The following is a 72,089-nucleotide window of genomic DNA, read 5'->3' on the forward strand; positions in this document are numbered from 1 at the left end:
ATACCTTAATATCAATATTACACATACACTTCCATGGCAACTACACATGCTGCCCACAAATTAATACCATGACATCTCATCAATAAATTACATAAACTCACATAAAATTTCATGATATTATAGGCTGCTAAACATGGCAGTTTACCAAGGCATCAAAGTCCCATTTTCAAACCCTTAATTCAAGCACTAACATGCACATACTTGGATATTAACCTATTACAACTTCTATTTGAGTTAATCAACCTTAATTCCCATCCATTAGAGGTAAGAAAAACTCAAACACTACAAACCTTCATAGCTGCCGAAAATGGCTCAATTCCAATACTCAACAATTCATCAAATTTTCTTCACCAAATAACATCCCTTAACTCAAGCATCACTTTTACTAAAGAAAGGAAGAGAATTGGACACTTACTTATTTTTGTAGCTTGCTCAAACCTCACTAAACTTCCTTCTTTTTGCTCCAAGTATGCTGCGCAAGGTGTGTAGACAAGGTTTAGTGAAGGAACCTTGTGAAAAAGATAACTTGATCAAGGTTGCATGGAGGTCCTTCCATGGTCGGCTATTGAGTCCTTTCAATGGTGGTTCACTTCAGCTGGTTTTGTTTCAAGGTTAAAGATGATGATTTCTATCCACAATTGGCTTAGATAGGTGTCCCAAGGCTTGAGTTAGTGGAGCACTAACTTATCTTTATTGTTTAATTATTCTAAGTTTCCAAATTTGCACATTTAGCTCAATTCTTTCACTATTTACACATTGTATCTCAATTTAATTTTTCATGACATTTATAAAGTGTAATATCATTTATTTTTAATGGACATTGAGGTCAAAAGGCAACTCTAGGTGTCAAATGACTAAAATGTCCCTCTTCGGGTTGTATTCTCGATTTTTTGGTAACACCGATTTTTGTCTGTTTCTCGATTTTTCGTTTTTCTTTGTACTAATTTATTAGTTTTTCTTTGATAATTCTAGTGTCAATTATATTTCAATAAACCTTTACTTACGTCCCGAAATTTAATTTTGAGGGTTCCCCGCGGTCCTGGGGTAGGCAACGGCCTTCCCGTTGCAGTCACCCATCGCTGCGGTGCCGGTTCGTTTAACTTGGTTTCATTTTTCTCTCTTTCATTTTTCTTTGATTTTTCTTGTATTTTCTTTTTATTTATTTCATCATTATATGTTTGTTCACTATCACCGAAGTGTAGTTCCAGACATCCTGACTTGCCTGGACTGATATTAGGCCACTGGAGCAACAAAATGTACAGAACACGTACAGGAAGGATGTTACAATGCTTGACATGTCAGTAAGTCAAGGCAGAACATCAAGTTCCATCGGGTTTGCTACAGCCTATATGCATACCTGAATGGAAATGGGATCGGGTCACCATGGATTTTATAAGTGGTCTACCTCTCACCCAAAAGAAGCATGATGCAGTATGGGTGATAGTAGATTGACGAAGTCAGCACACTTTCTACCAGTAAGGACTAACTACTCATTGGAGAAGTTAGCAGAATTGTATATGAGTGAGATAGTTAGACTACATGGAATTCCACTTTCCATTATATCTAATCGAGATCCAAGGTTTACATCGAGATTTTGGAAGAAATTGCATGAATCCTTGGGTACACAACTCCACTTCAGCACGGCTTTTCATCCTCAGACAAATGGGCTGTGACGCCTCTTACCTGTCTACAGTGCAGCCAAGCAAGATATGCCACACAGTGTGCCGAAGCACCAAATCATATTTTCATTACAATTTACCCTTTTTAATTCATTTATTTATAATTTTGATTAATCTGAATTTTTTGCAAATTTTATAGAAAATTCAGAGTCTTGCATTTGTAAATTGGAAAAACAGTTCTTCTGAATCTGTTAAAAACACTTCCAATCTAATCATAATATCAATCTCAGTCAACCACCAACATATTTTCAACAATTTCTCAAATGACTTAATTATCTCAAATTTCAATTCATTTCATATCATACTCAATTCAATAAGAAATACTCAAATTTATTACTGAACATGGTTTATAAATAATTACATCAAAAGCATAATTACATGAGTTTATAATATACATTACAAAAGTTTACAAAATACAAAAGACCAAAAGTAGCCTAATGTCCTACCAATGTATTGCAAATGTGAGGTGACTTTGGACTCTGTGTGCAGATCTAAAATTTCACCCGGTATGAGGTCTGCTGGACTCACCAACTATGTCTCCAGTACCTATGCGTGGCAAAAGCGACACGCTAAGCAATTCTACTTAGTGGTGACAATATAAAATAAAATAACTAAAATAAAGTGAATATGCAGATGTATGTTTACATCTTTGGTAGACTTAACATCTGGCATTTAATACAATATTATTCAATTAAAATTTGGTAAGATTCATTATCATTGCCCGAGTAACTCATACTAGTCGACTGGACTGGATAAACGGGTAAACTGGCTCTGGGTACTAAGTACCTCAGACCATCACACCATTGGTCACATTGTGTCTCTCGGTGTGCAACAGAACAGCTAATAAGTTGTAATAATTATCAGGGATAAAATCCAAGTATAATAACTCAATCAACATAGCCAAAGGCTATTTTATCACAGAATGGCACGTGAGGCCATAAAAAACAGAATGGCATGAAGCCATATGCAGTACTACTAACACAATACTATTGGCATGCCAACCTATCCAAACCAATCTTGCTAGGTGTACTAGGGCATGTTACACTCATAATTTATACAATTCTTGAAATTTAAGTTTAGGTGTTACTATTCATTTCATTAGTCAATAAAAATGTTGACTTTTGCATAGACAATAGGTACATTGGTTTTAATACTCCCAACATACCACATTTTGCATTCTAAAATTGTTGGTATTGGTTGATAATACCATTTTTAAGCTTAATGTTAGTTGTTCAAAATTTTTAGATTTCAAGCCTTGTATTGACTATTCCATTAGTCATTTTTCCAGTGGGAATTTGGCAAAGTTGTCAACATGAAAGTTGTTCCTTATTGTGTCTAGTTACATTTCGTTTTTTGAATCACTCCATTTGGAGTTTTGTAGCTCAATTTATGGCCTAATTACCATGACTGGCCGGATTGCCAATTTCCCAGATTTTCTGGACTGACCAAATCTACAGTGTTTTGTGCAGTGACTGAAGGTCACCTTTTGAACATGTTATGTTCAAAATTTGGGTTAGATTTCTTCATGAAAGTTGTAGGTCTATGTCTCAGCTATTTTGTGGTAAAATTTAAGGTCAATTGGACCTTTCTACACTGAGTTATGACCAAATGAATAAACACTATTCATTTGGTCATTTTGCCCAGGCAGAATGCAGGTCACCTGGATTAGGGCAATCTTTAGGTCAACTTAGTTTGATTTTCTAGGCATGGTTTCTTCACCAAAGTTGTGCCATTATGTGTCTAGTTTCATGTCCAATTAGCCTTGCACCAATTGAACCTCGACAACTCCAGTTATTGCTGCCCAAACCTACTGGACTTATGGTTAGTCCTGCAGGTCAGCCAAGGCAGCAACACTAACTTCAATTCCCACTATGCAAACCACTTCATTTCTCACTCACTGTGACACCCCTTACCCGACTACAGTGTAGCCGAGCAAGTTATGCCACTCAGTGTGCCGAGCTCTCTATTTTATCTTAATTCATTTTTATTCTTCCTTTTGAATATAACTTGTGAAATATAATTTATTTAAGCCTTTTATCGAAATTATAATTTATTTGAGGTTTCGAGAATTTTAAAGAAAATTCGGCAGAATACCGGCTAAAAATGGAGAAAACTGTTCTTCGAAACCTGTGAAAAACACTTCCTATATTCATATTCAATCATCTTAATTCCATTTATCAAAATCTCAACATTTTTCAACCATTCATTTCTCAATCATTCATCACATGTGATAATCAAATATAAATTACAGATAAACATTCACTTTTCCATTTATAAACACAATTCTCATTATTTACATGAACATCAAATTACATTTCATAATTTCATTTACACATGAGAAAATAAAATCAATTACAAAATACCAAAATGACACCTAGTGTCCTACCAATGCACTGCAGACGGTGAGGTGACACAGACACTATGCAGAACTGTGAACGGCCTTACCCAATCTGTGGTCTACTGGGCCCTCTGTCCAAATCTTCAGTACCTATCCGTTGCAAAAGCGACGTGCTAAGCATAAAGCTTAGTGGTGCCAATAATACAAGAAAATATAATATGCAAATAAAAATCATAATTTCTTAGCCATTGTGTTCATAAGAACTGAATAATTACCAACTTAATGTTTAGTCGAGGGCTAATTACGTTTTATGATATTAACTTCTTCATGCATTTTGTTAATTATTTTCTTCATGATCTTGAGTTTCTTTGTATTCTATCATAATCATTCCTGATATTTAATTTTCGTATTTTCTTTAACAATCAGTTCAATTACAGTTATACTTTTCCATGCCCAAGTAACCTATCTTGAGCATCGAATTTGGATAACGGGTCGTTGGCACTGGACACCGCGGTGCCTCGGGCCGTCATACCATGGGACGCAGAACGTCAACCACGTATGCAGTCAGTATGGCTAAAAAGCCATGATATCACATAATCGGCATAAAAGCCATGAATACGGGCATAAAAGCCATGAATATAGGCATAAAGCCTTTCGCAGTACTGCTAAAACAATACCCTATTGGCATGCCAACCTATCCAAACTAATCACATTAGGCCTACTAGGGCATTTTGCACTTTTAAGTTTCACAATTTTTGAATTTCAAGTTTTCATGTCACTATTCATTTCATTAGTCAACTAAAATATTGACTTTTGCATAAACAATAGGTACATTGGTTTTAGTACTCCCAACATACCACATTTTGTATTCAAAACTTGTTGGTTTTGGTCACTTTCTCAAAGCTTAGGTCATTTTGGCAAAATTGCCAATTTTTGGTTTTGGTGTCACTATTCACCTCATTGGTCAACAAAAATGTTGACTTTTGGATAGAAAATAGGTGTATTGGTTTTAACACCTCAAACATACCACATTTTGTATTTAAAACTTGTTGGTATTGGTTGCCAATACCATTTCTAAGCTTAATGCTAATTGAACAAAATTTTCAGATTTGGTGCTTCATCTTTACTGTTCCATTTGTTATTTTTACAATGGGAATTTGAGGAAATGGTAAACATGAAAGTTGTTCCTTATTATGTCTAGTTGAATTTCCTTTTTTGAATCACTCCATTTGGAGTTTTGTAGCTCAAGTTATGGCCAAAATAAGTTTACTGTTCACGTGCATTGTTCATGCTGCACTTTTGGGTTTTGGCAGATTTTGGTCCAATTTTGGTCAGTGATTTGATTAAGTTAAGTTCATAATTTGGCCTAACTTTCTTCATATGAAATGTTCTACTATGCCTTAGGCTTTCATCGATTCAAGAATCGCCTAAATCCGAGTTTTCTAGAGAGAGTTATAGCCATCCAAACATTACTGCTCAAATGAAAATTCTGGAAATCTCGATCTGATAAACTTCACTTTGCTCAATGATTTGATTAGGTTAATGGCATAATTTAGATTGGTGTCCTCATGAAAGTTGTTTTTCTATATCTTATCTTGTTGCTGTAAAAATTTCAGGTCAATTGACCATATCTACAGTGAGTTATGGCCAAATGAGCGATTCTTGTTCATTTGGTCATTTCTGAGTCGTTTGCAGGGTATCCGGATTGGGGCCAAGTTTTGGTCCTCTTACTTTGGTCTTTTGGGCATGGTTTCTTCAGCAAAAATGTGCCATTATAAGCCTAGTTTCATGTCCAATTGGCCAAACACCAATTGGACCAACACAGCCAAAGATATGGCAGTCTAAGTGGACTGAAATCTCACCACCATCTTTCTTTGTCCTAAGCGACCTACCATTCCACTTTGCCATGCCATATTTTAGTCCAATTTATGGTCAACTCACCTAAAATGGTCACTAATTGACCATTAAGATGTTCTCTAACAATTTTCTAAGCCAAGTCAATTTTTCACTTCTCAAAACCCTAGTTTTCCCTTATGATTCACACATACACCTAATTAAGCACTTCCATTCATTATTTATGTGTATATACACCTTAAACATAATCTCTAATTCATTCTAAGTCCATTAAAACCATCAAAAACACTCCACCTTTGTTCCTTCCTTAGGGCAGCCGAAATTCATAGGGTCCATATACATAGATTCCATTCATTTATGTTACAAAACCTTACTCACTTTAAGTCTTTAACATGAATTAAAAAAGATTTAAGTGTAAATAGGCACTAACCTTTAGGTGGCAGATTTTTCAAGCTACCCAAACTCCTTCTTTCTTCTTCTTTTGGCTGCCTAGAGGTTGCTTAGGATGTGGGGACAAGTTTTAGTGAAGATAACTTAGGGTTTTGAGGTGAGAAAGGGTGTGGATTCAAGCTTTGTAAGCATGAAAATGGAGAAGGGAAAAGAGAAGCATGAAACGTTTTATTGGGGAAGAAGAGTAGCTGCAGAAAATTCTCTAAAATGGTCTTCTTTTTCTGCCCATTTATGTATTATAAATGTCTTCCTTTAAATTGATTGGCTAAGGGGTTCTAATTACATCAAGCTTATGTCATTAATGCCTTTTTATTTGATTTTTCTTTCTTCTTTCTTTAACTCATTTATAATTAAATTTTTACTAATATTTATTCATATTTTAGATCATAATAATTATTTACTTAACTGGACAAGTAGGCCAAAAATCACCTTCGAAGGCGAAATGACCAAAATGCCCTCCGTTTGGCTTAATGGGCCAAAATTGTCTGTACCGATTGAAAAATTTTTCTAAATATTTTCTTGGCATTCTAATGCCATGGGAACCTCAATAACCCTTCTCTGGAGTCCCAAAAATTATTTTATAATTTTTCCCTCGGGTCTAGGGCTCCTCGTTGCGAGAACCGCAACTTCCCTCCGATTACCCATCGCTTGGGCATCGGCTCTTTTGACTTAACTGTATTTTATTTCTAAAATTTTTACTAAATTTTTCTCATTAATATTTGAGTTAATTATGGTTCCTCACTTTAGTTTAAATATTTTTCCGGACGTTCTAGCTGTCCGGACCGACACCGGTCACCGGAACAGTAGAATGTACGGAGTTGCTACCGGGAGGATGTTATAACTCTTCCCCTCTAATTTAAATTTCGTCCTCGAAATTTACCTGACTTAAGTAATCGGGGAGTTGCTACCTCATTGTTTCTTCACTTCCTTGTATCGCCTCATCAGTGTCTGGGTTTGGCTCTTCCTGAGCTTCCATAGCATATATTTGTGGTGCCACCCTGACTTCGGGCTTTTCAACTGTCTCAGAAACAATCTTCTGTGAAATGTCAGCCGTTTCTGCTCTACCCGATCCTTTACCCCTTTGAACTATAGGGGAAGGTCTATGAACTTGTACAGGAGCTATTGAGCCACTCCTCTGAGGGCAATCTCTTATGAAATGATCCGTAGCCCCACACTTGAAACACTCTCCAGTTAACAGTCGACACTCCCCTCTGTGTTTTCTACCACAATGCATACATTCAGGCATTAGGGTTGATCCCCTTGTTATTGTGCCCGGGGAACTAGCTATAGATATTCCAATCTAGCCTCTGTGGCCCTGTGTCTGATCTTGTGAACCAGAACCCTTAAACTTCTTACTATCAGTCGGTATACTTGACTATCCTGGTCCAAATTCCCTCTTACGCTGCCTATCTTTCCTATTTTGTTCATTTATTCTCACTTTCTCCACTTTTAATGCAGCTTCCACTAACTTGGTGAAGTCTGTGATCCCCAAGGCAGTGATCATGATCTTTATATTGTCATTTAGTCCCTCTTCGAATCTCTTGCACCTTTCAGCTTCATTAGGGACTATCTCCCTTCCATAGCGGCTCAATCTTACGAATTCTTTCTCATACTCGGCCACTGACAGCTGTCTCTGCCTCAGGTTAATGAACTCTCTTCTTCTCTCTTCCAGATATACACTACCCACATATTTCTTCTTGAATTCGGAGAGGAAGAAATCCCAAGTTACTATTTCCTGCTGTACTTCACTGGACACCGTGTCCCACCACTCGTATGCATCATCTTGCAACAAAGATATGGCAGCTTCCAGGTTTTGTTCTGGGGTGCAGTGGAGTTGTTTTAGAACTCTGCCCGTTCTGTTCAACCAATTCTCGGCTGCAACAGAGTCATCTTCTCTCTTGCCATAGAAATCCACTGCCCCAAACTTTCTTAACCTTTCCAGGTGTGATTTCTGCTGTGGAGCTGGTGGTGGTGGTGGTGCTGGCATTACCCCGGCCATTTGTCTAAAGAAATCGGCCATTTGCTGAAACATGGCCTGTGGAGGCTGAGCAGGCTCTGCCTGAGCTGGTGGAGCAGGTTCTCCCATGCCCCCAGTCTCAGCTGCTGCAGGTGGAGCATGACTCTCCACTTCCTCCTCTACAGCTCTCTGAGATGAAGGGTCCATATCCTATTCAAAATAACAAAAACAAACAGATCTGCATTAGTGTCACCTCGACTCTTACAAATGCAATGCATGATATGGACTCAATCTAGGCCCAGAAATGCCTAAACCGTGCTCTGATACCACTAAATGTGACACCCCTTACCCGACTACAGTGTAGCCGAGCAAGTTATGCCACTCAGTGTGCCGAGCTCTCTATTTTATCTTAATTCATTTTTATTCTTCCTTTTGAATATAACTTGTGAAATATAATTTATTTAAGCCTTTTATCGAAATTATAATTTATTTGAGGTTCCGAGAATTTTAAAGAAAATCCGGCAGAATACCGGCTAAAAATGGAGAAAACCGTTCTTCGAAACCTGTGAAAAACACTTCCTATATTCATATTCAATCATCTCAATTCCATTTATCAAAATCTCAACATTTTTCAACCATTCATTTCTCAATCATTCATCACATGTGATAATCAAATATAAATTACAGATAAACATTCACTTTTCCATTTATAAACACAATTCTCATTATTTACATGAACATCAAATTACATTTCATAATTTCATTTACACATGAGAAAATAAAATCAATTACAAAATACCAAAATGACACCTAGTGTCCTACCAATGCACTGCAGACGGTGAGGTGACACAGACACTATGCAGAACTGTGAACAGCCTTACCCAATCTGTGGTCTACTGGGCCCTCTGTCCAAATCTTCAGTACCTACGCGTTGCAAAAGCGACGCGCTAAGCATAAAGCTTAGTGGTGCCAATAATACAAGAAAATATAATATGCAAATAAAAATCATAATTTCTTAGCCATTGTGTTCATAAGAACTGAATAATTACCAACTTAATGTTTAGTCGAGGGCTAATTACGTTTTATGATATTAACTTCTTCATGCATTTTGTTAATTATTTTCTTCATGATCTTGAGTTTCTTTGTATTCTATCATAATCATTCCTGATATTTAATTTTCGTATTTTCTTTAACAATCAGTTCAATTACAGTTATACTTTTCCATGCCCAAGTAACCTATACTGAACGACTGGACTGGATAACGGGTCGTTGGCACTGGACACCGCGGTGCTTCGGGCCGTCATACCATGGGACGCAGAACGTCAACCACGTATGTAGTCAGTGTGGCTAAAAAGCCATGATATCACATAATCGGCATAAAAGCCATGAATACGGGCATAAAAGCCATGAATACAGGCATAAAGCCTTTCGCAGTACTGCTAAAACAATACCCTATTGGCATGCCAACCTATCCAAACTAATCACATTAGGCCTACTAGGGCATTTTGCACTTTTAAGTTTCACAATTTTTGAATTTCAAGTTTTCATGTCACTATTCATTTCATTAGTCAACTAAAATGTTGACTTTTGCATAAACAATAGGTACATTGGTTTTAGTACTCCCAACATACCATATTTTGTATTCAAAACTTGTTGGTTTTGGTCACTTTCTCAAAGCTTAGGTCATTTTGGCAAAATTGCCAATTTTTGGTTTTGGTGTCACTATTCACCTCATTGGTCAACAAAAATGTTGACTTTTGGATAGAAAATAGGTGTATTGGTTTTAACACCTCAAACATACCACATTTTGTATTTAAAACTTGTTGGTATTGGTTGCCAATACCATTTCTAAGCTTAATGCTAATTGAACAAAATTTTCAGATTTGGTGCTTCATCTTTACTGTTCCATTTGTTATTTTTACAGTGGGAATTTGAGGAAATGGTAAACATGAAAGTTGTTCCTTATTCTGTCTAGTTGAATTTCCTTTTTTGAATCACTCCATTTGGAGTTTTGTAGCTCAAGTTATGGCCAAAATAAGTTTACTGTTCACGCAATCGCTCATGCTGCACTTTTGGTTTTGGCAGATTTTGGTCCAACTTTAGTCAGTAATTTGATCAAGTTAAGTTCATAATTTGGCCTAACTTTCTTCATATGAAATGTTCTACTATGCCTTAGGTTTTCATCGGTTCAAGAATCGCTTAAATCCGAGTTTTCTAGAGAGAGTTATAGCCATCCAAACATTACTGCTCAAATGAAAATTCTGGAAATCTTAGTACAGTAAACTTCACTTTGCTCAATGATTTGATTAGGTTAATGGCATAATTTAGATTGGTGTCCTCATGAAAGTTGTTTGTCTATATCTTATCTTGTTGCTGTAAAATCTTCAGGTCAATTGACCATATCTACAGTGAGTTATGGCCTTACTGTTCATTTGGTCATTTCGCAGGGCTATTTGTGGTATCCGGATTGGGGCCAAGTTTTGGTCCTCTTGCTTTGGTCTTTTGGGCATGGTATCTTCAGCAAAAATGTGCCATTATAAGCCTAGTTTCATGTACAATTGGCCAAACACCAATTGGACCAACACAGCCAAAGATATGGCAGTCTAAGTGGACTGAAATCTCAGCCACCATGCTGTTGTCCCTAGGCAGCCTACCATTCCACTTTGCCATGCCATATTTTAGTCCAATTTATGGTCAACTCACCTAAAATGGTCACTAATTGACCATTAAGATGTTATCTAACAATTTCCTAAGCCAAGTCAATTTTTCACTTCTCAAAACCCTAGTTTTCCCTTATGATTCACACATACACCTAATTAAGCACTTTCATTCATTATTTATGTGTATATACACCTTAAACATAATCTCTAATTCATTCTAAGTCCATTAAAACCATCAAAAACACTCCACCTTTGTTCCTTCCTTAGGGAAGCCGAAATTCATAGGGTCCATATACATAGATTCCATTCATTTAATTTACAAAACCTTACTCACTTTAAGTCTTTAACATGAATTAAAAGAGATTTAAGTGTAGATAGGCACTAACCTTTAGGTGGCAGATTTTTCAAGCTACCCAAACTCCTTCTTTCTTCTTCTTTTGGCTGCCTAGAGGTTGCTTAGGATGTGGAGACAAGTTTTAGTGAAGATAACTTAGGGTTTTGAGGTGAGAAAGGGTGTGGATTCAAGCTTTGTAAGCATGAAAATGGAGAAGGGAAAAGAGAAGCATGAAACGTTTTATTGGGGAAGAAGAGTAGCTGCAGAAAATTCTCTAAAATGGTCTTCTTTTTCTGCCCATTTATGTATTATAAATGTCTTCCTTTAATTTGATTGGCTAAGGGGTTCTAATTACATCAAGCTTATGTCATTAATGCCTTTTTATTTGATTTTTCTTTCTTCTTTATTTAACTCATTTCTAATTAAATTTTTACTAATATTTATTCATATTTTAGATCATAATAATTATTTACTTAACTGGACAAGTCGGCCAAAAATCACCTCCGAAGGCGAAATGACCAAAATGCCCTCCGTTTGGCTTAACGGGCCAAAATTGTCTATACCGATTGAAAAATTTTTCTAAATATTTTCTTGGCATTCTAATGCCATGGGAACTTCAATAACCCTTCTCTGGAGTCCCAAAAATTATTTTATAATTTTTCCCTCGGGTCTAGGGCTCCTCGTTGCGAGAACCGCAACTTCCCTCCGGTTACCCATCGCTTGGGCACCGGCTCATTTGACTTAACTGTATTTTATTTCTAAAATTTTTACTAAATTTTTCTCATTAATATTTGAGTTAATTATGGTTCCTCACTTTAGTTTAAATATTTTTCCGGACGTTCTAGCTGTCCGGACCGACACCGGTCACCGGAACAGTAGAATGTACGGAGTTGCTACCGGAAGGATGTTACACTCACACATAACCAAATGGTCACTAATTGACCATTAAAACTTAATTTCACCATTTCATGATCAAAGTCTCAATTTCATATCCAAACCCTAACCCATTCCATCTCAAATCATGCATTCACTTACCTTTCACCATCCTAAACAATAGGTTAGTGTTAAGGGCAGCTAGGGTACCATTTTAATTCAAGAAAATCTTCAAAACCCCACCAAGCCCAAGGTTGCTAGAATTTTAAGAAAAGCTTACACATGGTATATTTTTAATTTTCATGCAAATTTACATTCCACTCCACTCCTTTAACATGAATCAAAAGAGAATGAGTGAGTTTAGTCACTAACCTTTAATGAAGTAAATTCCAAGCTTATCAAAGCTCCTCCTTTCTATTTCCTTTTGTTGTCTTTAGCTTGCCCAAGATGTATGAACAATTTTTTGTGAAGAAAAAGTTGACTTTCAAGGTAATTTAGTGGGTGATTTCAAGCTTTCCTAAGCTTCCATGGAGTTTCTGTTCTCTTTCTCTTTCTCTAACATTTCCGCTGGTTTGGAAAGAAATGGCTGTTGGAATTTTTCTTCTTTGTTTTTATCTTATTTTGTGTCCCTTTTATCTCTCAAGTCATTTTGTTAAGTGGTGATTGGCTGGAAATTCTTAAATACATAAGCATGACATCTTAATTCCCAATTTAACTTCTTTTTTTTCTTTTCTTTTCTACCAAATTTCAATTCAATTTTTAGCAATATTTATTCATATTTTGTGTTATAATAATTATTTACTTAACTAGACAAGTCGGCCAAAAATCACCTCTGAAGGCGAAATGACCAAAATGCCCTCCGTTTGGCTTAACAGACTAAAATTGTCTGTACCGATTGAAAAATTTTTCTAAGCATTTTCTTGGCATTCTAATGCCATAGGAACCTCAATGACCCTTCTCTGGAGTCCCAAAAATTATTTTATGAATTTTCCCTCGGGTCTAGGGCTCCTAGTTGCGAGAACCGCAACTTTCCACTAGGTTACCCATCGCTAGGGCACCGGCTCATTTAACTTGGTTGTATTTTATTTCTAAAATTTTTTCTAATTTTTTCTTATTAATATCTGAGTTAATTATGGTTCCTCACTTTAGTTTAAATATTTTTCCGGACGTTCTAGCTGTCCGGACCAACGCTGGTCACCGGAATAGTAGAATGTACGGAGTTGCTACAGGGAGGGTGTTACAACTCTTCCCCTCTAATTTAAATTTTGTCCTCGAAATTTACCTGATGCAAACAGTTGAGGAAACTGTTGCCTCATCGTCTCCTCACTTTCCCAAGTTGCCTCCTCGGTGATGTGGTGCCTCTAAAGCACTTTTACCAGTGGAATCTGCTTATTCCTCAACTCTTTCACTTCCCGAGCCAGGATCTGTATTGGTTCTTCTTCATATGTCAAGTCCGGTTGTACTTTAATTTCTTCCATGGAGATGACATGTGAAGGATCTGAACGGTATCTTCTTAGCATAGACACATGGAATACATTGTGGATTTTATCCAATTCTGGTGGTAAAGCTAGCCGATAGGCCACTGGTCCCACACGTTCAATAACTTCATATGGGCCAATGAACCTAGGGCTTAACTTACCCTTTCTTCCAAACCTCAGTACTTTCTTCCACGGTGAGACTTTGAGAAACACTTTATCGCCAATTGCATACTCTATCTCTTTTCTCTTCAAGTCGGCATAAAGATTTTTGTCTATTTAAGGCAACCTTCAAATTAGCTTTGATTATCTTCACTTTCTCCTCATCTGTTTCACCAGGTCTGGTCCTACCAGCTTATCTTTGCCCAATTCAGTCCAACAGACGGGGGTTCTACACTTCTTCCCATATAGTGCTTCATACGGGGCCATTTGAATGCTAGCTTGGTAGCTATTATTATATGCAAATTCTATCAGTGGGAGATATCTATCCTAACTCTCCTCAAACTCAATGACACAACTCCTCAGCATATCCTCCAGGTTTACCTATCCATTAGGAGATATCTATCCTAATTCTATCACATAATTCACATTGTTACTATCAGTTCAATTTATTAGTTATAAAAATTCAATTAGTTTTTAGGTTTACCTAGATTACTCATTCCGACTGTCCATCTGTCTGAGGATGAAAAGCCGTGCTAAAGCGGAGTTGTGTGCCCAAGGCTTCTTGCAACTTTTTCCAAAATCTCGATGTAAACCTTGGGTCTCGATCAGATATGATGGAAAGTGGGATTCCATGCAGTTTAACTATCTCACTGATATACAACTCTGCTAGCTTATCCAGTGAGTAGTCAGTCTTAACTGGCAGAAAACGTGCTAACTTCGTTAATCTATCCACTATCACCCACACTGCATCATGCTTCTTTTGGGTGAGAGGTAGACCACTAACAAAATCCATAGTGACTCGGTCCCATTTCCATTCAGGTATGCTTATAGGCTGTAGTAACCCTAATGGAACTTGATGTTCTGCTTTAACTTGCTGACATGTCAAGCACTTAGTAACATAGTCAGCTATATCCTTCTTCATACCAAGCCACCAATAATGAGGCTTCAAATCATTATACATTTTTGTGCTTCCCGGGTGCATAGCATAAACACTAGTGTGTGCTTGTTTTAGAATACTAGTCTTCAGTTCCCCATCATCTGGTACACACACTCTTCCTTTGTAGTACAGACACCCATCTGCTTTCACCTCATAATCAGTTTCTTTTCCCTCTGGAATTTTACCCACAATAGCCATTAATTTTTCATCTGCCTTCTGCCTATCTTGTATCTGCTGTAGCAGGCATGGCCTCACTTGTAACTCAGTCAAAATAGCTCTGTCTTAAGCTAAGGACAGACGGGCATTTAGTGATCTTAAAGCTGTGATGGGCTTTCTACTCAAGGCATTAGCAACTACATTTGCCTTCCCAGGATGGTAATCTATCACACAATCATAGTCCTTCAGGAACTCAATCCATCGCCTCTATCCAAGATTGAGCTCCTTCTGGTTTGGCAAGTATTTCAGACTTTTGTGGTCTATATATATGTAGCATTTTTCACCATATAAATAATGCCTCCATATCTTCAGTGTGAAGATAATTGCTGCTAACTCCAGGTCATGAGTAGGGTAATTCTGTTCATGTGGCCTTAACTATCAGGAAACATAGGCAACCACTTTCCCCTCATCAATACACAGCCTAAACCATTATGCGAGGCATCACTATAGACTACAAAGTCTTTTTCTCGACACTGGCTGTGTTAACACTAGTGCTTCTGTCAACATAGCCTTCAGCCTCTCAAAACTGGCTTGGCACTTGTCGTTCCAGCCAAATTTCACATTTTTGTGTAACAACTTGGTCATTGGAGCAGCTATGAGAGAGAACCCCTTCACAAATCTTCTGTAATACCCAGCTAGCCCCAAGAAACTTCTGACCTCAGTTGTATTTCTGGGAGGCTTCCATTCTATCACTGCTTCTATCTTTTTGGGATCCACTCTAATCCCCTCAGTTGATACTATGTGTCCAAGGAAGGAGATTTCACTCATCCAGAAGTCACACTTGGACAACTTAGCATACTGCTTCTTTTCTCACAGGGTTTGCAGAACAATCCTCAAATGTTTATCATGTTCTTCTCTGGTCTTGGAATACACCAGAATATCATCAATAAAGACCACTACAAACCGATCTAAATATGGATGGAAGATATGGTTCATAAGATCCATAAATGCTGCTGGTGCATTTGTTAACCCAAACGGCATCACCGGAAATTCATAATGCCCATACCGAGTTCTGAATGCAGTTTTTGACACATCTGCATCCTTTACCCTTAACTGATGATACCCTGATCTGAGATCAATTTTTGAAAATACACCGGCTCCCTTTAACTGATCAAACAGATCGTCAATTCTGGGTAACGGATATTTATTCTTCACAGTTACTTTGTTCAACACCCGGTAATCAATACACAATCTCAAGATTCCATCCTTGTTCTTCACAAACAGCACCAGAGCTCCCCATGGTGACACACTGGGGTGTATGAACCCCTTATCGAGTAACTCCTGCAACTGAATTTTCAACTCTCTCAATTCAGTGGGTGCCATCCTATAAGGGGCAATAGAAATTGGTGCTGTACTCGGCATTACTTCAATAGCAAATTCGACTTTCCTTTCTGGTGGTAAACCAGGCAATTCTTCAGGAAATATATCTGGGAAGTCTCTTACTGTGGGTATATCACAGAGATTCGGCTTAGCCTGCCTAGTATCAACCACATGTGCTAGGTAAGCTTTACAGCCTTTTTTCATTAGTCTTCTTGCAACTGTGGCTGAGATAACATTGGACAGGAAATCTGTCCTTTCACCCACAACAGTAATCTCATTACACTCAAAAGTTTTCAGAGAAATCCTCTTTAATTTGCAATCAACTATTGCCTGATGACGTGACAACCAGTCCATTCCCAAAATCACATCAAACTCGTGGAAGGGCAATTCAATTAGGTCTGTCGAAAATTCATACCCTTGAATCCTCAATGGGCAACCTTTATACACCTTATTCACTATCACACTGTGGCCTAGTGGATTTGTGATCAGAATGTATTGATTACTCTCCTCTATTAAAACTCCCCTCTCTATGGGTAGTTTGATGCAGATGTATGAATGAGTGGATCCTGGATCCACCAATGCATGCACAGATGTGTTGTAGAGGGAGAACGTACTCTTGATGACGTCTGGGACATCTTGCTCCTCCTGAGCTCTTATGGCATAGGCTCTGGCAGGTATTCTGACCTCTAGCCTCTCAGCTGACTCAGATGTAGGCCTCAGTGATGGACCAGCTGCTTCAGATTTATCGAGCTTCCTACCCCTTTGAGGTGCAGGGGCAGTCCTATCAGCTTGTGTTGGGGCAACTGTAGTAGTCCTCTTTGGGCAATTTTTAATCTGATGTTCTGTAGATCCACACTGTAAGCATGCACCAGTCACTTGCCAACAGTCCCCCTTATGCCACTTCTGGCAGTACGGACAGGCAGAAGATGCTGGGGCTAGTCCCCTGAACACCGTCCCTAGAGAGCTGACCACTGATGGTGTGGACTGGCCTCTCCTAGGTGTGAACTGTGGTCTGGGCCCCTAGGACTGACCCTGACCTTGTGGTTGTCCTGAACCCTGAGCAGGAGGACCCTTACTCTTCTTACTGAGAGCAGAGAATGAACTGGGCTGACCTTGACCCCTATTCTGCTGTCTTTCCCTTCTATTTTGCTTATTTATTCGGACCCTTTCTACTTTCGATGTAGCATCTACTAATTTGGCAAAATCTGTGATCTCCAATGCTGTTATCATGACTTTGATATTGTCATTGAGCCCTTCTTCGAACCTTCTGCACCTCTCTGCCTCTGTAGGGACTATCTCCCTCTCATACTAGTTTAGTCTGACGAATTCTCGCTCATACTCTACCACTGATAGTTGCCTCTGTCTCAGACTGATAAATTCTCTTCTTCTCTCTTTTAAATATACTTTACTGACATACTTTTTCCTGAACTCTGTAAGGAAGTAATCCCAGGTGATTTGATCTGGTTGCACCTCACTGGTTACTGTGTCCCACCACTGGTATGCATCATCTTGAAGTAGGGACACAGCACCCTCCAGATTTTGCTCAGGGGTGTAATGAAGCTGTTTTAGCACTCTGATTGTTCTATCCAGCCAGTTTTCCCCTGTCATAGGGTCATCCTCCTTCTTCCCAAAGAAATCCACAGCGCCATGTTTTCACAGTTTCTCCAGATGGGACTTCTGTGGTGCTAGTGAAGGTTGTGGCTGTGGTTGTGGTGGCGGAATTGCCCCCATCATTTACCGGTAAAACTCGGTCATTTGCTGAAATAATGCAAACTGAGGTTGGGCAGGTGCCTCAGCTGCTGGTGGAGCAGATTCTCCCCTGCCCCCAGATTCAGCTCTTGGTGGAGCACGACTCTCTACCTCTTCATCAACTGCTCTTTGGGAAGCAGGATCCATATCCTGATCAAAATAATGAAACAAATAAATCAGCATCAATGTCACCTCAATACTTACAAATGCAATGTAATGGTATGTACTTTATCTAGGCCTAGAAACGCCTAAACCGATGCTCTAATACCACTAAATGTGACACTCCTTACCCATCTACAGTGTAGCCAAACAAGATATGCCACACAGTGTGTCGGAGCACCAAATCATATTTTCATTACAATTTACCCTTTTTAATTCATTTATTTATAATTTTGATTAATCTAAATTTTTCGCAAATTTTATAGAAAATTCGACAGAGTGCCGGCTGTAAATTGGAAAAACAGTTCTTCTGAATCTGTTAAAAACACTTCCAATCTAATCATAATATCAATCTCAGTCAACCACCAACATATTTTCAACAATTTCTCAAATGACTTCATTATCTCAAATTTCAATTCATTTCATATCATACTCAATTCAATAAGAAATACTCAAATTTATTACTGAACATGGTTCATAAATAATTACATCAAAAGCATAATTACATGAGTTTATAATATACATTACAAAAGTTTACAAAATACAAAAGATCAAAAGTAGCCTAATATCCTACCAATGCACTGCAAATGTGAGGTGACTCTGGACTTTATGTGCAGATCTGAAAGTTCACCTGGTATGAGGTCTGCTGGACTCCCTAGCTATGTCTTCAGTACCTGCACGTGGCAAAAGTGACGCGCTAAGCAATTCTACTTAGTGGTGACAATATAAAATAAAATAACTAAAATAAAGTGAATATGCAGAATGTATGTTTGCATCTTTGGTAGACTTAATATCTGGCATTTATTGCAATATTATTCGATTAAAATTTGGTAAGATTCATTATCATTGCCCGAGTAACCCATACTAGTCGACTAGACTGGATAAACGGGTAAACTGGCACGGGATACTAAGTACCTCGGACCATCACACCATCGGTCACATTGTGTCTCCCGGTGTGCAACAGAACAGCTAATAAGCTGTAATAATTATCAGATATAAAACCCAAGTATACCTCAGTAGACCTTTAATTAGGTCTCGAAAATATTTCTTGAAAATATTTTTATTTGTATTTGTACTGACTTACTAATTTTTCTTTGACATTTCCAATGTCAATCATACCTCAGTAGACCTTTAATTAGGTCTCGAAAAAATTTCTCGGGGTTCCCCACGGTCCAGGGCTAGTTAATGGTCCTCGCCGTAACTTCCCGATGCGGTCACCCATCGCTACGGGTTCAGCTCGTTTAACTTAGTCACATTTTATCTCTTCTATTTTTTTTTTAAATTTTTCTCATCACATATTTCATTATTTTATGCTTCCTCACTGTCAATTAAGTATAGTTCCAGACATTTCGACTTTTCGAGGCAGATATTAGCCGTCGGAATAGTGGAACATACGGATTACATAAAGTGAGGATGTTACAACTTTTCCCCTCTAAAAAGGAATTTCATCCTCGAAATTCATTGGATTCAAACAACTGAGCTTATCGTTATCTCAAAATTTTATTCACTTTCCCATCATTGTTTTCTTTTGCCTTTATTATTTCTACTCATGAAAGTCTATAATTCATTAGTTCTTTGATTTCTCATACTGGAATCCTTACTGGTCCTTCAGTCTCTTTTAACAATTCCAACTCTGTTAAATTACCCTTTGTCTAGGTATTCGGCATTTATCTCATACAAGACCTTATACCTTGGTATCTTCATGCTTATTTAATAAATATCACTATGCACAAACTCCATCAATGAAAGGTATCTATTCTTGCTTCCAGAGGGAATAGCACTATAACTTCTAAATATATTTTCAAATACCTAAATCATTCTTTTCTGACAAAAATATCAAAATAATTATAAGACTCTATATCAATGTCTAGATATCTTTTCCCAACTCAGTTCAACGTACTGGTGTTCTGCACTTTTTTCCCTTACAGTGTTTCATAGGGTGCCATTTGTATGCTAGCGTGACACTTATTGTTGTATACAAATTCTGTTAGTGGGAGGTATCTGTCCCATCTCTTTTCGGATTCAATGAAACAAGTTCTCAGTATATTCTTGAGGGCTTATCACATGTTACAGGTTATTATTATCATTTCATTTCATTGTTTACAAGAACTCAATGACTTTTAGAATTTACCTAAATTACTCGTTTCGACTGTCTATTTGTCTGAGGATGATAAGTCATACTGATATGTCTAAGCTTATAGCAATTATTGTGGTACAGGTAGTTCACATTAATGTAACTGAGTCACTGACTCTAGCTACCTTAGAAGCGTAGTCTTTTGATAGGCTAGTTCTGAAGTTTTAAATTTTGGACTAGAATTTTCACATTTATTTCCCGTAATAGTTCTCTATACGGGCATAACTGCATCAAATTATAGATTACTTACAAATATTCTTAGTTTATTGTACCACGAGGAAGCACGTAGCTCTGTACAATAATCCCATGTCGGTACTGTAATCTGCAGCTCACAATACAAACATCGAGAACATTACATAGTCACTACATTATAACCTCATGAACTAGGTTTTCTACTTCTTTTTCTAATGCCCTCTGCGACTCTAAGTCCATATCTTAACTTTGAATAATCAAAAGTAAACAGATCTGCATTAGTGTTACCTCAACTCTTATGAATGCAATGCAGGTATGCACACTAGTTCTTTTTACTTATCTATGCCTAGGAACACCTAAACCGTGCTCTGATACCACTAAATATAACACCCCTCACCCGCCTACATTGTAGCCAAGCAAGGCATGTCACACGGAGTGCCGGAGCACCTAATCTTATCTGATTTCATTATAGTTCTTGATTTACTTGTTCGAAAACTTTATCTAAGGTTTAGGCTATTTTTATTATTTATCAAAATTTGACTAATTTGGAAATTTCAAAAATTTTAATGACAATCCAGCAGAATGCCGACTGTAATTTGGACTAACAGTTCTTTTGAACCTGCTAAAAATAATTTCAATATATACTCAAATTCATAACTCATATTATCTCAAAGCATTCTCAACAGTTTCTCAAACTTAGATTCAGTTTCTAAATTTCTCAAACTCAATCTCATTCAGAATCATTATGATTAGATAATCAACTCAGATATCAGAATTCTTATATTTTATTAACTTATATAATTTGCCAATTAATTACATAAGTTTGTCAAGTACATGATATACAAATAATTTACAATATACTTAGAATGAACAAAATACATAACATGTGTAAATATGAGCCCTATCTACATGCATTGCTGAAGAGGTGACAACCTTGTACTCTTCTGACACTTCTGTAGATTTGGACTCCAAAAATCTCAGTCGACAGTCTACTGGTTTTACCTTCAGTACTTGTGTGAGGAAGCAATTCCATTGCACTAAGCATTTCTGCTTAGTGGTGTAATAGTATAACAAGAAATAACATATATAAATAGAGAAAGAAATAAATCATAATTCAGAAACTCAGGAATCAATTTAATTTAGTATGGTATTTCTAGTATCAACTATCTTATATATTAGTTTGTTCCTCTTTGGAAGTGCTTAGTTTATAACCTTTTAGTAAATATACTCAGTATACAAATTATTCTAACTATATTGTATTTTAAGTCTCTATGGTTCTGCAAATTGTATTTTTGTTATATTTCTATTGCTAATCTCTTTTCCTCATTTCATTCAATACTTAATTTAATTGAACTGAAATTTCATTATACTTAACTGTTTGAATTGAATAATATTTTAATTGACTGCCCGTGTAGCCAATACACTGACCAGACTGGATAAATGGATATACTAGCACTGGGTACCTAGTACCTTGGGCCGTCACACCATCAGTCACAAAGTATCTCTCGGTGTGCAAACAGTGTGGCTAAAAAGCCATATAATCAATCAGGCATTAAGCCGAGTATAATAACACAATCCGTATAGCCATAGGCTATTAAAATCATAGTATGGCATAATAAGCCAAAAAACACAGTACGGCGTGAAGCTATTTACAGAACAGCTGTTAGAATCCTATTGGCATGCCAACCTATCCAAACTAGTCAACTAGGCAAACTAGGGCATATTACAAGATTAAATATTTAATTCTTTATTTTTAGGGTTTATAGGTCATTACGCCTTTCACTGGTCAACAAAATTGTTGACCATTTTTTATATCATGAATAGGTTGATTCTAGTATTAACATGTCACAATTATTTAGTAGATCATCAGATAGATCATATTTCGTATCAATTTTTCTGAAGTATCAATGTGCTCAAAGCATTTTTTCTGTCTCTGATAATAAGGATTAATGTCCCATTCATACACTCATGTGATTTATTAAGTCATTATGTTTTTTATTCACATTACTAGTCAAACATAAATGTTGACTTTTCCATACTGAATAGATATGTTGGTTCTAGTTGCACTAGGATTCCTCATTTTGAGTTTATACTCGTTGGCATTGATTTCCAAACTTAATTCAAGGCTAATTATAAGTGATTCTAAATTTTCAGATTTTATGGCTAATTGTTACTGTTCCATTGGGTCAGGCTATAAGGTGAAATTAGAAAAATTCTCTTCATCAAATTGTTTCTTATTGTGTCTTCTTTAATTCTCTTTTTGAATTACTCCATTTTGAGTTGTATAACTCAAGTTATGGTCAATTAACCATAACTAGGTCAAATATGAGTTTTGGTTCCCTTAGTAGTCATTTTGATTTCGGACTTTACTAATTTATTTGGACTGCTTATAATGACATTTAGGCCTAGTGTGCTTCATAGGATTGGTTGCCCTATGTCTTACAGTCCTTTAGAAATTTTACTTGTAATTTGTCAAGTCTTATAGAATTATTTATAGTCAAATTGTTCACTTGGACTCAAAGGTCCTGTATGTGCATGGTCCTCAATTAGGTCAATGGCTTTGACCTTAAAGTCTGGCCTTATACCTTTATAATTTGAGGAAGTTGTCTAAAACAAAGTAATAGGTCTCTTTCTTAGCTTTCCAGATTGGTATGGCTCATTACATTTGGAGACTTCTTGTGGGAGATATACCTATTTAAATTTTCTGGAATTAATGGTGGTCAATTGTATCAATTCCAGATTTAGTGTGTCAAATTAATCAACTTAATTGGCCTAGTTCCCTTGATTTCTGGGTTCTGATCAAAATTTTGATATTGTAGGTTTATGTCTTATTGAACTTTTGGCACAAATTTCAAGTCATTCTAAGTTGTATAGACCAAGATATGGCCAATTTATTAAAGCTGGACAGATTGCATCTTTAGTGCAAAATTTGGTCAATTTTAGGTCAAATTCAGTTCTGGCAGTTTTGGTACCCTAACTTGGGCAAGCAATTTGACTTGGTTTTGGTCATTTCTGGGCTTTGGTGTCTTCATAAGAATTGTAGCTCTATGTCTAAGCTTTCCATGGTATAAATTTCAGGTCATTTGGACCTATTTGTGTGAGTTATGGTCATTTTAGTGACTACTGTTCATATGGTCAAATTCTGGGTTGCAATAGTTCTGGACGTTTTGTTACCTCAACTTGTGCAAGCAATTTGACTTAGTAAATGACATTTATGGGTTCTGTGATCCTCACCAAAGTTGTAGCTCTATGTCTAAGCTTTCCAACAGTATAAATATTAGGTCATTTGGAGTTGTGTAGACCAAGATATGGTCATTTTACTATGGCTGGTCGAGTTGCACTTATATTGCACTATTAGGTCTTTTTTAAGTCAAAGTCAATTCGGCCAATTTTTATAACCCAACTTGGGCAATCAATTTGACTTGCTTAATGGCATTTCTAGGCTTGGTGGTCTCTACCAAAGTTGTAGCCCTATGTCTAAGCTTTCCAACGGTATAAATTTCAGGCCATTTGGACCTGTTTTGAGTGAGTTATGGCCAAAATACTGGTTACTATTCATATGGTCAAAAATCTGGGTTGCAAATTGCCAATTCCGAATTAGGTCACTTTTTGAGTCACCTTCTAGACAGAATTCAGGCAAGGTTCCTACATGAAAGTTGGTTCATTATATGTCTAATTTTACCTCCAATTGGCTTCACACCAATTTGGGTCACACAATTAGGGTTATAGGCTCAAATGCATACTGCCCTCAATGTAGTCCTCAAATACCAATCAATTCACACATTCAACTTGCTATACCTTAACTTCCCATGCCTAAATTCTGGACTCCTAATGTACTAACATCATTCATCACATCTCATTAATGTCATTTTGAACATTATATACAAATCCTCAATGTACAATATACAATCCTAAATCACAAAGTCCAAAATCAACATATTATACACATGAATACACCTAATTATTACATATAATTCCAATAATAATTTACATACACTTCCATTAATCCTTTGGTACCACAATTTATCAAATAACTTCATGAATTAAAGCACTCTTCAATGAATCATAAGGTTGTCAAATTGCCCAAAAATGCATAAATCTTTCACAATTCCTTCAACTCCAAATTCAAATGCTGAAATATACATTCATATGGAAATTAACTTACTAGCACCTTAAAGTACCTTAATCAACATTAAATCCCAACAAATACATGTAAGAATAATTAAATAACCATGCACTTCCATGGCTGCCAAATTCATGCTCCACTAATACTCATCTTTTTCTTCAAATTTCTCAACAATTACACTTATCACAACCTTAAATCAAAGATTAATTAAGGGAGGAAGGAAATTTAGCACTAACCTTATTTTGAACTTGACAAATCCTTGGAATTTCTCTTCCTTTTTGCTACCCACATATTGCCCATGGTGTGAGGACCACTTTTAATGAAGGGAGTTTGAAGAAATATGGCTTGAATCATGGTAGATTTGAGCTTATGCATGAATGGCCATGGAGGAAGCTTGGAGGAAAAACACATTCGGCAAAGAAGAAGAATGGAGAAGAAGATGAATCTTTTAGTGGAAAAATCTGTCCTAATGGTCCTTATATACTCCACTAATGCCCCACTAATCACAATTAAAAATTTGATTAATTCAAGATTTCCTTTAATTGCAATTATGCCCTCCAATTCTCTTAAATTACATGTTATCTTGAATTTCATTTTTCATTAAATTTTCAAAATATAATACCACTTATTTTTCATGGAAATTTAGGTCAAAAGTCAACTCTATGTGTCAAATGATGAAAATGCCCCTCTTTGGGTCAAATTCAGACTTTTTTGGTAACACCGATTTAATCCTTGTCCCGCCGATTTTCTTAAATTTTCATTTGTATTTTTACTAACTTACTAATTTTTTCTTTGACATTTCCAATGTCAATTATACCTCAGTAGACCTTTAATTAGGTCCCAAAAATATTTCTCGGGGTTTTCCACGGTCCAGGGCAAGTTAACAGTCCTCGTCGTAATTTCCCGGTGCGGTCACCCATCGCTACGAGTTCGGCTCATTTAACTTAGTCACATTTTATCTTTTTTATTTTTCTTTAATTTTTCTCATCACATATTTCATTATTTTATGCTTTCTCACTGTCAATTAAGTGTAGTTCCAGACATTCTGACTTTCCGGGGCAGACATTAGGCCTCGAAACAGTGAAACATACGGATTACGTAAAGTGAGGATGTTACAACTCTTCCCCTCTAAAAGGGAATTTCGTCCTCAAAATTCATCGGATTCAAACAACTGAGCTTATCATTATCTCAAAATTTTATTCACTTTCCCATCATTGTTTTCTTTTGCCTTTATTATTTCTACTCCTGAAAGTCTATTATTCATTAGTTCTCTGATTTCTCATACTGAAATCCTTACTGGTCCTTCAGTCTCTTTTACCAATTCCAACTCTGTTAAATTACCCTTTGTCTAGGTATTCTGCATTTATCTCATACAAGACCTTATACCTTGGTATCTTCATGCTTATTTAATAAATATCACTATACACAAACTCCATCAATGAAAGGTATCTATTCTTGCTTCCAGAGCGAATAACACTACAACTTCTAAATATATTTTCAAATACCTAAATCATTCTTTTCTGACAAAAATATCAAAATAATTATAAGACTCTATATCAATGTCTAGATATCTTTTCCCAACTCAGTTCAACGTACTGGTGTTCTGCACTTTTTTCCCTTACAGTGTTTCATAGGGTGTCGTTTGTATGCTAGCGTGACACTTATTGTTGTATACAAATTCTGTTAGTGGGAGGTATCTCTCCCATCTCCCCTCAGATTCAATGACACAAGTTCTCAGTATATTCTCGAGGGCTTATCACATGTTACAGGTTATTATTATCATTTTATTTCATTGTTTATAGGAACTCAATGAGTTTCAGAATTTACCTAAATTACTCGTTTCGACTGTCCATCCGTTTGAGGATGATAAGTCATACTGATATCTCTAAGCTTATAGCAATTATTGTGGTACAGGTAGTTCACATTAATGTAACCGAGTCACTGACTCTAGCTACCTTAGAAGTGTAGTCTTTTGATAGGCTAGTTCTAAAGTTTTAAATTTCTGACTAGAATTTTCACATTTATTTCCCGTAATAGTACTCTATTCGGGCGTAACTGCATAAAATTATAGATTACTAACAATTATTCTTACTTTATTGTACCACGAGGAAGCACGTAGCTGTATACAATAATCCCATATCGGTATTGTAATTTGCAGCTTACAATACAAACATTGAGAACATTACATAGTCACTACATTATAACCTCATGAACTAGGTTTTTTACTTCTTTTTCTAATGCCCTCTGCGACTCTGAATCCATATCTTAACTTTGAATAATTAAAAGTAAACAGATCTGCATTAGTGTCACCTCAACTCTTATGAATGCAGTGTATGTATGCACACTAGTTCTTTTTACTTATCTGTGCCTAGGAACACCTAAACCGTGCTCTGATACCACTAAATGTAACACCCCTCACCCGCCTACAGTGTAGCCGGGCAAGGCGTGTCACACGAAGTGCCGGAGCACATAATCTTATCTAATTTCATTATAGTTCTTGATTTACTTGTTCAAAAATTTTATCTAAGGTTTAGGCTATTTTTATTGTTTATCAAAATCTGACTAATTTGAAAATTTCAAAAATTTTAACAACAATCCGGCAGAGTGCCGACTGTAATTTGGACTAATAGTTCTTCTAAACCTGCCAAAAACAATTTCAATATATACTCAAATTCATAACTCATATTATCTCAAAGCATTCTCAACAGTTTCTCAAACTCAGATTCAGTCTCTAAATTTCTCAAACTCAATCTCATTCAGAATCATTATGATTAGATAATCAACTCAGATATCAAAATTCTTACATTTTATTAACTTATATAATTTTCCAATTAATTACATAAGTTTGTCAAGTACATGATATACAAATAATTTACAATATACTTGAATGAATAAAATACATAACATGTGTAAATATGAGCCTTATCTACATGCATTGCTGAGGAGGTGACAACCTTATACTCTTCTGACACTTCTGTAGATCTGGACTCCAAAAATCTCAATCGACAGTCTACTGGTTTTACCTTCAATACCTGCGCAAGGAAGCAATCCCTTCGCGCTAAGCATTTCTGCTTAGTGGTGCAATAGTATAACAAGAAATAATTACAAATAGAGAAAGAAACAAATCATAATTCAGAAACTCAGGAATCAATTTAATTTAGGTTGGTATTTCTAGTATGAACTATCTTATATATTGGTTTGTTCCTCTTTGGAAGTGCTTAGTTTATAACCTTTCAGTAAATATACTTAGTATACAAGTTATTCTACTATATTGTATTTTAAGTCTCTAAGGTTCTGCAAATTGTATTTTTGTTATATTTCTATTGCTAATCTTTTTTCCTCATTTCATTCAATACTTAATTTAATTGCACTGAAATTTCATTATACTTAACTGCTTGAATTGAATAATATTTTAATTGACTGCCCGTGTAGCCTATACACTGACCAGACTGGATAAATGGATATACTAGCACTGCGTACCTAGTACCTTGGGCCGTCACACCATCGGTCACAAAGTATCTCCCGGTGTGCAAACAGTGTGGCTAAAAAGCCATATAATCAATCTGGCATTAAGCCGAGTATAATAACACAATCCGTATAGCCATAGGCTATTAAAATCATAGTATGGCATAATAAGCCAGAAAACACAGTACGACGTGAAGCTATTTACAGAACAGCTGTTAGAATCCTTTTAGCATGCCAACCTATCCAAACTAGTCAACTAGGCAAACTAGGGCATATTACAAGATTAAATATTTAATTCTTTATTTTTAGGGTTTATAGGTCATTATGCCTTTCACTGGTCAACAAAATTGTTGACCATTTTATATATAATGAATAGGTTGATTCTAGTATCAACATGTCACAATTATTCAGTAGATCATCAGACAGATCATATTTCGTATCAATTGTTTTGAAGTATCATTGTGCTCAAAGCATTTTTCCTGTCTCTGATAATAAGGATTAATGTCCCATTCATACACTCATGTGATTTATTAAATCATTATGTTTCTTATTCACATTACTAGTCAAACATAAATGTTGACTTTTCCATACTAAACAGATATGTTGGTTCTAGTTGCACTAGGATTCCTCATTTTGAGTTTATACTCGTTGGCATTGATTTCCAAACTTAATTCAAGGCTAATTATAAGTGATTCTAAATTTTCAGATTTTATGGCCAATGGTTACTGTTCCATTGGGTCAGGCTATAAGGTGAAATTAGCAAAATTCTCTTCATCAAATTGTTTCTTATTGTGTCCTCTTTAATTCTCAGTTTAAATTACTCCATTTTGAGTTGTATAACTCAAGTTATGGTCAATTAACCATAACTAGGTCAAATATGAGTTTTGGTTCCCTTAGTAGTCATTTTGATTCCGGACTTTACTAATTTATTTGGACTGCTTATAATGACATTTAGGCCTAGTGTGATTCATAGGATTTGTTGCCCTATGTCTTATAGTCCTTTAGAAATTTTACTTGTAATTTATCAAGTCTTATAGAATTATTTATAGTCAAATTATTGACTTGCACTCAAAGGTCCTATATTGGCATGGTCCTCAATCAGGTCAATGGCTTTGACCTTAAAGTCTGGCCTTATACATTTATAATTTGAGGAAGTTGCCTAAAACAGTGTAATAGGTCTCTTTCTTAGCTTTCCAGATTGGTATGGCTCATTACATTTGGAGACTTCTTGTGAGAGATATACCTATTTGAATTTTTTGGACTTAATGGTCAATTGTAGCAATTTCAGATTTAGTGTGTCAAATTAATCAACTTAATTGGCCTAGTTCCCTTGATTTCTGGGTTCTGATCAAAATTTTAATATTGTAGGTTTATGTCTTATTGAACTTTTTGCACAAATTTCAAGTCATTCTAAGTTGTATAGACCAAGATATGGTTAATTTACTAAAGCTGGACAGATTGCATCTTTAGTGCAAAATTTGGTCAATTTTAGGTCAAATTCAGTTCTGCCAGTTTTGGTACCCTAACTTGGGTAAGCAATTTGACTTGGTTCTGGTCATTTATGGGCTTTAATGTCTTCATATGAATTGTAGCTCTATGTATAAGCTTTCCATGGTATAAATTTCAGGTCATTTGGACCTATTTTGAGTGAGTTATGGTCATTTTAGTGACTATTGTTCATATAGTCAAATTCTGGGTTGCAATGGTTCTGGATAGTTTTGTTACCTCAATTTGTGCAAGCAATTTGACTTAGTAAATGACATTTATGGGTCCTGTGATCTTCACCAAAGTTGTAGCTCTATGTCTAAGCTTTCCAACGGTATAAATTTTAGGTCATTTTGAGTAGTGTAGACTAAGATATGGTCATTTTACTATGGCTGGTCGAGTTGCACTTATATTGCACTATTAGGTCATTTTTAAGTCAAAGTCAATTCTGCCAGTTTTTGTAACCCTACTTGGGCAATCAATTTGACTTGCTTAATGGCATTTCTGGGCTTGGTGTCTCTACCAAAGTTGTAGCCCTATGTCTAAGCTTTCCAATGGTATAAATTTTAGGTCATTTGGACCTGTTTTGAGTGTGTTATGGCCAAAATACTGGTTACTATTCATATGGTCAAAAATCTGGGTTGCAAATTGCCAATTCCGGATTAGGTCACTTTTTGAGTTACCTTCTAGATAGAATTCAAGCATGATTCCTATGTGAAAGTTGGTTCATTATATGTCTAATTTTACCTCCAATTGGCCTCACACCAATTTGGATCACACAATTAGGGTTATAGGCTCAAATGCATACTGCCCTCAATGTAGTCCTCAAATACCAATCAATTTACACATTCAACTTGCTATACCTTAACTTTCCATGCCTAAATTCTGGACTCCTAATGTACTAACATCATTCATCACATCTCATTAAGGTTATTTTGAATAGTATATACAAATCCTCAATGTACAATATACAGCCCTAAATCACAAAGTCCAAAATCAACATATTAGACACTCGAATACACCTAATTATTACATATAATTCCAATAATAATTTACATACACTTCCATTAATCCCTTGGTACCACAATTTATCAAATAACATCATGAATTCAAGCACTCTTCAATGAATCATAAGGCTGTCGAATTGCCCAAAAGTGCATAAATCTTTCACAATTCCTTCAACTCCAAATTCAAATGCTAAAATATACATTCATATGGAAATTAACTTACTAGCACCTTAAATTACCTTAATCAACATTAAATCCCAACAAATACATGTAAGAATAATTAAATAACCATGCACTTCCATGGCTGCCAAATTCATGCTCCATCAAATACTCATCTTTTTCTTCAAATTTCTTAACAATTACACTCATCACAACCTTAAATCAAAGATTAATTAAGGGAGGAAGGAAATTTAGCACTAACCTTATTTTTAGCTTGACAAATCCTTGGAATTTCTTTTCCTTTCTGCTGCCCACATACTGCCCATGGTGTGAGGACCACTTTTAATGAAGGGAGTTTAAAGAAATATGGCTTGAATCATGGTAGATTTGAGCTTATGCATGAATGGCCATGGAGGAAGCTTGGAGGAAAAACACATTCGGCAAAGAAGAAGAATGAAGAAAAAGATGAATCTTTTAGTAGAAAAATCTGTCCTAGTGGTCCTTATATACTCCATTAATGCCCCACTAATCACAATTAAAAATTTGATTAATTCAAGATTTCCTTTAATTGCAATTATGCCCTCCATTTCCCTTAAATTACATGTTATCTTGAATTTTATTTTTCATTAAATTTTCAAAATATAATACCACTTATTTTTCATGGACATTTAGGTCAAAAGTCAACTCTAGGTGTCAAATGACGAAAATGCCCCTCTTCGAGTCAAATTCAGACTTTTTCGGTAACACCGATTTAATCATTGTCCTGTCGATTTTCTTAAATTTTCATTTGTTTTTGTACTGACTTAATAATTTTTCTTTGACATTTCCAATGTCAATTATACCTCAGTAGACCTTTAATTAGGTCCCGAAATTATTTCTCAGGGTTCCCCGTGGTCTAGGGCTAGTTAACAGTCCTCACCGTAACTTATCGGTGCGGTCACCCATCTCTACGGGTTCGGCTCATTTAACTTAGTCACATTTTATCTCTTTTATTTTTCTTTAATTTTTCTCATCACATATTTCATTATTTTATGCTTCCTCACTGTCAATTAAGTGTAGTTCCACACATTCCGACTTTCCAGGGCAGACATTAGTCGTCGGAACAGTGGAATATACGGATTACATAAAGCGAGGATGTTACACTACTTAGTGGTGACAATATAAAATAAAATAACTAAAATAAAATGAATATGCAGAATGTATGTTTACATCTTTGGTAGACTTAGTATCTGACATTTATTGCAATATTATTCGATTAAAATTTGGTAAGATTCATTATCATTGCCCGAGTAACCCATGCTAGTCGACTGGACTAGATAAACGGGCAAACTAGCACTGGGTACTAAATACCTCGAATCATCACACCATCGGTCATAATGTGTCTCCCGATGTGCAATAGATCAACTAATAAGCTGTAATAATTATCAGGGATAAAACCCAAGTATAATAACTCAATCAACATAGCCAAAGGCTATTTTATCACAGAATGGCATGAAGCCATATGCAGTATTGCTAACAGAATCCTATTGGTATGCCAACCTATCCAAGCCAATCTTGCTAGGTGTACTAGGGCATGTTACACTCATAATTTATGCAATTCTTGAAATTTAAGTTTAGGTGTTAGTATTCATTTTATTAGTCAACAAAAATGTTGACTTTTGCATAGACAATAGGTACATTGGTTTTAATACTCCCAACATACCACATTTTGCATTCTAAAATTATTGGTATTAGTTGCCAATACCATTTCTAAGCTTAATGTTAGTTGTTCAAAATTTTCAGATTTCAAGCCTTGTATTTACTATTCCATTAGTCATTTTTGCAGTGGGAATTTGGCAAAGTTGTCAACATGAAAGTTGTTCCTTATTGTGTCTAGTTACATTTCTTTTTTTGAATCACTCCATTTGGAGTTTTGTGATTACCATGACTGGCCAGATTGCCAACTTCCCAGATTTTCTGGACTGACCAAATCTATAGTGTTTTGTGTAGTGACTGCAGGTCACCTTTTGAACATGTTATGGTCAAAATTTGGGTTAAGTTTCTTCATGAAAGTTGTAGGTCTATGTCTCAGCTATGTTCTGGTAAAATTTCAGATTAATTGGACCTTTCTACACTGAGTTATGACTAAATGAATAAATACTATTCATTTTGTCATTTTGCCCAGGTAGAATGCAGGTCACCCGGAGTAGGGCAATCTTTAGGTCAACTTGGTTTGATTTTCTGGGCATGGTTTCTTCACCAAAGTTGTGCCATTATGTGTCTAGTTTCATGTCTAATTAAACTTGCACCAATTGAACCTCTACAACTCCAGTTATTGTTGCCCAAACCTGCTGGACTCATGGTCAGTCCTGCAGGTCAGCCAAGGCAGCAACACTAACTTCAATTCCCACTACACAAAACACTTCATTTCTCATTCACACATAACCAAATGGTCACTAATTGACCATTAAAACTTCCTTTTACCATTGCATGATCAAAGTCTCAATTTCATACTCAAACCCTAACCCATTTTATCTCAAATCATGCATTCACTTACCTTTCACCATCCTAAACAATAGGTTAGTGTTAAGGGCAGCTAGGGTACCATTTTAATTCAAGAAAATCTTCAAAACCCTACCAAGCCCAAGGTTGCTAGAATTTTAAGAAAAGATTACACATGGTATATTTTTAATTTTCATGCAAATTTACATTCCACTCCACTCCTTTAACATGAATCAAAAGAGAATGAGTGAGTTTAGTCACTAACCTTTAATGAAGTAAATTCCAAGCTTATCAAAGCTCCTCCTTTCTTTTCCTTTTGCTGTCTTTAGCTTACCCAAGATGTATGAACAATTTTTTGTGAAGACAAAGTTGAGTTTCAAGGTAATTTAGTGGGTGATTTCAAGCTTTCCTAAGCTTCCATGGAGTTTTTCTTCTCTTTCTCTTTCTCTAACATTTCCTATGGTTTGGAAAGAAATGGCTGCTGGAATTTTTCTTCTTTGTTTTTATCTTATTTTGTGTCCCTTTTATCTCTTAAGTCATTTTGTTAAGTGGTGATTGGGTGGAAATTATTAATTACATAAGCATGACATCATAATTCCCAATTTAACTTGTTTTTCTTTCTTTTCTTTTCTACCAAATTTCAATTCAATTTTTAGCAACATTTATTCACATTTTGTGTCATAATAATTATTCGCTTAACTGGACAAGTTGGCCAAAAATCACCTCTGAAGGCAAAATGATCAAAATGCCCTCCGTTTGGCTTAACAGACTAAAATTGTCTGTACCGATTGAAAAATTTTTCTAAGCATTTTCTTGGCATTCTAATGCCATATGAACCTCAATGACCCTTCTCTGGAGTCCCAAAAATTTTTTTATGAATTTTTCCTCGGGTCTAGGGCTCCTAGTTGCGAGAACCGCAACTTCCCACTAGGTTACTCATCGCTAGGGCACCGGCTCATTTAACTTGGTTGTATTTTATTTCTAAAATTTTTTCTAAATTTTTCTTATTAATATTTGAGTTAATTATGGTTCCTCACTTTAGTTTAAATATTTTTCCGGACGTTCTAGCTGTCCGGACCGACGCTGGTCACCGGAACAGTAGAATGTACGGAGTTGCTACAGGGAGGGTGTTACATGGGCAATCAGAAAGAGTAATCCAGGTAAACAATTGAAACCATTAAACTAATACAAATATTGAACTGAAATGATAATAATAACATGAAATATATGCCAGGTCCTTGAGGATATGCTGAGGAGTTATGTCATTAAATTTGAGGAAAGTTGGGATAGATACCTCCCACTGACAGAATTTGGATACAACAATAGCTACCAAGTTAGCATCCAAATGGCCCTGTATGAAGCACTGTATGGGAGGAAATGTAGAACTCCAGTGTGCTGGACTGAATTGGGTGAAGATAAACTGGTAGGGCCAGACCTGGTGAAACAGACTGAGGAGAAGGTAAAACTAATCAAAGTCAATCTAAAGGTTGCCTCAGACAGACAGAAATCCTATGCCGACCTGAAGAGAAAAGAAATAGAATATGAAGTGGGCGACAAAGTGTTCCTCAAGGTGTCATCGTGGAAGAAGGTATTAAGGTTTGGAAGAAAAGGTAAGTTAAGTCCTAGGTTCATTGGCCCATATGAAGCCATTGAACGTGTGGGTCCAGTGGCCTACAGGCTAGCTTTACCACTAGAGTTGGACAAGATCCACAATGTGTTCCATATATCTATGCTAAGAAGATACCACTCAGATCATTCACATGTCATCTCCATGGAAGAAATTGAAGTACAACTGGATTTGACATATGAAGAAGAACCCATACGGATCCTGGCTCGGGAAGTGAAAGAGTTGAGGAATAAGCAGAGTCCACTGGTGAAAGTGCTTTGGAGGCACCACAACACCGAAGAGGCAACTTTGGAAAGTGAAGAGACGATGAGGCAACAGTTCCCTCAACTATTTGCATCAGGTAAATTTTGAGGACGAAATTTAAATTAGAGGGGAAGAGTTGTAACACCCTCCCTATAGCAACTCCGTACATTCTACTGTTCCGATGACCAGTGTGGGTCCAGACAGCTAGAAGATCCGGAAAAATATTTAAACTAAAGTGAGGAACCATAATTAACTCAAATATTAATAAGAAAAATTTAGGAAAAATTTTAGAAATAAAATACAATCAAGTTAAATGAGCCAGTGCCCTAGTGATGGGTAACCTAGTGGAAAGTTGCGGTTCTCGCAACTAGGTGCCTTAGATCGGAGGGAAAATTCATAAAATAATTTTTGAGACTCCAGAGAAGGGTCATTGAGGTTCCTGTATCATTATAATACCAAGAAAATGCTTAGAAAATTTTTTCAATTGGTACAGACAATTTTAGTGTGTTAAGCCAAACGGAGGGCATTTTGGTCATTTCACCTTCAGAGGTGATTTTTGGCCGACTTGTCAAGTTGAGTAAATAATTATTATGATCTAAAATATGAATAAATATTGCTAGAAGTGTAATTAAAAATGAGAAATGAAAATAAGAAAGCAAAGTAAAAAAGAAAATGGAATTAAATGAGATTTATGACATAAGATGACATCATTAAAAAGCTTCCCACCAATTAGAAATTGACAAGCCAATTAAAATGAGATAAATACAACTAAAATGAAGTAAAAAACAAACACAAATTCTGCAATTCTCTTCCCATTTTAGCCGTGCTCCTTCTTTTCACTCCTTCCATCATTGTTGATCAAAACTTCTCACTAGAATTCCTTGATAAACTTGCTTCACAAAACCTCTTCCTCACACCTTAAACAACTTCTAGCTAGCAAAAAGAAGACAGAAAAAGGGAGATTTGGGAACTTAGAAGAGATATCAATTGAGATTGGTGACCAATCTCCTCCCTTTCTTGTTTAATTCATGTTTAATGCCATGAGATAAGTGGAAATTGTAAGAAAAACAAAATAAAATTTATGTATATTCATCCCTACAATTTTGGCAACTTAGGGATGGTTAGGGTTTGATGAATTTTCTTGAAGCAAAGGGTTTATGAGCTGCCGTTGACATGAGATGAGTGATTGAACATTTAAGTGCAAGTGTAAGGCAAGTCTAATGCATAAATGGAACTTGAAAACTTGGACATTTGAACAATATTAGGGTTTGCTCATGTAATGGTTCATTAACCTTGTAATGGTCAATTAGTGACCATTTGAATGTGTATAATGAGGAAATGAAGTGAGTTGAGGCTTGGCATTTGTGTATGGGGGAGCTGCCTTGGCTGACCTGCAGGACTGAGTATGAGTCCAGCAGGTTTGGGTAGTTATAAATGGATTTGTAGAGGTTTAATTAGTGCAAGGACAATTGGACATGAAACTAGACACATAATGGTACAACTTTGGTATAGAAACCTTGCCCAGAAAACTAAACCAAGTTGACCTAAAAATTGCCCTAATCCGGGTGACCTGCATTCTGCCTGGGCAAAATGACCAAATGAATAGTGTTTATTCATTTAGTCATAACTCAGTGTAGAAAGGTCCAATTGATCTGAAATTTTACCACCAGAAATCTGAGACATAGACCTACAACTTTTGTGAAGAACACAAATCCAAATTCTGACCATAACCCAGTCAAATTGCCAACCAAACTTAGGTTACCAAATTTGGCAGAACCAGTTTTGCCCAGAATTTTGGATTCTCTCCAATCCGGCCAGTTATGGTGTTTAGGCCATAACTTGAGCTACAAAACTCTAAATGGAGTGATTTAAAAAAGGAAATGTAACTAGACAAAATAAGGAACAACTTTTATGAAGACAATTTTTCCAAATTCCTGCTGTATAAATATGACCAATGGAACAATAAATATGAGGCTTGAAATATGAAAATTTTAAATAACTAACACTAAGCTTAGAAATGGTATTGGCAACCAATACCAACAATTTTAGAATGCAAAATGTGGTATGTTAGGAGTATTAGAACCAATGTACCTATTGTCTATGCAAAAGTCAACATTTTAGTTGACCAATGAAATGAATAGTAACACCTAAACTTAAAATTCAAGAATTGTATAATTTAAAAGTGTAACATGCCCTAGTACACCTAGCAAGATTGGTTTGGATAGGTTAGCATGCCAATAGAGTTCAGTTAGCAGTACTGCACATGGCATTATGCCATTCTGTGATTTTATGGCTTTTAGCCATTCTGACATTGTGTTGATACTTGGCCTTGTGCCTAATGTTATCTGACTTATTAGGCATTCATTTGCACACTTGGAGATGCATATGTGACCGATGGTGTGACGGCCCGAGGTACTAGATACCCAGTGCCAGTTTACCCATTTATCCAGTCTAGTCATCCAGTATAGGTTACTTGGGCAACCAAAAATGAAAGTGAATAAATTTAATGAAATTATGAATATAACAAGTACAAAATAAATAAGATTACCAATAATGATCGAAAAATTGTCTGCATAAGACATCAGTACATGCATTGCATATTTATTTTCTGTTATTTCTTTTTATTTTATTATTGGCACCACTAAGCATTATTGCTTAATGCATTGCTTTTTGCCATGCGTAGGTTCTGGAGAGACCGACCGAGAGCCCAGTAGACCACAGACTAGGTGAGATCTTCTGCAGCTCTGCATAGTATCCGTGTCACCTCACCATCATCAGTGCATTAGTAGGACACTAGGTTTTATTTTGGTATTTTGTAATTAACTTTTATTTTCTCATGTGTAATTAAGACTTATGTAATGTATTTTAGTATTGATGTAAATTACGGAAATTATGTTTATGAATGAACAAGTGAATATTTATTTATGACTTTTATATGAATTTCATATGAAATGAATGAATGAGAATGGGAGTATATATGAGAAATATTGGGATTTTGTTGATGAAATGGAGTTTGGGATTGATTGAAAATTTTGGAAGTGCTTTTACAGGTTCTGAAGAACTGTTTTATCCATTTTTAGCCGGCACTCTGTCGGATTTTCTATAAAATTTGTGGAACCTTAAATAAATTATAATTTCAATAAATAACTTAAATGAATGATATTTCACGAATTATACTTCATAACTATGAAAGAAATAAATTAGGAAGAATAAAAGTAGTTGAATTAAAATAAGGTGTTCCGGTACATTGTGTGACATATCTTACTCGGCGAAACAGTAGACGGGTAAGGGGTGTCACAGGGGTCCTGGAAGTAGACGCTCTAAGCATGATAAATGCTCAATTTGATCAGCTCACAAAGAGGCTTGAAAGAATGCAAGCTAACGCAGTTGGTACAAGCAGTCAACATGAGGACAGCTATGGAGGAGGGTACATGTCACACCCTACCCCTCTGTAAGGCATAACATGATCCCGTAGTATACCTAATGAATTACCAACTTCGTCTATTGATAACCCATTAAATACACTACAAGGGATTTTAAAACTTTTCTTACTTCATTTTACAGTGGTGAGCACTATTTACAGGTGTTAAAAATTTTTTTGAACTGAAGGGAAACAGCTAACACATTTGAGTTATTAGAAATTTCTGTAAAAATTTTGACAGAGTGCCATCTGTATTTTGGATAAAACAGTTCTTTAAAAACTTGTAAAAAGCACTTCAAATATATTTCTCAATCTCAAACTCCAACATTTAATCAACACAATATGTTTCTCAAAAATTGCCAGCTCAATTGCACAAAATTTTTTTTTCAATATTTCTAAAGGCTGAGATAAAAGAAATATAGTATAAATTTTACAAGCCAAAATAATTCACAATTTATTTTACAACTTCAATGTACAATTTTAGTTTACAACTGCTCAAAACCAAAAACACTATATACATACTGTGAACATACATTACAATACAAAATGCAAAATACAGTATACTCAATATACCCGATGATCTCTCAGTGTTGCCCTAGCAGCCTAGTCTGCTGCTCTGTCAGTCTGTCTACCTGCGACAGCAATGAAAAGCTATCGCTGAGACAATGTCTCAGTGGTGCACAACATTAACCAAATACAACTTTAAATCACAAATCATAAGTCATATAAATAGTGGATACTTAAAACCATAGTTAAATTCAAAGACAATGAATGTCATAAAGAATTTAAACTCCATTTCACGATATCACAAAAAATCTCAATAAATCAAAACATAGTTAAATTCAAAGACAGTGAATGTCAATAAGAATTTAAACTTCATTTCACAATCTCACAATACATATCAATAAATCACACACAGCTTAATCATGTTCCAAAGTTCAATTCGTCCCAAAAGCCGATGGCTAATGAGGAATAACATAGCTAGCTAGCAAAAATTTGAGTACTCATTCTATTCGTCCTCAACAGGCACACACCTCAACACTTCAGCCAGAGAGGGAATTCAATTCGTCCCACTAGACAAGCTAGCGAGGAATTCAATCAATATACATGATAGCTGTGGTTTCAAACCATTTATAATGCTTTTCAATCAATAAGTATCCATCAAATATCATTCAAACAATTTCTCACAATTTCAAACCATTTACAATGCTTTTCCACAATTTAAAACAATAATATACAAATAGTAATAATTTATTTCAATTGAAAAATTCAAAAGAAATAACTGTTATGCACAAACCTCTGATAACTGTCTCTTGGCTCTGACTCAGTGTTTCCTTCCCTTTCCCTGAGTCTTTGCTAACTGAGAAACACAATTTGAAATATTTCAGTATTCATTTAAACTGTCTCTATGAATAAGGTTCAATAATTAATTTATCGAATTCCATTATTTCCTTAGTCAACCTAAGATGTCGACCCTCGATGCATGCTAGGTGAATTAGGTTTTAATGTTACCAATATGTCACATTTGTAGCCTTTTAGGGTTGGTACATGTTACCTAATTCGTTTCCATGTATATTGCGTTTTATTGCAATTTGTCGGATCCCGGTATACTAATTTGACCAAGCCGGATGACCTAGTTCCCTCGGTTTTTGGGTTTTGGTCAAAACTACAAACTTGTAGATCTATGTCTTATTGCACGCGGAGAAAAATTTCAGGTCATTCTGAGTTATGTAGACCAAGTTATGGTCATTTTACTATTGCTGGTCAAAATGCATCAAAATTGGTCACTTTAGGTCATTTTAGGTCACTTTTGGTTCGGCCAGTTTTTGGACCCGAACTTGTGCAAGCTATTTGACTTGCTTATGGTCATTTTTGGGCTTTGGTGTCTTCATAAGAGTTGTAGATATATGTCTAAACTATTCATGGTAAAAATTTCAGGTCAATTGGACCTGTTTTGAGTGAGTTATGGCCAAAACACTAACTGCTGCCCAAATAGTCAATTTTCAGGCCTTAAATGCACTAATCTGGATTTGGTCATTTTTCAAGTTACCTTCCAAGCAGAATTTTGGTAAGCTTTGTAACACCCTCACTGTAACAATTCCGTACATTCTACTGTTCCGGTGACCGGTGTCGGTCTGGACAGCTAGAACATCTGAAAAAATAATTAGACTAGAGTGAGAAGTCATAAATAACTCAAATATTAATAAGAAAAATTTAGAAAAAATTTTAGAAATAAAATACAACCAAGTTAAATGAGCCGATGCCCTAGCGATGGGTAACCTAGTGGGAAGTTGCGGTTCTCGCAACTAGGAGCCCTCGACCCGGGGAAAAATTCATAAAATAATTTTTGAGACCCCAGAGAAGAGTAATTGAGGGTTTTATGGCAGTAGAATGCCAATAAAAGGTTTAGAAAAATTTTTCAATCGGTACAGACAATTTTAGTCTGTTAAGCCAAACGGACGGCATTTTGGTCATTTCATCTTCGGAGATGATTTTTGACCAACTTGTCCAATTGAGTAAATAATTATTATGACATAAAATAGGAATAAATATTGATGAAAATTAAATTAAAAATGAGTAAAAGAAAGAAGAAAGAAAGATAAACCGACAACTCGATAAGAGCAAAATTTGGTCAATTAAATTTGAGGGTCCAATATTGACCAAAAGTGATGATTATTAATTTAATGAAGCTAAATTAATTTAATTAATTGAAATTATGAAAATTAAAAATAATTATTGAAAAGTCAAATTATAATGATTATAAACTTCAAAATAATTTCAAATTTGCCATTCTACTTATTTACCATATTGCCATTAAATATTTAATTATTATATAGGTTAATTATTGAACAAAAAAATCTGCATTTTTTTCCCTTCTTCTTCCCGTCCAAGTGCCTTCTTCCTTTCTTCTCTAAAATTTTCCATTAAAACCTAAAATCCAAAGCTTAAAACTCTAAGTCTCAACCAAATTTTTTCTTGGAAAAATTATAGCCCACCCTAAACTAAAGCCTAATTAGTAGAAAGCACTCAAGAAAAACCAAAAGAAATTGAGTTTGGGGCAAGAGGAATTTCAGCCAAGGTGGACCAAGAAGGAGCTTCAAGTTTTTGATTGATTAGAAGGTTGAATTGAAGTTGAGTGAAGCTAAGGAATAAGGTTAGTGCTAGAAATTCTCTTGGAATTTAAAATTTATGCAAGTTGATTTAGGGTTTGCTCAAATATGGAATTTTGTGTTGTGACTTGAATTTGATGATGTTGAGGTTGATTATTGACTATTAGAAGTGTTATAAATGTGAATTGAAGTTTGGAAGTTGGGTGAAATTGAAAATTGGGAGTGCTTCTCTTATACAGGAAATTTGGACTTATGAGTCCAGGGTATTATTTGACCTATAACTGAGGTTGTGTGACTCCAATTGGTATGAGGCCAATTTGAGGTGAAACTACATACATAATGGCACAACTTTGGTGATGAAACCATGCCCAGAAAACCAAACTAACTTGACCAAAAGTTTGCCCTAATCCGGGTGACCTGCAATCTGCCTGGGCAAAATGACTAAATGAACAGTATTTGGTCATTTGACCATAACTCAATGTAGCAAGGTCCAATTGACCTGAAATTTTACCAGAAACAAGTTGAGATATAGACCAACAACTTTCATGAAGAAATCTGACCCAAATTATGACCATAACCTAGTCAAATTGCCAACCAAACTTGAGTTACCAAATCTGGCAGAAACAATTTTACCCAGAATTTTGGGTTCTGCCCAATCCGGCCAGTCATGGTTTTTAGGCTATAACTTGAGCTAAAAAACTCCAAATTGTAACGATCGGGAACCAACCACTAGAGGAATTGTCCACTTTGGCCATAAGCCTCACGGTTTTGTCCCATAGGTGGAATGGAGAACTTCCCAAGAGGTCACCCATCCTAGGATTTCTCTCAAGCGAGCACGTTTAACCCTGGAGTTCTTCCAACTCTCCAGGCCATTCCACCAAAAGGCGCCTCTAGTGATTAGTTCCCTCATTTTATATATCATTACTTTTTGAACCCAAGACCATCTTCGTGCTTTGCCGATGTGGGATTTGCCTAAGGGACCTTTCTCCCCCCCTTTCGGGACTCAGCGTCCTCGCTGAGGTTTGCCCCACCATCACCCAAGAGGACACGCGAGTAGCTCTGATACCAATTGTAACGATCGGGAACCAACCACTAGAGGAATTAAAGGTCCCTTAGGCAAATCCCACATCGGCAAAGCACGGAGTTGGTCTTGGGCTCAAGAAGTAATGATATATAAAATGGGGGAACTAATCACTAGAGGCGCCTTTTGGTGGAATGGCCTGGAGAGTTGGAAGAACTCCAGGGTTAAACGTACTCGTTTGAGAGAAATCCTAGGATGGGTGACCTCCTGGGAAGTTCTCCATTCCACCTATGGGACAAAACCGTGAGGCTTATGGCCAAAGCGGACAATTCCTCTAGTGGTTGGTTACCGATCGTTACAATTGGTATCAGAGCTGCTCGCGTGTCCTCTTGGGCGATGGTGGGGCAAACCTCAGCGAGGACGCTGAGTCCCAAAAGGGGGGAGAAAGGTCCCTTAGGCAAATCCCACATCGGCAAAGCACGGAGATGGTCTTGGGTTCAAAAAGTAATGATATATAAAATGAGGGAACTAATCACTAAAGGCGCCTTTTGGTGGAATGGCCTGGAGAGTTGGAAGAACTCCAGGGTTAAACGTGCTCACTTGAGAGAAATCCTAGGATGGGTGACCTCCTGGGAAGTTCTCCATTCCACCTATGGGACAAAACCGTGAGGCTTATGGCCAAAGCAGACAATTCCTCTATTGGTTGGTTCCCGATCGTTACAGAAAAAATAACCAGCAGCCTCTCCTCTCCTTTGTCACGCCACTTTGAGGGTTTTCATCTATTCTTCTTCATCTCTCATCAATTCAAAGAGATTAGCCATCAATCTCTTGAATCAAGAATGCTAGAAATTGTTTCTAGTGTCCTGTTTACATCTCTAATCTCTTAAAAGGCAGAACTTGAATTTCTAATTAATAGAAAAAGCTTTAGAAGCTGTTCAAGGACTGCCATAGGTGTTCTTGGTGTGGACAAGCTAGAGGGACAACATCTGGTGTCCTGAAGACGAATCTCAAAGGCGCAGACACGCTGTAGTACATCAAGAGGTTAGTGTAATCGTTCTTGATTTAATATAGGGTTCTAAAATTAATCTGATTAATTTTAAAATTTTAAATGGCAAATACAAATCCAAAAACATATTAAAAGAGTTTTAATATGTTGTTTATCATTGAAATCAAATAGATAAAAATAAATCTTGCATGATGCATGTGACCCTAGGTAAAAATTTTTGAATTCAATGGTATAAACTTGTATTTTTCACGCTTCCGTTCCTTCAATTGGTATCAGAGCCACTATATTTGCCATTTAGATTGTTGATTATATGATTTAATTGTGTGATTTGATCATGAGATGATTGATCATTGCTGGTTGCAAAGCAAGGTGGCGGCATACTTGAAAAAAAGACCATCAATGGTGCGCATGGTTTGGCTACCATGGGTGGTTCAAGGTTTGGCTTTTAATTCTGCAATTGTTGTATGATCTAAGGCCTATTCTTTGACTAATTAAAGTGTTTAATTAGTGGTTTTAATCACACAATTAAATTATGATTCAAATCAGAATTTTAAAAATTGTTTGAATGTGATTCAAATCTGAATTTTTAAAAGTTGTTTGAATGTGATTCAAATATGAATTTTTAAAGTTGTTTGAATCATATTTAAATCTGATTTTTTAAAATTGATTGAATAAAATTCAGATCTAATTTTTAAAAAAATGTTTGAATGTGATTCAAATCTGATTTTTTAAAAAATGTTTGAATGTGATTCAAATTTGAATTTTTAAAGTTGTTTGAACGTGATTCAAATCTGAATTTTTAAATTTGTTTGAATGAGATTCAAATCTGAATTTTTAACTTTATTTGAATCATATTCAAATCTGGATTTTTAAGTTGAATATGAGATATTCAATTTAATATAAGTATGTATGTTTTATTTAATTGTTAAATAGTGATATGCATGATGGATGATCATGGACTATAAAAGACCAATGTGATTGGATTTATTTCTTTTATGTTTCTTTGGGATTGTAAATTAATTAATTAATTTTAATTTATTTTGGGCATGTATTATTAAGTTTGTAATAATTTTTGGGTTGTAATTTCATTTATTTAAGTTCTTGTAAATTCGCCTTGGTATGCCAAGGATTACTATGTAATATTGGATTGCAAGAAGTTCAAGGAGGTCAAAAGCATTGGTGGGACCAGTGGGAGGAATTCAAGATCAAGTGTTGATTATGTACTCCTTCAGCAACTCTTGTAAAATGAATGAATGAAATGCACCTAGGAATGCCCTGATTCAATTCTTGGTGGCTCAGAATTGAATCCCTTAGAAAGTCCATGATCATACCATATTTACTGCTTATCCATGAATGCATGAGATGTATGGGAATGTATGCAATTATATGATATATGCATGCTAAATGGATAATGTGCAAAGTGAGACCTTAATAGTAATTAGAATGACCATAAAATCTTCCAAACAAATGATTAAGTTGGAAATGCTATAATTAAAGTAATTATAACATAGGCCCTCCATTGGGGCAATTATTTTAAGAAATTTTAAATAGTTGCATAAGATGCAATTAATTTAAGAGATTTTCTTAAGAATAATTGTTAAGCATGAGATGTTGTAAATATGTAAATGGTTTAGTGGCCAATATTGGATGTACCTGAGGACATTAAAATTATTTGCATAATTACTGGCTCAATGGGATAAACTTAACTAATGCAAGATAAGTCAATAATGGATGTACCTGAGATTTTGAGCATTAGGGGCTAGGTAAATGATTGAACCTCACATGAGATGTGATGGGCAAGGAGTTGCTCACTTATAGTTTATTGTAATTCCAATAATGGATGAACTTGAGGATGATCAATAGAATTATAAGAATTCAATCACCCACTAGAAATCCATCCAACTAGGATTTCCGTTTCCTACTTTGGAAGTGTAGGATTCGCTAAGTTAGTGGGAGGACCAATTTGATTAAAAGACCATAATCATTTTGGTTAATTACATGATACATTTACTAATTAATCTAGTTATTTTCTGCAATTAATTTTCTGATAAAAATGAGCACAAAACAACTACCACCATCCAATATCCTTGCAAGCATACTTGATCACAATAGGTTGACAGGACCTAATGCATGCGATTGGCTAAGAAATTTGAAACTTGTCCTGAACCTTGAACATATAGGATATGTTCTAGATTCAAATGTTCCTGGTCCCTTACCTCCAGAGGCCACACAAGAGGAACATGAAACTTTGGACAAGTGGAAGGAGCATGATATGAGAGCTAAGTGTTACATGCTTGCTTCCATGAGTAATGAGTTACAGAAGCAACATGAGAACATGCAGAGTGCGAGTGAGATCCTCCTTCACCTACAAGAGTTGTATGGTGAGCAAAGCAGGAATGCTAGGTATGAGATATCTAGACAGCTATTCCGTATGAGGATGTCTGAGGGACAGAATGTTGGGGATCATGTCCACAAGATGATTCGGCTGATTGAGCAGTTGGAACATCTTGACTTCAACATGGATTTCCAACTACAAACGGATTTGATCCTTGATCCCTTCACGAGTCTTTTGGGAATTTTGTGACAAATTTCCATATGACTAAACAGGAATGCACCTTAGCTGGTTTACTCAACATGCTGGTTATTGCCCAAAAGAATATGCCAGGCAATAAAGGAAAAGAGGTAGCTTTGGTTGCATCTTCTTCTGTTGGAAAGTCTAACAAGAAGAAGGGCAATAAGAAAAAGAAACCTCAGATTCTTGGTCCTTCCAAGAAAATAGTTAAACAGAAAAGGAAGACTAAAGCTGATGGAGGCAAAGGAAAGTGTTTCCACTGCCAAAAGGATGGGCACTGGAAAAGGAACTGCCCAGAGTATCTTGCTTCTCTGAAGGACAAGAAGGATACACCTTCGGAAGGTATGTCCATATCTTGTTATTTATATTCTGATGATACTCATAGTTCATCTACAGATTGGGTTTTAGATACTAGTGCCAGTTCTCACATTTCTAATGATATGCAGGAACTAGCAAATAGTAGCAGCTTGCGTTCTCAAGATATTAGAGTCCGGATTGGCAATGGCTCAACTGTTGAAGCTTTAGCCATAGGATCTAAATCTTTTTACATGTTTGGACATGTTTTGTGTTTGGATAATATTTTATATGTACCTGATGCTTTTAAGAACATCATTTCTATATCTAATTTGACTAGAAATGGCTATGAATTTCAGTTCACAGATGATGTTTGCAATATTTATTTTGGAAATAAATATGTTGGTTCGGTTTATATGAATGATGGTCTTTATTATTTGGATAATAATGACAAACACAAATTGAATGCAAGTGATCTAAAAGAATACAATGCCATGGTGAAAACCAACTCAAGTTCAAAATATATTTGGCACTTAAGGTTATGTCATGTTGCAGAAGATAGGATTGCAAAATTGGAGAAAATGGGGATTCTATCCTCATTGAGCTCTGAGCCTACTCCAACTTGTGAATCTTGCCTTCAGGGCAAAATGACTAGATCACCCTTTGTTGGACAAGGGCTAAGAGCTGAAAATATTTTGGAACTAATACATAGTGATGTATGTGGTCCGTTTAAAGAAATGGCTAGAGGGGGCTTTCATTATTTTATTACCTTTACTGATGATAAATCAAGGTTTGGGTATTTGTATTTGATGAAATAAAAATATGAATCTTTTGAAAAGTTCAAAGAATTTAAATCTGAAGTAGAAAATCAAGCAGGAAAGAGTATTAAAGCTCTTCGATCAGATCGTGGAGGTGAATATTTGAGTACTGAATTTGATGAATACTTGAGAGAGCATGGCATTGTTTCTCAGCTGACTCCTCCAGGAACGCAACAGCTGAATGGTGTATCTGAAAGGAGAAATCGTACCCTATTGGATATGGTACGTAGTATGATGAGCTATCTTGATATGCCAATCTTCTTTATGTGATTTGCATTAGAATCAGCTTTATATATTCTGAATAGGATTCCATCAAAATCAGTTTCTTCCACACCTTATGAGATATGGCATGGAAGAAAACCAAGTCTTAAGCATGTTAAGATTTGGGGTTGTCCAGCTTATATCAAAAAGCTGAACACTGATAAATTGGAGACCAGATCAGAAAAGGTCGATTTGTTGGATATCCAAAAGATAGTTTTGGATATTATTTTTATTTGCCTACTTCACAAAAGGTTGTGATAAGTAGAGATGCCACATTTCTTGAACAACAATTTGTTCAAGAAGGAGGCAAAGGAAGGCAAATAGAGTTAGAATTGGAGAATTCTGACCAACCAACAGATCAGATGGATATAGATCCATCTAGTCAACCTATACCTATTGATGAAACATCTACAGCTGTTCCTCGTAGAACAACCAGGGTATCTCACCCACCAGTGAGATATGGTTTTCTTCATGAAGAAGAACAAGAGTTGTCTACTCATGAAGAAGTAGATCATGGAGATGATCCACTTACCTATGAAGAAGCTATATCAGATATAGACTCTTCAAAATGGATTGATGCTATGAAATCTGAGATTGATTCCATGTATAAGAATCAAGTTTGGGATCTTGTTGACCCACCTGAAGGTATTGTACCTATAGGGAACAAATGGGTTTTCAAGAAGAAAATTGGTTCTGATGGAAAGGTAGAGACCTATAAGGCAAGGCTAGTAGCGAAAGGGTTTCGCCAAAGGCAAGGAATCGACTATAAGGAGACTTTCTCGCCTGTTGCCATGCTTAAATCAATTAGGATTTTATTAGCAATAGCTGCATACTATGATTATGAGATTTGGCAGATGGATGTCAAAACAACTTTTCTCAATGGATACATTGAAGAAAACATTTTCATGGAACAACCTAGGGGATTTGAATCCCAAGATGGTTCCAAGGTATGCAAGCTAAAGCGATCCATTTATGGGTTGAAACAAGCTTCGAGGAGTTGGAACATCCGTTTTGATGAAGCCATTAAATCCTTTGGTTTTATAAAAAATGAAGATGAGCCATGTGTATATGAGAAGGTTAGTGACAGTGCTATCACTTTCCTTGTCTTATATGTGGATGACATACTATTGATGGGTAATGACACAGGTATGTTGACGACTATAAAGGTATGGTTGTCAAATACATTCTCCATAAAAGACTTAGGGGAGGCAACCTATATTCTTGGGATTCGCATCTATAGAGATAGAGCGAAAAGAATAATTGGTTTATCCCAAAGTCTATACTTGGAAAAGGTGTTAAAGAGCTTTAACATGCTTGATTCCAGGAGAGGATTGTTACCAGTGAGACATGGTATCCATCTTTCTAAAGAGATGTCTCCAAAGACACCTAAAGAAAGAGATAAGATGGCCAGGATTCCATATGCTTCGGCTATTGGAAGTTTAATGTATGCAATGTTGTGTACTAGGCTGGATATCGCATATGCTGTTAGTTTGACTAGCAGGTATCAATCCAATCCAGGTTTGGAACACTGGATAGCTGTCAAGAATATCCTTAAGTACTTGAGAAGAACTAAGGATTTATTCTTGATTTATGGAGTTGGAGACTTGCAATTGGATGGTTATACTGATTCTGATTTCCAATCAGATATCGATGATAGAAAGTCTACCTTTGGATATATGTTCATTTGTAATGGAGGTGCAGTCAGTTGGAAGAGTTCCAAACAGAGCACGACTGCAGATTCCACTACAGAGGCTGAGTATATTTGCTGCATCAGATGCTGCAAAGGAAGCTGTTTGGATAAAGAAGTTCGTGACAGAACTTATAGTAGTTCCTTCCATTGAGTCAGCAGTTCCACTACACCGTGACAATAATGGAGCAGTCATACAGGCTAAGGAACCAAGGTCTCACCAGAAATCCAAACACATAGAAAGGCGCTACCACATTATCAGAGAAATAGTTGGGCGAGGCGATGTAGCCATGCAGAAAATAGCATCAGCTGAAAATCCAGCTGATCCATTCACTAAGCCTATGTCACAAACTCAGTTAGACCGACATCTTGAGAAGATAGGTCTGAGATATTGTAATGAATGGCTCTAGTGCTAGTGGGAGATTGTTAGTAGCATGCCCTAGAGCATATCATTTAGTATGTATCTTGTACATATTTTTATTAATAAAGGCATTTCCACTTTTCCGTTTACATAATATATTTATGTGTAATAGAAAAGGTCCATTGATATTTTGTTAGAAATATTATTCTTAAGTTGTTAAGAATATGAGTGACAGTATTTCTAGCACAAAGTATCATAAATAGGTTCACAATCGAGGATACTTCATAATAAGGACATGACTTATCCAGAAAGATTGTATTCATGTTTGTTCCCAAGTTATTTATATGAGATATAAATAAGATGGAATGGTGAGTCTCATGCCATATAACAAACATGATAGGCACTTATAAATGATAAGTAGGCCGAACCAGTGACACTTATGACAAGTACATGGAGTTTACTCTTGTCAATGTTTTGTCATAAATCATATCAGTGCATATGATCTTTAGACCTGAGATAGCACAGTTATCTTGTATATAGGTAGTTTGAGTTTGTTACTGCTTTCATACTTATACTGTGTATGGGTATATGGGCATCTATTGGCTCCTACTACTTATATATGGAGGTAGGTGTTGATCAAGATTGAATCTGTTCCTCTAAGTAAATAGAGATAAAATCCTATGTTCATTTAATTGTTCTTGATGTTTCAAGTTCCTGGCCAGGACAGATAGATTTATTCAGAAAGAGTTTACGATGAGAAAAATCTTTTTAATCAAGAACTGGAATTAAAAGAGAACATAATATTCATAGCAAATGGAGTTTGACATAAACCATGACTCCAGCTTGAGTTGGGATTTTGTAACAGAGAGATTCTAGTGCATGGTAACATATGATTTTATGTTCATTTAAGGTAAACCTTATTACTAATTGGGTGGCCATGGCATGCTATGCTAGGTGTTAACCATGGTCTATGAGGTTCATAAAATGATTTAGAGAAATCATTTATGGTAAGAAAGAGTTCTGATGATATTAAGAGTTGATATCATGTCTCATTGCCAATTAGTGATGAGCCTAGTAAGTCACACACATACACAAGTTATCACCTATTTAAATATGATTTAATTAATTAATTAAAGAGTTTAATTAATTAATTAAATAGGTTTGGTTTGCAATTAAATTGCAAAGTTCCTAGCATGACTTGAAACCAAATCTAGATTATTGGATGTGTAGTATAAATTAAATTTATATTTAAAGTGTTTAAATATGAATTTAATTGATGAGAAATTAATTAATAGAGATTAATTAATTAATTTATATTTGATATAAATTAATTAGAAGAAGAAAATAATTATTTTGGATTAAGAACTCAAAATTAAGACACAGGGGCATTTTGGTCATTTCACAGTGTGACACGTGGCACCATGAGATGGTGACACATGGGATTACACATAAGCTTGCCAAATGTTTTTTAATCATGTAAGATGATTAAAATCAAGATTAAATATAGGTTTGACACTTGGCACAATGTGATTGGGTCACTGAAACCTAGAGCTAATCAAAGGGTGACATGTGGCAAGGGTTTAAGGTGTTAACCTAGCTATTTAAGTGTGGTTATGAAAAGAAAAAATAACCAGCAGCCTCTCCTCTCCTTTGTCACGCCACTTTGAGGGTTTTCATCTATTCTTCTTCATCTCTCATCAATTCAAAGAGATTAGCCATTAATCTCTTGAATCAAGAACGCTAGAAATTGTTTCTAGTGTCCTGTTTACATCTCTAATCTCTTAAAAGGCAGAACTTGAATTTCTAATTAATAGAAAAAGCTTTAGAAGCTGTTCAAGGGCTGCCATAGGTGTTCTTGGTGTAGACAAGCTAGAGGGACAACATCTGGTGTCCTGAAGACGAATCTCAAAGGAGTAGACACGCTGCAATACATCAAGAGGTTAGTGTAATCGTTCTTGATTTAATCTAGGATTCTAAAATTAATATGATTAATTTTAAAATTTTAAATGGAAAATACAGATCCAAAAACATATTAAAAGAGTTTTAATATGTTGTTTATCATTGAAATCAAATAGATAAAAATAAATCTTGCATGATGCATGTGACCCTAGGTAAAAATTTTTGAATTCAATGGTATAAACTTGTGTTTTTCACGCTTCCGTTCCTTCAGTACTGAAGTTAAAGCCCAGCGAATATTAAACAGAGATTTTGGAGTTCTGATCTGCAGAGCGTCAAGGTTGTCACTTCCTCAGCAATGCATGTAGATAGGGCTCACATTAAGCATATCATATATTTTGTGTATGTTATTTTTTTCTTATATTGTAATATAAATTAGCAAATTGTAATTAATTTGTATATCATGTAAATTAAAGATTTATTTAATTATTGCAAATGATGTAAATTAATGCAAATTGAGAATTTTGCTATAAGAATGGAGCATGAATGAATTTGTACAAATGAGTATATATTTGAATTACATAATGATTTTTTTTCAAATGATGATATAAGTATTGAAATGATTATGAAATTAAAATGTATGGATGAGATTTGAAATATGAGAAAACTATGAGAATGATTGATAAGATAATTATGATTAGCATGGATGAGATTTTTTTTTATTTTAAAATATTGTTGAATTTCAAACAGGTGAATATTGAAATACGCCAAATGATAACAAAATAGGGGAAACTCCACTGGTTTCTCCATTGAAAAATAATTAATATTAAATTAAACGAGTTCAAAATTATTAAAAAAAAAATAAAGTAAGATAAGTTAGGGTGCTTCGGTATCGATTGTAGCACGCCTTGCTCGGCTACACTGTAGTCGGGTGAGGGGTGTTACAAGCTTCCTTCATGAAAGTTGGCACTTTTTTGTGCCTAGTTTCACCTCTAATTGGTCTCATACCAATTGCAGCCACACACTTAAGGTTCTAGGCCAAAATACACACTGCCCTATTGCACATTGTCCATCACTCATCAAAGGATGCATTTAACACTTACCAAATTACACATTCATGCCAATTTTGGTTTGTACCATAACCTAAACACATTTCACAACACATTTTTGGTTATTTAGGCAGCTTATAACCACACTCAACATGCACATTATAGTCCAGAATTTACCAAGTCCAAGTTACACACAATTTAACTACATAATATAGCTCATTTACATGTCCAAACTCAAACTCTTACACACATGTACAAGCTGCCATAAACAAGCTCTGTAATTCAATTATATAATTCCATAAACCAAACCATGAAATACATATTTTGGGTTCACACTTCAAGTTGCCGAATTGTAGTCTTCATCAATTAGCTTTCCAAGCTTCCAAAGTTAAGTGTACATTCACATATACATCTAATATACATCACCCAATTTATTCCTACACACATAAACACTTAATCAACCCTTTAATCTACCATTTACAAGCTAGGACAAACTGTTCTTATGGAGTTTCATTGGCTACCAAAAATATACATCTCCCTTAAAACATTAAACTCCAAAAATCCTTCCACAATTCAACTACCCATAACATCCACACAAACTTTAATGAAGCAAGCATAAAAAATACCTACTTACCACTTTGGAAACTCTTCAAAACCTCACCAAAACTTGATCTTCTTGTTGCCTATCTACTATCAAAGGTGTATGGACAACTTTTAGTGAAGGGAGTTAGTGAAATGGAGGTGGGATTCATGGTTGCATGGAGCTTCAAGGTGGATGGCCATGGAGTTCTTCATTGGGAGCATTTCGGCTGGTTCTTTGAGAGGTGAGGAAGAAGATGATCTGCTGTCCTAATGAAGAGGTAGTGGTCCACTTAGGTGAGTTAGTGGAGCACTATGTTAAAATTAAATGTTAGTTTAATCTAAAGTTTCATTTTCCCACATTTAACTCCCAATTTTTGCTATTTACATTAGGTACCACCAATTTAATTTTTCATGACATTTTCCAAGTGTAATATCATGTATTTTTAATGGATATTTAGGTCAAAAGACAACTCGGGGTGTCAAATGACCACAATGCCCCTGTTCGGGTTACATTCCCGATTTTTCGGTAACACCGAGTTTTGTCGTTTTCTCGATTTCTCACTTTTCTTTGTACTAATTAATTAATTTTTCTTTGATATTTCTAATGGTATTTATACTTCAATAGACATTTATTTAAGTCCTAAAAATATTTTCTAGGGTTCCCTGAGGTCCAGGGCTAGTCAACAGTCCACACCGCGACTTCCCGATGCGGTCACCCATCGCTAGGGTTCTCGGTTCGCTTAACTTGGTTACATTTCATTGCTATTATTTTTCTTTTGTTTTTCTTGTATTTTCTTTTCTTGTATTTTATTATTTTATGTCTCCTCACTCATATCTAAGTGTAGTTCTAGGCATCCTAGCTGTCCGGACAACACTGGTCACAAGAATAGTAGAACGCACTACCGAACTTAGGGGTGTTACAGTACATGAGTTCAGAATACAGCAATTTTAATGAACCTTCCATAGAACAGATGAGCTATGTGAATAATGGAGGAAACTTCAACTAGAGGCAGCCCAACAATCCATATTCAAATACTTACAACCCTTGATGTAGGAACCACCCAAATTTCTCGTGGTCCAATCAGCAGAACCAGCCAATAAACAAGCAACAAGGGTCCCTGGATTTCAGAACAGAGGTCAAAACTTTGCACAGCCATCACTACCTCTCCAACCTCAATAACCTGAATTAAAGATGACCATGGAAACCATGATGGAAGGATTCCTAGCAGCTCAACAATAACAAAATGAATTGATTAAACAACTGACTTCCAGAATGGACCAACTTGCTACTCATAACAAGATGCCAGATCAAATCGCTCAGCAATCAAGTTCTTCAAGTAAGGCTGTTGGCAAACTGCCTAGCTAATCAGAAATGAACCCAAGGGAGCATTGTAAGGCAGTTACATTAAGGAGTGGGAGAACTCTAGTACAACCAGAGGTAGAACCAACAGAGGAAACCATAGAAAAATCTAAAGGCCAAGCAGAGAAAAAGGAGGAAGAAGCTAAGAAAGATCAGGAAGAGGAAGTAGGGAAGACAAAGAAATTACCAGAGCCATAGCAGCCTCCCCTACCTTTTCCTCAGAGATTTCAGATAGTCAAATTGGACAAGCAGTTTGGGAAGTTTTTGGAAGTTTTATAGAAACTTTGTATCAATATCCCCTTCACTGAAGCACTTTCTCAGATGCCATCTTATGCCAAATTTCTTAAGGAAATTCTGTCAAAGAAAAGAAAGCTGGAAGACTATGGAACAATAGCTCTAATAGAGGAATGCAGTGCCATACTGCAAAACAAACTGCCTCCAAAGTTGAAAGATCCAGGAAGCTTCTCCATACCCTGCCTCATTGGTAACAAGAAAATAGACAAAGTCCTCTGCGATCTTGGGGCAAGCATCAATTTAATGCCTCTATCAATATACAAAAAGCTGGAGATCGGAGATCTGAAGCCCACTGTCACACCTTACCCCTCTATAAGGCATAACACGATCCCGTAGAATACCTAATGAACTACCAAACTTTAGCTACCGATAACTCATTAAGTACCCTACAAGGGATTTTAAAATAATTTTCTTACTTTTGATAAGTGGTGAGCATTTTCTAATTGGTATCAAAACATTTAATTAAAGTTGAAAGCTAGTTGAAATTTTTGGCCCATTTTATTTTTCCGCAAATTTTATAAAGATTTCGGCAGAATGCTATCTGTATTTTGAGCAAATAGTTCTTCAAATACCTAAAAAAAAACACTACCAATAATTTTTCTCTACAACTTCAACAAGTCCACAACAATCCCAACCAATTTCTCAAGTTTCAAAATTCCACAATCATCATTTCTCAATTTCCAAAAATTCAGTAATCATCAAGATACTATCAATCAATTTCATTCAAATTAAAATAAAATATTTTCATTCATATTTTATTAAAGATAAAACAATTTATATACATCATACTAAAAATTTACATTAGGAAAATCCAAACTAAAATTTATTACAAACTTTATACAATTTTATACAAACTTTATACAAACTGCTCAAGACCAGTTTTACATATCCATACATTTACGTGCATTACATACATCAAAATAAATTTTTACAGTCAGGGTATAAATTATACCCGATAGCTTCAAAGCAGGTAGCTCCTCTGTCCTCAGCAGTTCACTCTGCTGCTCTTTTAGTCTCTATATCTGCGACAGCAATAACAGCCATAGCTGAGTACTAGGACTCAGTGGTGCAAAACATACTAAAATAATCTCTATGCAAAGTTTAAATCATATTTATTCAAAAATTGGACTGAACATGAGAATTAAATACAAAACATGAATTATGAGATTTTAATCCAAACAATTTCATTTTGAAGTATCAAAACCAATTTCATAAAACCCACAGTTATATCATGCCATTCGAAACAAATATAATCTCAATAGCCAGAGGCTATGGAGAAGTCACATCACAAGGCTAGCTAGCTCAAATATATGGATATCCATTCAATTTCTTCTTCTACTGGCACGCACCTCAACACTTCAGCCAGATAAGGAATCAAAATTCGAAACTGATTACCCCCACTAGTCATGCTAGTGAGGTGTTCAAATATATAGTCATAACACTGTGGTTTCAAAACTTATCTTAACAATTTACTGAACATTTCATCACAATGATATCACAATTCAATATTTCAAATTATTCAAAATAATATGCAGAAGATAATTTACAGAAATTATACGTTGTGCACAAAATTTATATGAGTCGCCTTTTGGCCTTGACTCGACACCTCGTGTTCCTTCCCGGTATTCTTTTCCACTAAAACACACAATTTCACAGTGTTTCAGTATCATAACTTAACATAAATCTAAAAATAAATTTAAATTCACTTTTACCTAGCTCTAATGTGCTAAACTTGACGTTCTTTAAATTTTGTTTTTCGGGGTTACTATTTACTACACTATTCAAGTCAATTTGTTGACTTTCTAAGGCTTAATAGGTATGGGAATTTCAACTTCACCCAGATACCACATTTTGATAACTAAATTTGTTGGTTTTGGTTGTTTACTCAAATTCTAAGTCTTTTAGGCAAATTTGCAAATTTTCAGTTTTTTGTGTTTTAAGTTATACTGTTCCATTGGTCATTTTTCTGTTAGAATTTGGCAAACCTTTCTTCATAGAAAATGTTCCCTATTGTCTTAACTTTATTATCCTTTTTAAATCACTCCATTTGGAGTTTTGCAGCTCAAGTTATAGCCATTTGAATCATGGCTGCCAGATTGGACTTAACCCAGATTTTCTGGGCAAATTCTGGTTCTAGCAGTTTTAGGTTACCAACTTTGGGTGGCCAAATGACTTGGTTAATGGCATGATTTGGGTTTATGTTCTTCATGAAAGTTTTAGGTCTATACCTCAACTGTCCACTGGTAAAATGTCAGGTCATTTAGACCTGCCTAGCCCAAGTTATGGCCAAATAAACAAACACTATTCATTTGGTCATTTTTGTACAGGTCAGACTGAGAAAATCCGGATTTGGTCAATTTGTTCACTAGGTTTTGGTCACTTTTTGGGCATGATTCCTAAATGAAAAATGTGTCATTTTGTGTCTATTTTCATTCCCAATTAGTCTCATACCAATTGGACTTGTAAATTTTAAGTTTTGGTCTCTCTCCTACTACCAGCAGCATGACCCTAAGCAACCCGAATTTGCATTTGGTTCCAAAACTTCTAACATACTTCAATTGCTCTCAAATGACCATTTTTCATCTCTAACAAGGCCAAACACACCACTTGACCAATTCTCACATTTTTACCTGTAAACCCTAAGTGCCAAACCCTAACCACACTAGTAGTTACATTTAACCAAATCTAAGCATATCAATATCACCTCCACATTCATACAAGCTTGCCTACACTTTTAATCCAATCAAATTCATGCATTACCATAGCAAACCCTAGCTGACCAAAATCCATGATTAGTCCTCTAACAATTAATTTCATTTCATTTTAAGTTTATTTCTAAGTTAGTTAAGCTATAAACACAACTAATAAACTAAATTTTGCAACTTAAATCACTAACCTCAACTTGGATGCTAAATCTTCAATTTCCTTCTTCTTTTCTTCTTTCTTTTGTGGTCAATCTTCTTCTCAAGTGAGGTTAACAAGTTTTTATGGAAGAATTTGGGGCAAGGTAGGGTTAAGTGGGTGTTTACAAGCTTGAACTCAATTTTTCATGAAGGAAAACATGAAGGAACGGAAGCATGAAAAACACAAGTTTATACCATTAAATTCAAAAATTTTCATCTAGGGTCACATGCATCATGCAAGATTTATTTTTATCTATTTGATTTCAATGATAAACAACATATTAAAACTCTATTAATATGTTTTTGGATCTGTATTTTCCATTTAAGATTTTAAAATTAATCAGATTAATTTTAGAACCCTAGATTAAATCAAGAACGATTACACTAACCTCTTGATGTACTGTAGCGTGTCTGCGCCTTTCAGATTTGTCTTCAGGACACCAAATATTGTCCCTCTAGTTTGTCCACACCAAGAACACCTATGGCAGCCCTTGAACAGCTTCTAAAGCTTTTTCTATTAATTAGAAATTCAAGTTCTACCTTTTAAGAGATTAGAGATGTAAACAGGACACTAGAAATAATTTCTAGTGTTCTTAATTCAAGAGATTAATGGCTAATCTCTTTGAATTGATGAGAGATGAAGAAGAATTGATGGAGAGCCTCAAAATGGCGTGACAAAGGAGAGGAGTGGCTGCTGGTTGCTTTTCTTTTTCATAACAACACTTATATAGCTAGGTTAACACATTAAACCCTTGCCACATATCACCCTTTGATTAGCTCTATGTTTAAGTGACCCAATCACATTGTGCCAAGTGTCAAACCTATATTTAATCTTGATTTTAATCATCTTATATGATTAAAAAACATTTGGCAAGCTTATGTGTAATCCCATGTGTCACCATCTCATGGTGTCACGTGTCACACTGTGAAATGACCAAAATGCCCATGTGTCTTAATTTTGAGTTCTTAACCGAAAATAATTATTTTTTCTTCTTCTAATTTTTATCAAATATAAATTAATTAATTACTCTATATTAATTAATTTCTCATTAATTAAATTCATATTTAAACACTTTAAATATAAATTTAACTTATACTATAATCCAATAATCTAGATTTGGTTTCAAGTCATGCTAGGGACTTTGCAATTTAATTGCAAACCAAACCTATTTAATTAATCAATTAAACTCTTTAATTAATTAATTAAATCACATTTAAATGGATAATAACTTGTGTATGTGTGTGACTTACTAGGCTCATCACTAATTGGCAATGAGATATGATATCAACTCTTAATATCATCAGAACTCTTTCTTACCATAAATGATTTCTCTAAATCATTTTATGAACCTCATAGACCATGGTTAGCACCTAGCATAGCATGCTATGGACACCCAATTAGTAATAAGATTTACCTTAAATGAACCTATAATCATATGTTACCATGCACTAGAATCTCTCTGTTACAAAATCCCAACTCAAGCTGGAGTCATGGTTTATGTCAAACTCCATTTGCTATGAATATTATATTCTCTTTTAATTCCAGTTCTTGATTAAAAAGATTTTCTCATCAGAAACTTTTTTCTGAATAAATCTATCTGTCCTAGCCAAGAACTTGAAACATCAAGAACAATAAAATGAACAAAGGATTTTATCTCTATTTACTTAGAGGAACAGATTCCATCTTGATCAACACCTACCTCCATATATAACTAGTAGGAGCCAACAGATGCCCATATACCCATACAAAGTACAAGTATGAAAGCAGTATCAAACTCAAACTACCTATATACAAGATAACTGTGCTATCTCAGGTCTAAAGATTATATGCACTGATATGATTTATGACAAAACATTGACAAGACTAACTCCATGTGCTTGTCATAAGTGTCACTGGTTCGGCCTACTTATCATTTATAAGTGCCTATCATATTTGTTATATGGCATGAGACTTACCATTCCATCTTATTTATATCTCATATAAATAACTTGGGAACAAATATGAATACAATCTTTCTGGATAAGTCATGTCCTTATTATGAAGTATCCTCGATTGTGAACCTATTTATGATACTTTGTACTAGAAATATTGTCACTCATATTCTTAACAACTTAAGAATAATATTTCTAACAAAATATCAATGGACCTTTTCTATTACACATAAATATATTATGCAAACGGAAAAGTGGAAATGCCTTTTATTAATAAAATATGTATAAGATACATACTAAATGATATGCTCTAGGGCATACTACTAACAATCTCCCACTAGCACTAGAGCCATTCATTACAATATCTTAGACCTATCTTCTCAAGATGTCGGTCTAACTGAGTCTGTGACATAGGCTTAGTGAATGGATCTGCTGGATTTTCAGCTGATGCTATTTTCTGCATGGCTACATCGCCTCGCCCAACTATTTCTCTGATAATGTGGTAGCGCCTTTCTATGTGTTTGGATTTCTGGTGAGACCTTGGTTCCTTAGCTCAGTATGTTGCTCCATTGTTGTCACGGTGTAGTGGAACCGATGACTCAATGGAAGGAACTCTGTAAGTTACATCACGAACTTCTTTATCCAAGCGACTTCCTTTGCAACATCGATGCGACAATATACTCAGCCTCTGTAGTGGAATCTGCAGTCGTGCTCTGTTTGGAACTCTTCCAACTGACTGCACCTCCATTACAAATGAACACATATCCAAAGGTAGACTTTCTATCATCGATATCTGATTGGAAATCAGAATCAGTATAACCATCCAATTGCAAATCTGCACCTCCATAAATCAAGAATAAATCCTTAGTTCTTCTCAAGTACTTAAGGACATTCTTGACAGCTATCCAGTGTTCCAAACCTGGATTGGATTGATACCTGCTAGTCAAACTAACATCATATGCGATATCTGGCCTAGTACACAATATTGCATACATTAAACTTCCAATAGCCGAAGCATATGGAATCCTGGCCATCTTATCTCTTTCTCCAGGTGTTTTTGGAGACATCTCTTTAGAAAGGTAGATACCATGTCTCACTGGTAACAATCCTCTCTTGGAATTAAGCATGTTAAACCTCTTTAACACCTTTTCCAAGTATAGACTTTGGGATAAACCAATTATTCTTTTCGCTCTATCTCTATATATGCGAATCCCAAGAATATAGGTTGCCTCCCCTAAGTCTTTCATGGAGAATGTATTTGACAACCATACCTTTATAGTTGTCAACATACCTGTGTCATTACCCATCAACAGTATGTCATCCACATATAAGACAAGGAAAGTGATAGCACTATCACTAACCTTCTTATATACACATGGCTCATCCTCATTTTTGATAAAACCAAAGGATTTAATGGCTTCATCAAAATGGATGTTCCAACTCCTCGAAGCTTGTTTCAACCCATAAATGGATCACTTTAGCTTGCATACCTTGGAACCATCTTGGGATTCAAAACCCCTAAGTTGTTCCATGAAAATGTTTTCTTCAATGTATCCATTGAGAAAAGCTGTTTTGACATCCATCTGCCAAATCTCATAATCATAGTATGCAGCTATTGCTAATAAAATCCTAATTGATTTAAGCATGGCAACAGGCGAGAAAGTCTCCTGATAGTCGACTCCTTGCCTTTGGCGAAACCCTTTCGCTACTAGCCTTGCCTTATAGGTCTCTACCTTTCCATCAGAACCAATTTTCTTCTTGAAAACCCATTTATTCCCTATAGGTACAATACCTTCAGGTGGGTTAACAAGATCCCAAACTTGATTCTTATACATGGAATCAATCTCGGATTTCATAGCATCAATCCATTTTGAAGAGTCTATATTTGATATAGCTTCTTCATAGGTAAGTGGATCATCCCCATGATCTACTTCTTCATGAGTAGACAACTCTTGTTCTTCTTCATGAAGAAAACCATATCTCACTGGTGGGTGAGATACCCTGGTTGTTCTACTAGGAACAACTGTAGATGTTTCATCAGCGGATATAGGTTGACTAGATGGATATATATCCATCTGATCTATTGGTTGGTCAGAATTCTCCAATTCTAACTCTATTTGCCTTCCTTTGCCTCCTTCATGAACAAACTGTTGTTCAAGAAATGTGGCATCTCTACTTATCACAACCTTTTGTGAAGTAGGCAAATAAAAATAATATCCAAAACTATCTTTTGGATATCCAACAAATCAAACTCTTTCTGATCTGGTCTCCAATTTATCAGTATTCAGCTTTTTGATATAAGCTGGACAATCCCAAATCTTAAAATGCTTAAGACTCGGTTTTCTTCCATGCCATATCTCATAAGGTGTGGAAGAAACTGATTTTGATGGAATCCTATTCAGAATATACAAAGTTGATTCTAATGCAAATCCCCAAAAGAAGATTGGCTTATCAGTATAGCTCATCATAATACGTACCATATCCAATAGGGTATGATTTCTCCTTTCAGATACACCATTCAGCTGTGGCGTTCCTGGAGGAGTCAGTTGGGAAACAATGCCATGCTCTCTCAAGTATTCATCAAATTTAGTACTCAAATATTCACCTCCACGATCTGATTGAAGAGCTTTAATACTCTTTCCTGTTTGATTTTCTACTTCAGATTTAAATTCTTTAAACTTTTCAAAGGATTCATGTTTGTATTTCATCAAATACAAATACCCAAATCTTGATTTATCATCAGTAAAGGTAATAAAATAATGAAAGCCCCCTCTAGCCAGTTCTTTAAATGGACCACATACATCACTATGTATTAGCTCCAAAATATTTTTAGCTCTTAGCCCTTGTCCAACAAAGGGTGATCTAGTCATTTTGCCCTGAAGGCAAGATTCATAAGTTGGAGTAGGCTCAGAGCCCAATGAGGATAGAATCTCCATTTTCTCCAGTTTTGCAATCCTATCTTCTGCAACATGACATAACCTTAAGTGCCAAATATATTTTGAACTTGAGTTGGTTTTCACATTGGCATTGCATTCTTTTAGATCACTTGCATTCAATTTATGCTTGTCATTATTATCCAAATAATAAAGACCATCATTCATATAACCCGAACCAACATAATTATTTCCAAAATAAATATTGCAAACATCATCTATGAACTGAAATTCATAGCCATTTCTAGTCAAACTAGATATAGAAATGATGTGCTTAAAAGCATCAGGTACATATAAAATATTATCCAAACACAAAACATGTCCAAACATGTAAAAAGATTTAGATCCTATGGCTAAAGCTTCAATAGTTGAGCCATTGCCAATCCGGACTCTAATATCTTGAGAGCGTAAGCTGCTACTATTTGTTAGTTCCTGCATATCATTAGCAATGTGAGAACTGGCACCAGTATCTAAAACCTAAGCTGTAGATGAACTATGAGTATCATAAGAATCTAAATAACAAGATATGGACATACCTTCCAAAGGTGTATCCTTCTTGTCCTTCAGAGAAGCAAGATACTCTGGGCAGTTCCTTTTCCAGTGCCCATCCTTTTGGCAGTGGAAACACTTTCCTTTGCCTCCATTAGCTTTAGTCTTCCTTTTCTGTTTAGCTATTTTCTTGGAAGGACCAGGAATCTGAGGTTTCTTTTTCTTATTGCCCTTCTTCTTATTGGACTTTCCAGCAGAAGAAGATCCAATCAAAGCTACCTCTTTTCTTTTATTTCCCGGCATATTCTTTTGGGCAATAACTAGCATATTGAGTAAACCAGCTAAGGTGCATTCCTGTTTAGTCATATGAAAATTTGTCACAAAATTCCCAAAAGACTCGGGAAGGGACTGAAGGATCAAATCCGTCTGTAGTTGGAAATCCACATTGAAGTCAAGATGTTCCAACTGCTCAATCAGCCGAATCATCTTGTGGACATGATCCCTAACATTCTGTCCCTCAGACATCCTCATACAGAACAGCTGCCTAGATATCTCATACCTAGCATTCCTACTGTGCTCACCATACAACTCTTGTAGGTGAAGAAGGATCTCACTCGCACTCTGCATGTTTTCATGCTACTTCTGTAACTCATTACTCATGGAAGCAAGCATGTAACACTTAGCTCTCATATCATGCTCCTTCCACTTGTCCAAAGTTTCATGTTCCTCTTGTGTGGCCTCTAGAGGTAAGGGACCAGGAACATTTGAATCTAGAACATATCCTATATGTTCAAGGTTCAGGACAAGTTTCAAATTTCTTAGCCAATCAGACAGATTAGGTCCTGTCAACCTATTACGATCAAGTATGCTTGCAAGGATATTGGATGGTGGTGGTTGTTCAGTGCTCATTTTTATTAGAAAATTAACTGCAAAAAAATAACCAAATTAATTAGTAAATGTATCACGTAATTAACCAAAAAATGATTATGGTCTTTCAATCAAATTGGTCCTCCAACTAACTTAGCGAATCCTACACTTCCAAAGTAGAAAACGGAAATCCTAGTTGGATGGATTTTCTAGTGGGTGATTGAATTCTTATAATTCTGTTGATCATCCTTAGGTACATCCATTATTGGAATTAAAATAAACTATAAGTTAGTAACTCCTTGCCCATCACATCTCATGTGAGGTTCAATCCTTTACCTAGCCCCTAATGCTCAAAATCTCAGGTACATCCATTATTGACTTATCTTGTATTAGTTAAGTTGATCCCATTGAGCCAGTAATTATGCAAATAATTTTAATGTCCTCAGGTACATTCAATATTGGCCACCAAACCATTTACATATTTACAACATCTCATGCTTAACAGTTATTCTTAAGAAAATCTCTTAAATTAATTGCATCTTATGCAACTATTTAAAATTTCTTAAAATAATTACCCCAATGGAGGGCCTATGTTATAATTACTTTAATTATAGCATTTCCAACTTAATCATTTGTTTGGAAGATTTTATGGTCATTCTAATTACTATTAAGGTCTCACTTTGCACATTATCCAATTAGCATGCATATATCATATAATAGCATACATTCCCATGCATCTCATGCATTCATGGATAAGCAATAAATATGTTCTAGATTCAAAACAATGGTGGAGCTAAGGGAAGGATGGCTGCCGAAACTTGAGGTAAGAGAAAGGGTTATTTTCTTTTTTAGTTTTTAGGTCTTTTATGGTTACTTTTATGTAATTGAATTAGTCAAATATAGTGGGAAATTAAAAATCAATTTTGACATCATTTTGATGTCATAAAAGTGATGTAATTAACTTTTTTTTTCTTTTTTTTTCATTTACTTTTCCTTAGTTCTTTAATTTAATTTTTGATCCCAAAATTTTTTTTTCTCTGATTTTATTTGACAGTTAGGTCAGGAGTCAGCTCTCGGGGTCAATTTACCAAATTGCCCCTCGCCGGTTCGACCCGATTTGCAAATAATTTAATATTTCTTCCGGCTCCCTGACCTAATTATTTGACTGGCTTAACAATTCTTTTTCGTGATTTTCTCTTTTCCACTGTGTTTGTGATAGTCCTAATGACAGCGGCGTCACATTTTACGGTTCAAAATTTGACTTTAAATCCACTTCGCAGTCCTTCCTGAGAAGGTCACCCATCGTTGTGACTCTCGGCTCATTTAACTTCTTATGTTCTGTTTTTCTTATTTATATGTAACTAATTAACAATTACTAATTATTTGTGTTCAGGGCTTATCTAGTTGTCTTAAGTATGGTTCTAATCCCCTTAATTGTTCGGACCGACACCGATCACCGAAATAATGAAATATACCAGGCTATGCAAATAGGGGTGTTACACCCATGACAATCTCATTGCAATTGGCTAATCGATCTGTTAAATATCTTGTGGGCATACTTGAGAACATACCTATCAAAGTGGGCAAATTCTTCATTCCAGTAGACTTTGTTATCCTTGAGATGGAAGAAGATGTTCAAATTCCTATCATTTTGGGAAGACCGTTCTTGGCAACCGTCGGAGCCATCATAGACGTAAAAAATGGGCGACTAACCCTCAAGGTAAGAGAAGAAAAAGTGTAGTTCAACTTGTTCGACACAATGAAACACAAATTTGAACCTGATGAATGCTTCAAGGTTGACATAATCGACAAACAAGTTAAAGAGGAATTTCATAAGACACATCCTAAAGATCCTCTTGAAGCATATATTGTGCACAGCCACACAGTGGATGATGAAAATACAGAAATAGCAGCTTGTGCGCAATAGTTAATAGCTCATCCACCCCTTAGCTAAGGCTTTCGAGATGGAGAAGTTGAAGGAGGAACAAACCAAAGGTAAGCTCCAGGAAAATGCCAAATAGGTAGAGCTTAAACCTCTCCTCTCCTTGCTAAGGTATGCATTTCTGGACTCAAATTCTAAATATCTTGTTATAATCAATGCTAGCCTATCTAAGTTAGAAGAGGAAAAATTGTTAAGAGAACTTAGGATCTATAACAAAGCCATAGGGTATAAAATAGAAAACCTGAAGGGAATCAACCCTTCGATTTGCATGCATAGGATACCCATGGAAAAAAATAGTAAACCCACTATCGAACACCAAAGAAGACTTAACCCAAGCATGAAAGAAGTAGTCAAGAAAGAAATTTTAAAACTATTAGATGTAGGTATTATATACCCAATTTCTGATAGTAAATGGGTTAGTCCAGTACATGTAGTTCCTAAGAAAGGTGGGACAACTGTTATCCAAAATGCAAACAATGAACTAATCCCTACTAGAATAGTCACTGGTTGGTGAATGTGCATAGATTATAGGAAATTGAATAGTGCTACCAGAAAAGACCATTTTCCTCTCCCCTTCATCGACCAAATATTAGAAAGGTTAGCGAAACACTCTTATTTCTGTTATCTAGATGGGTATTCGGGATTCTTTCAAATTCCTATTCACCCAGAAGACTAAGAAAAGACAATATTCCCTTGTCCCTATGGAACATTTACATATAGGAAAATGCCTTTTGGTCTTTGTAATGCCCTTGCTACCTTTCAAAGATGCATGATGGCTATCTTTTCTGATTATATTGAAGATATCATTGAAGTTTTTATGGATGATTTTTCTGTCTATGGAACTACTTTTGATGATTGCCTGGCTAATTTATCTAAGATGTTGCAAAGATGTGAAGAATCAAATCTGGTCCTAAATTGGGAAAAATGCCACTTCATGGTAAGGGAAGGCATAGTTCTGGGACATTTGATATCAGAAAGAGGAATTGAAATTGATAAGGCAAAAATTGAGATCATTAAAAATATGCCACCATTTACATTAGTCAAGGGAGTGCGAAGTTTTTTGGGACATGTAGGATTCTACAGAAGATTCATCAAGGACTTTTCCAAAATAGCTAAGCCACTTACCAACTTGTTAAGTCAAGATGTTCCCTTTGATTTTGATGAAAATTGCCTTGTTTCCTTTAACAGGATCAAAGAAGCCCTGATATCAGCACCAATAATACAGCCACCAAATTGGGAGCTACCATTCAAGGTGATGTGCGATGTGAGTGACTTTGCAGTTGGAGCCATGCTCGGACAAAGAAAAGATAGAAAGCTCCATGCTATTTATTATGCTAGCAAGACACTCGATGATGCGCAAATCAAGTATGCCACCACAGAGATGGAATTCCTAACAGTGGTGTTTGCAATGGACAAGTTTAGATCTTACCTCATTGGGTCAAAAGTCATAGTATTCATAGATCATGCTGCAATGTGGTATCTTTTGAACAAGAAGGAAGCAAAACCAAGGCTAATTCGATGGATTCTACTCCTATAAGAATTTGACCTTGAAATCAAGGACAAAAAAGGATCCGAAAATATAGAAACTGACCATCTTTCCAGACTAAAATTAGAGTACACAGGGGACTTCAAAGATTTGCCAATTGATGATTCATTTCCTAATGAGCAATTACTTATATTCTCCAAGGCTCCATGGTACGCTGACTTTGTTAATTTTCTTGTATGCAGGGTACTGCCTCTAAACATGACTTATCAGCAAAGGAAGAAATTCCTACATGATGTGAGATATTACATATGGGAGGAACCTCTACTGTACAAGAGATGTAATGATGGGCTGATAAGAAGATGCATACCAGAGGAAGATATAGAAAGTATCATTCATCACTGCCATTCATCACTATATGGAGGACACTTTGGCACCTCAAAAACAGCAGCCAAGATTTTGCAAGCAGGGTTTTACTGGCCACATTTGTTTAAGGATGTAAGATCCTTTGTGCTAGCTTGTGATCAATGCCAAAGAACAGGTAATAGTTCAAGAAGGAATGAAATGCCACTGCTTGGTATACTTGAGATATAATTGTTCTGATGTATGGGGAATAGACTTCATGGGCCCATTTTCCTCTTCCCATGGAAACAAGTATATTCTGGTTGGAGTTGATTATGTGTCAAAATGGGTAGAAGCAATTACAACACCAACCAACGATGTTAGAGTGGTCACAAGGTTCCTTAAGAAGAACATCTTCACAAGATTTGGCACACCACGAGCAATAATCAGCGATGGAGGAAGTCACTTCTGCAACCAACAATTCAAAACACTACTACAAAAGTATGGAGTAACTCACAAGGTGGCCACACCTTATCATCCTCAAATCAGCGGTCAAGTAGAAATCTCAAACAGGGAACTGAAGTAGATTCTGGAGAAAATTATAAACAGATCCAGGAAGGACTGGTGCATGAAGTTAGATGATGTACTATGGGCATACCGCACTGCATATAAAACCCTAATTGGCACAACACCCTTTAGACTGGCTTGTGGAAAATCATGCCATCTCCCTATTGAACTTGAGCATAAAGCTTACTAGGCAATTCAGATCCTAAACTTTGACCTCAAAGCTGCTGGTGAGAAAAGACTCCTACAACTGAATGAGTTGGAAGAAATCCGACAGGATGCATATGAAAATGCCAAAATTTTCAAGGATAAAACCAAAAGATGGCATGACAGGCGCATAGCAAGAAAATAAATAAAAGAAGGAGATCTTGTCCTTTTATTCAACTCTGGATTGAAACTCTTTCCAGGGAAGCTAAAATCAAGATGGTCCGAACCTTTCAAGGTTACCCAAGTCTTCCCACATAGAGCAGTAGAAGTGTGGAGTAAAACCTCAGGTCCATTTAAGGTCAATGGGCAAAGGCTGAAGCCTTACTTTCAGGGAAAACCCATAGAAATGGGAGTCAATTGCACCTTCGACCATCCTACCGACAGACCATAAACAAGCAAAGTCCAGCTAAATACTATAAATAAGCGCTTTTTGGGAGGTAACCCAAAAATTTTTTCTGAACTTTTCTTTTTTTTTTTTTTTCTTCTTTTTCATATTGATTTGTCACACCTTACCCCTCTGTAAGGCATAACATGATCCCGTAGAATACCTAATGAACTACCAAACTTCACCTACTGATAACTCATTAAGTACACTACAAGGGATTTTAAAACCATTTTCTTACATTTTGAAAGTGGTGAGTGTTTTGGTAGGAATTAAAAACATTTAATTGAAGTTTCAAAATTAGTTAAGATTTTTGTCCCATTCTATTTTTCTGCAAATTTTATAAAAATTTCGGCAGAGTGTCGTCTGTATTTTGAGAAAACAGTTCTTCAAATACCTGAAAAAAACATTTCCAATAATTGTTTCACAACTCCCAACCTCCAAATAATCTCAATTCAACTCAAAATTTCAGATCAAACCATTTCAAAATAATTCCAACAACATTGCATTCAGTAAAGCTAATTTACATTCACAAGTTTAATTTATAGATATAAAATCCAAAAATAATATTATTATAATTTATAAATACAACTGCTCAACTTTACATTAATACATATGAACAATATTTATTTACATCAAACCAAATTACGTTGGGTATAAAATAATACCCGTACAAAAATTCAGTAAAGTCCTCGTCAATTCAACAGCTCACCCTACTGCTTTTTCCTTGCCCTTATCTGCGATAGCAAAATAAGCTATCGCTGAGTATAAAAATACTCAGTGGTGCACAATAAAAATTTGAAATGCAATACATATAACATTCATTTGATAAATCACAATTTAATTATTTCATAATTACATTTAAAAAATTATCAAAACTCATTATTGCGCAATTTTGGTCAAACAATTTAATAAACACAGTGTTGCCAATTCATACACAACTTAAGCCATGACACAAAATTTCCGATCAATTTTGTGTTGTACACCACGACAAAGCGATCTACAACCCCACTAATCGAAATCAATGAGGGAGGTGGCTAGCTAGCTAATGAGTACTCATCCGATCTATAACCTCAATTGGTAAACCAGTGAGGGAGGAAAATAATGGATCTCAACCCCACAAATGGAGGAGGAATAATATGGCACTGTCATGCTAAGTGTGAATCCGAAATCAATTTAAAATAATTTATTCAAATATTGCATACAAAATCAAATCAACTTCCAAAGTCATATTTTCATTCACAAAGTGGTAGCACAAAAGTTCTTAAACTCATAATTAACACAGAAATTTCATAATGCGTACTAAATCAATTTTTCAATGATAAAATGCTTAAATAAGGTTTATTGTGCACAAACCTGACGTGAGACGCCTCTAGGTCTTAACTCAGTCTCTTAGACCTTCTGTGTCTTTTTCAGTTGAAACACAAAATTTATAGTGTCTCAGTATCTTTACCTCATAATAATTCCAATAATTAATCCTAATATGCTTAAACTTACATTCTTGAAAATTTTCATGTTGAGGTTACTATTCATGATACTATTCAAGTCAAAATATTGACTTTCTTATGCTTAAAAGGTATGGAAACTCCAACTATACTCACATACCACATTTTGGTCACCAATTTTGTTGGTTTTAGTTGTTTTCTCAAAACTTAGGTCTTTTAGGCAAAATTGCAAATTTTCAGTTTTGGTATTCTGTTTTGTATTATTCCATTGGTCATGTTGCTGTTAGAATTTGGCTAAGTTTTCTTCATAAAAATTGTTCCTTATTGTCTTAACTTTATTTGCCTTTTTGAATCACTCCATTTGGAGTTTTGTAGCTCAAGCTATAGCCATTTGAACATGGCTGCCGGATTGGACTTACCTAGATTTTTTGGGCATCAAACTTGGTTATGTCAGTTTTAAGTCTCTAAATTTGGGTGGCTAAATGAATTGGTTAAGGGCATAATTTGAGTTTGTGTTCTTCATAAAAGTTGTAGTACTATGTCATACCTTTCTAATGGCATAAAAATCAGGTTATTTGGACTTGTCTAGCCCAAGTTATGGCCAAATGAACAAACACTGTTCATTTGGTCATTTTTGTACAGGGCAGAACACCCATCTCCGGATTTGGTCAATTTGTTTACTAGGTTTTGGTAACTTTTTGGGCATGATTCCTAAATGAGAAATGTGTCATTTTGTGTCTAATTTCATTCCCAATTAGCCTTACAACAATTGGATTGGTAAATTTTCAGTTTTGGCCCCTAAAAGGGACCTTGGTCATGCTACCTGCATAATGGCCATATCCAATTTGAATCTCCATTTGATTCCAACAATTTCAACATACCACAATTGGTCATACATGACCATTTTTTAGCTCAAATTAGGTCAAACACACCATTTGACCAATTCTCCAAGTTTTGTCTCCCAAACCCTAGGTCTAAAACCCTAACTTCCTTAATTTGTTACATTTTACTAATTCAACACATATAAACATACTTCTCAACTCATTCAAGCTTCCTAACATGTTTAATTCAATCAAAACACATCATATTCTCATAAATCTATGGCTGGGCAAAATCACACATAGTCCTCCAAAGATGTTTTCTTTTCATTTTAAATATATTTCTAAGTTTGTTCAACTATAAACACAATAATTCAACTAGAAATTCAAGGTTGAGCTTACTAACCTTCTCTTTGAAATTCAACCACCCAATTCCTTCACTTTTCTTTCAAACTTTGTTGATCAATCTTCCTTTCTAGTTGCCTAAACAAGGTTTATTTGTGGAACTTGCAATTTTTATGACTAAATTTTGGTTTCTTCAAGCTCAAAAATGAGCTTTCATGGAGGTTTTGAGAGGGAGAGGGTGAGAGAGAAGTGGGGCGGCAACAAGATGAAGAAGACAACTTTTTTTTTCCTTTTCTTTTATAAATTTTAACTTAATTACTACATAATTATCTAACATTTTTTTAATATTTAATGATTAAGTTTATTGCATCATGCATGATGTCATGCATGATGTAATAACTTTTTCACTTTTTCTTTTTCTTCTTTTTTTTCCATTTATTTTTCCATTAGTTCTTTAATTTAATTCCTAAATTCAAAATTTTCTTTTCTCCGATTTTATTTGACAGTTAGGTCAGGAGTCAGCTCCAGGGGTCAATTGACCAAATTGCCCCTCACCAGTTCGATCTGGTTTGCAAATAATTCAATATTTCTTCCGGATCTCTGACCTAATTATTTGACCGGCT

The sequence above is a fragment of the Hevea brasiliensis genome, chromosome 13, assembly GCF_030052815.1.
Source record: "Hevea brasiliensis isolate MT/VB/25A 57/8 chromosome 13, ASM3005281v1, whole genome shotgun sequence".
Classification (NCBI taxonomy): Eukaryota; Viridiplantae; Streptophyta; class Magnoliopsida; order Malpighiales; family Euphorbiaceae; genus Hevea; species Hevea brasiliensis.